The sequence below is a fragment of the Medicago sativa genome, chromosome 7 (genome assembly GCF_051527215.1).
Source record: "Medicago sativa cultivar Bolivia chromosome 7, Bolivia_mono, whole genome shotgun sequence".
NCBI classification, from domain to species: domain Eukaryota; kingdom Viridiplantae; phylum Streptophyta; class Magnoliopsida; order Fabales; family Fabaceae; genus Medicago; species Medicago sativa.
The window spans coordinates 99,491,561-99,561,524 of record NC_140755.1 but is presented as its reverse complement, the minus strand read 5'-3'; the positions used below and the strand labels follow the sequence as shown (position 1 = coordinate 99,561,524).

General features: G+C 32.7%; 6 protein-coding genes, 3 long non-coding RNA genes, 1 other non-coding gene and 1 pseudogene across 38 annotated transcripts; 7 read left to right on the top strand and 4 right to left on the bottom strand.

Moving 5' to 3' along the window:
* Positions 1-1,386: 1,386 nt before the first annotated feature.
* On the bottom strand, positions 1,387-8,500 carry LOC146911121 (nucleobase-ascorbate transporter 6-like). Of its 26 annotated transcripts, none has more exons than XM_085723189.1 (14): positions 8,282-8,500; positions 7,944-8,161; positions 7,488-7,553; positions 7,163-7,228; positions 6,855-6,996; positions 6,649-6,770; positions 6,229-6,283; positions 5,110-5,206; positions 4,549-4,573; positions 4,335-4,423; positions 2,674-2,834; positions 2,191-2,243; positions 1,864-2,048; positions 1,387-1,771 (listed from the first exon to the last, which is right to left on the bottom strand). In XM_085723189.1, exons 10-13 carry the CDS (start codon positions 4,384-4,386, stop codon positions 2,018-2,020), a joined length of 297 nt encoding a protein of 98 aa, XP_085579315.1. In that variant the 5' UTR covers positions 4,387-4,423; positions 4,549-4,573; positions 5,110-5,206; positions 6,229-6,283; positions 6,649-6,770; positions 6,855-6,996; positions 7,163-7,228; positions 7,488-7,553; positions 7,944-8,161; positions 8,282-8,500; the 3' UTR covers positions 1,387-1,771; positions 1,864-2,017. The 26 variants fall into 26 exon arrangements, with proteins under 26 accessions (XP_085579315.1, XP_085579297.1, XP_085579313.1 ...); XM_085723171.1 differs by having other exon boundaries at positions 4,302-4,423; positions 6,229-6,272; XM_085723187.1 differs by having other exon boundaries at positions 6,229-6,272.
* On the top strand, positions 5,043-7,042 carry LOC146911122 (uncharacterized; annotated as a pseudogene).
* Positions 8,501-13,125: 4,625 nt separating the features above from the next.
* Positions 13,126-18,469, top strand: LOC146911120 (receptor-like serine/threonine-protein kinase ALE2). Of its 2 annotated transcripts, none has more exons than XM_085730822.1 (8): positions 13,126-13,523; positions 14,628-15,053; positions 15,222-15,596; positions 16,209-16,418; positions 16,768-17,139; positions 17,277-17,520; positions 17,603-17,750; positions 17,920-18,469. In XM_085730822.1, exons 1-8 carry the CDS (start codon positions 13,514-13,516, stop codon positions 17,929-17,931), a joined length of 1,797 nt encoding a protein of 598 aa, XP_085586948.1. In that variant the 5' UTR covers positions 13,126-13,513; the 3' UTR covers positions 17,932-18,469. The 2 variants fall into 2 exon arrangements, with proteins under 2 accessions (XP_085586948.1, XP_085586947.1); XM_085730821.1 differs by having other exon boundaries at positions 17,915-18,469.
* A 1,913-nt stretch (positions 18,470-20,382) lies between these two features.
* LOC146911119 (uncharacterized) lies at positions 20,383-21,611 on the top strand. Its single transcript, XR_015020649.1, has 3 exons — positions 20,383-20,448; positions 21,095-21,263; positions 21,438-21,611. It is a non-coding gene; the product is annotated as an uncharacterized LOC146911119 (long non-coding RNA).
* A 1,983-nt stretch (positions 21,612-23,594) lies between these two features.
* LOC146911118 (uncharacterized) lies at positions 23,595-25,317 on the top strand. Its single transcript, XR_015020648.1, has 2 exons — positions 23,595-24,537; positions 24,635-25,317. It is a non-coding gene; the product is annotated as an uncharacterized LOC146911118 (long non-coding RNA).
* Positions 25,318-32,650: 7,333 nt separating this feature from the next.
* On the bottom strand, positions 32,651-34,206 carry LOC146911117 (uncharacterized). The gene is made up of 2 exons (XR_015020647.1): positions 33,885-34,206; positions 32,651-32,979 (listed from the first exon to the last, which is right to left on the bottom strand). It is a non-coding gene; the product is annotated as an uncharacterized LOC146911117 (long non-coding RNA).
* Positions 34,207-36,010: 1,804 nt separating this feature from the next.
* On the top strand, positions 36,011-39,745 carry LOC146911116 (HIT zinc finger and PAPA-1-like domain-containing protein). 2 transcript variants are annotated; one of them, XM_085730820.1, is made up of 7 exons: positions 36,011-36,119; positions 36,433-37,070; positions 37,631-38,267; positions 38,338-38,438; positions 38,537-38,626; positions 38,713-38,840; positions 39,356-39,745. In XM_085730820.1, exons 2-7 carry the CDS (start codon positions 36,471-36,473, stop codon positions 39,492-39,494), a joined length of 1,695 nt encoding a protein of 564 aa, XP_085586946.1. In that variant the 5' UTR covers positions 36,011-36,119; positions 36,433-36,470; the 3' UTR covers positions 39,495-39,745. The 2 variants fall into 2 exon arrangements, with proteins under 2 accessions (XP_085586946.1, XP_085586945.1); XM_085730819.1 differs by having other exon boundaries at positions 36,011-37,070.
* A 2,437-nt stretch (positions 39,746-42,182) lies between these two features.
* Positions 42,183-55,694, top strand: LOC146911114 (ATP-dependent Clp protease proteolytic subunit 5, chloroplastic-like). 2 transcript variants are annotated; one of them, XM_085730817.1, is made up of 9 exons: positions 42,183-42,351; positions 42,539-42,661; positions 43,006-43,120; positions 43,216-43,308; positions 43,550-43,595; positions 43,725-43,797; positions 44,755-44,789; positions 44,945-45,033; positions 55,231-55,694. In XM_085730817.1, the coding sequence occupies exons 1-9, from the start codon at positions 42,224-42,226 to the stop codon at positions 55,450-55,452; spliced, it is 924 nt and encodes a 307-aa protein (XP_085586943.1). In that variant the 5' UTR covers positions 42,183-42,223; the 3' UTR covers positions 55,453-55,694. The 2 variants fall into 2 exon arrangements, with proteins under 2 accessions (XP_085586943.1, XP_085586944.1); XM_085730818.1 differs by having other exon boundaries at positions 43,006-43,124; positions 43,223-43,308.
* Positions 46,948-47,054, bottom strand: LOC146911115 (small nucleolar RNA R71). The gene has a single exon (XR_015020961.1). It is a non-coding gene; the product is annotated as a small nucleolar RNA R71 (small nucleolar RNA).
* A 2,236-nt stretch (positions 55,695-57,930) lies between the features above and the next one.
* LOC146911113 (uncharacterized) lies at positions 57,931-59,985 on the bottom strand. Its single transcript, XM_085730815.1, has 3 exons — positions 59,734-59,985; positions 59,462-59,599; positions 57,931-58,632 (listed from the first exon to the last, which is right to left on the bottom strand). The coding sequence occupies exons 1-3, from the start codon at positions 59,811-59,813 to the stop codon at positions 58,053-58,055; spliced, it is 798 nt and encodes a 265-aa protein (XP_085586941.1). The 5' UTR covers positions 59,814-59,985; the 3' UTR covers positions 57,931-58,052.
* A 7,877-nt stretch (positions 59,986-67,862) lies between these two features.
* On the top strand, positions 67,863-69,260 carry LOC146911112 (uncharacterized). Its single transcript, XM_085727062.1, has one exon. It carries the CDS (start codon positions 68,171-68,173, stop codon positions 69,125-69,127), a length of 957 nt encoding a protein of 318 aa, XP_085583188.1. The 5' UTR covers positions 67,863-68,170; the 3' UTR covers positions 69,128-69,260.
* The last annotated feature ends 704 nt before the right edge of the window (positions 69,261-69,964 follow it).

Below are 69,964 nucleotides of genomic sequence, written 5' to 3'. Positions count from 1 at the left end.
GTAAAGTTAATTTAGTAGAATAATTGTGAACTGTGTATTTGATCTGATCCACCACCCATGTACTATGCAGAGTCAATCTAGCCTCACGGGTACCCACTATACAGGTACTCGTGGGTATTCAGGTATCCATGGGTACCCATGGAGTTTTGAATTTATTTATTTTTTGGTACAAATAAAAACTTTTTTTAATTACCAAAAAACCTCAACTTTTAAACACTCATATATAATCTGTTCAAAATTTCATAAATCATACATAATCCATAGGAAATTCATGATTCTTAGATAATCTATATGTTTTATGATGTGAATGAAGTGGAAACGGTGAACCTAATAAGATGAATTAAAAAAATTTAAAATAAAAATAGGTTATTATTGAGGATTTTTAGGTGGGCGGTAACATTTTCTTCAATAAGGTAACAACTTTAAGTAATAATAAGATATGACATATATAAAGATATTTTTAAAAAAAAAGATATATAAAGATATTTTAGTAATTTACTTAATTTATTATTGGGTATGGGTACCCGTGGTTATGGATACAATCAAATCCGTGTCTGTGTCCATATAATAATGGGTAGTCAAATACCCGTTTATTATACCCGTGGATACCCGTTTAGCTACCTGCTTCATGCCCGTGACGGATTTTACCCACGGGTACCCGTGGGCATTTAGAATATTATGGTTTTGAAATTCTTTATTATATGTTTGAATAAAATTTAGAAAATCTGTTTATTACGAAAACCGATTCGTATTTGCGCTCAGGTTTCTACTCTTTTTAATAATGTTGATACAATTTATCTAAGAACATATATGTAAATGTTGCAGATTAATAACTCTAAAATGATAAACAGTCAAAGTTGCACATTTATAAAATAAAACGGATCATTGCATCTACTAATGCGGGTGGGGTTCCAGAAGTGGACCTCGATCCAACCGAAAAACTATTGTGCTAAAAACTTTTTAAAGTAATAATACAGTAGAGATTAACAATAAACATTACCATGCTAATCTAACCTCGTCAATGTCCTTGCCACATGACCTCTTTGAAATCAAGAAGGATATTTTTTTTATTCCTCTAAAATACTATTCCTTAAATTTAGCCAATCATAGGTTTTCAGTTACCAAAATCAAAACATTTTATACCCATATAATTAAAATTTTGGCAGATAAGTAAGCAAGTTACGTCTTCAGGTGTGTGAAATTTTTAGTTATAACTTGCTAGCTTACACCTACTCATTATTTCGCAGATGTAAGTTAGCAAGGTATACCTTCGGGTGTATTCGACAAATTTGTAGTTATAAAAACTAAAAGAATATTATATCGAAGGGGTACAACTAATATTGATAATTTAAGGAATAGTATTAGAAGATCAGTGAGGGTTCTGGATGCATGAAATCAACTTATTTCTATTTCTGCATAATAAGGATCCTTAAAACTACAAGTGTCTTCAAATATTATTATGGTTTATCACTTACTGAAATACAATAATCATCCTTGGCAAACTTGCTTAGTAAGAAATAATCTCTCAAGAAAATTTGCTGATTGTTTAAAAGAATACTTCCATTAGAAGAGTTTGTGAAAGGCTATTATTCTTAAGGTAATTGTAGACTAATATCCTACTATTTCTTTCAACACAACAACCATACAACTTAACCAAATTTTCATGCTCTACTTCAGAGATCACACTAATCTCCGTCAAGAACTCTTTCACTTGTCTTGATTCAGCTGAAAGAACTTTTATAGCAGCAAGTTTTCCATTTTTCAGTCGTCCCTAATCATCCACACCGTAATACAATCAAGGTTTCATACTAAACGATAAGAAAAGGAACGAAAAAACAACGATCAGGTAGTAGTCTAGATTACCATGTAGACAGAACCAAAACCACCCTTTCCAATTTTATTGGTAGGACTAAAGTTACCAGTCGCATTACTTAGTTCTTTCTTCTCCTTCAATTCGAGCTCCTGTAAAGACAGGGATAGATATGCTCTTTCCAAACTGCAGCTGCAAAGTTCTTGATTATGAAGTATCCATCTCCTTTCCACATGTCCTGAAAACAAAGCAAAAAAGAGGCATGTGAATTTAAATTACGCTAAAGTTTTTTATTTCCCTAATCCATTCCCTTTGCTTCATATGCAACTCGGCAAATGAGGCATGTGAATTTAAATTATCATTAGAAGATTATTTCTTACTGTTTCATGCTGCTCAAATGCTTCTTTAGAGCCAATTCAAATTCTTCTCTAACCTGCAAAGAAGTCACATAGCATCAATTACATACCAGTAAGTGGAACAAAAATCCAAACTAGCTCCTCCAAAAACATAATCAATATATGGTATCAGACCAAAAGAATAGCCACCATAAAGTGGATACAATACTACTACACAAGTTATTTACAGCCCACAAAGCATGGTGGTAACTCACAAAAAACACTTAAATACTCTAAGTAAATGAATTCACTTATTCTAAGATGCACTTAACCACTAAAAAAAATCCTAAAACCAAATAATATTGCATCTTATAAAACATAATAAAGTCATACACAAACAAACAGAAATGAACATGATATATATAAATGGAATGGACCATAATATAAGAGAGTTCACACCACTCAACAAACCATATATATATATATATATATATATATATATATATATATATATATATGTATATGTACCGAGGTGGATCCAGTATGAGCAGGGCCATGTCCAAATAGTGTGAGATATTCATGGAAATATTGTGGAACAGATAAACCTATGAAGAGAGAAAAGCCGACGATGAACATTGATCTGTAGCTGTTTAGATTGCAGAACTGAAGAAAACCAAGTCCTGCTGAAACTGCTCATCACAGAAGAAACATTACATTCCAATCAGAATGAATTTGACATTTTCAAGGAAAAAAAACAATGCAATGCATGAAAATAGTATTGTAAATACATTTTACATGTCAAGTTTCATTGAAATCACCTTTTTTTTTTTTTTGGTTTCTAGTTCGTCAAGTTCTCAGTTCTTGCAGACCAACATAACGATGATATAATTATTGTCTCTAAGTGATATGAAATTATAATTGATGATGAATAAATCATACATACCGACATAGGCAAAGTATTTACCTGATTTATAAATCCGAATACAGCAAGTAATTAGGCACACATGTAAAGACAAGATAGTTTAAGTTTTAATCACTTGAATACTCTCATTCACTATATCATAAATGTGTGAACAATGCTGTGGTCATTTTATTTTGTTCATTCTGTTTCACATATTCAGATATTCCAACCAAGCCATAGGAATGAACAAATTGTTTCATACAAACACATGAAAAGTGTTTCACTTTAATTAGTAATAATACATCAGAATGCTCAGAAACTCACAGAAGGGAATGAAATGTAATAAAATATCAGAAAAGCTTATGTAATAAATTCATAGAAGAATATCATAGGAATGAAAAGCTTGGAGATCAATATTAACTCATGAAGAACAAAATGAGTAGCAGTTAAGTAGGAAAATAAAAGTATCTCTAAATTGACAATGATGAAATGAATACTCATTACCATATTGGTAAACTCTTTCATTCAAACAAAGAAAAACAAAAAGAAAAATTAAAACCCTCAAAAGTCTACCGACTATTTCTTCACTTCATATCATATTTTTATTCTTTCTAATATTCCCTTCTTATTCTTGCTTGAAAATTAGTCTTAACTACTTCCTAGCTCTCCACACTGTTGTTGAAAACAAAGACCTTCCTGCCAGCAGGTTACTACAAAACCATTTTCTTCTCTCATTCTATATCCGTCACAACCATAACCCTGTAGAAACCTTCTTGCCTGCAGTATACGATAATAGCTTAAGGGGACATTACCAAATCCACAGGAATCAAGTCTCATAAACCATTTATGAAGTTTTTCATGTCTTTATTAGGGAATTGATTGATGAATAATATCGGATCCTTTTTTATCAAGTTTGTACACACATATGCTTCTCAAGTTTGAATATGTTTCAGTGACACTGTTAAGAAATAAACCAACCATAAAAAAATGTATCAAAATCAACTAATTTCCTATCATAACCCATGCAGCAATTTAATTGCAACCTTTTTATACATTTACTATTGCTGCTATCAAAATTGTTTTAATACTGTAAATACACTTTTGCTAGAAAGGGACACCATATGATTGAATGAAAGGATATCATCTTTCATTCTCATTTCTCAAAGTTTAACATAATGTCAGAGATGTGTGAACCAAATTCAGAGGCATGTAACTATTGTTTGCTCAGAGAGAATGCAGCTTAATAGCAACTTACAAATATGAGGTAAGTAACCATTGCTGCTAGTACCTCTTGCATAAGATGCAGCAGTTCTAATAAAAGCTTGTACTTGACCTTCCATCCCCTATTCATGTGAATTGGAAGCAACTATACCTCTCCTAAACAACATTCAACACATACAAATCAGGACATATGAGGTTTATATAAATTAACTCATCAAAATTTAACAGACTCAAATCAATTCAAGTTAATATCCTGCAAAAACAACTTCCCAAATGAGTACCAATCTGAATTTCTCCATAAAAAACCTGCAAAATTGTAAGAAAATAAAAAAAAGGATATATACAATGTGATAAAAAAAAATCAGCAATCAACAGACTTATCACAATTGAGAGGCTGCACAATATCTTAGAGGTTGCACAATAGTTTGATTTTAAAATTAGAAGGCAGATCAAAACATGATTTTTTAACAAACTCTCCTAGAAAGAGGACATTTTACTACCAATGGAAAATGATGTTAACATTGTTATCACAATTGGCAAAAAAAATCATGACATTATTCTTTCAAACTTTGAATAAAATTTCATGATAACATCAAATTATGTAAAGTCACTATCGAAAAGAACTAAAACCGAATAAAACAAATCAAAAACTAAAATTTGGGGTTCAACTGGTAAGCAAGAAGAAAATCCCTATAAAACAAATCGAAAAAGGGAAACATAGAAATGACAGAAACCCTAAGAAAATCAGTCTCATTCACTGAAATTTATATATATTATGACATTTTTGCAAGAGGCAACAAATACTCAAGAAGCCATTGGTTGCAATAGACAAAGCAGTATACCCAGGCCAGTTACAAAACCATGTTCTACTTTTTCTACCACTTTCTTGAGATCAACACCATATCCATCAACCCTTGAGGCTATTCCATTTGTGGTAACCTGCATTAAGGAAAAACTCTATTTATTTTAAGTATAGGCACTAATGCTCAAAAAGAAGTATCTTTCAAATACAATAATGAGAAATTCTATCATAGAATAAATGTGATACCATGCTGAAGTAGGGAAGCATCCAGAAATATTTATAGAATAAAAAAAATAGTATTCTTGTATTTGAATTGATAAATAGTAGGGTTTCAATCTATATTCAACAATAGTGATTTCTTTAAACATAGATAAAATTCAAATGAAATGGGTTCTTAACAACCAAATGTATCAAAAAGGATAAGCAAAAATAAATTAAACTCCTCCGAATCTATGGCCAAATCCAAACTAACAACAAAGATAAAATACGCATACTATCATGATTCATAATTGTGATATGAGAAGAGCATCAATTGCATCAATGTAATCAATGTAAGATAAAATCATTAGAGAAATGCCAAGGAAACCATAGCGAATGATTCAAATAATGCCTCAATTAACTAAGAATCAATAGCCAATAATTGTTTACTGTCTTATTGATTAATTAAGTAGTGTAATGAAAATTATTAATAAGACACACATTCATAAATTGTGTATTCTCTTAGCCAAGAATCTCTACTGTAGTTAAAAGCTTTTAATTGCTTTGAAAGCTAGTTAGAAAAAAGGCCATAGTGAGGCAATTAATAGAACATCACAATAAGTTGAAACGAAGCACACAGTCAAGATAACTTTTCAGGCACACCAAATTATTTTGGTCAAAATTACTATCTACGATTTAGGCGACTACATGATTATAACAGCAACAATAGAAACATGCTTCAAAAACCATACTTGAGACAAATCCAGTCCGTATCAGCCGTATCAGGCCAAAATTCAGAAATTCCAATGGTTAAATGAATGTATATAAAACAATATATAAATTAGGCTCAAAGGAAAATAAAAAAGAATGAAGGGGAAATATCATTCGAACATTAAGAAAAGAAGGGGAAATAGCTCATGCTAACAGCATGCATTGATGAGAAGTGCTTGTGAAAAACTACCTTTGTCCAACCTCTGTTGTTGTGCTTGTGCTCTTAATCACTACCTGTAGTGGAACTAAGCTCATCGTCAACATTCAACGAAAGAAAAAAAAAAGTAGAGAAAATGTAGAGAAAGAAGGAAGAGGGGATTAGAAGAGATGAGGATGCACTTTAGTAGAATTCTTCATTCAAATATTGCAAAAAACAAAAGTATTTCTGTCCCATAAATTTTTATCCCATCAAATAAACAATTCAAGCAATTTTACTAACACCAATGATATAACCAAAAAGGTAATCAATTTTATATCTCATCAATTATGCCAAAAAACCATCTGTGTTAGAGAATTAGCATCACATCAAACAACAATGACCTCTATCAATTCTCATCAATGATGACCTCTATGATAACATTGACTTGAATAATGTGAAGTTTAGCTCTACCTTTTCAATATTCTCCATCATGACACCTTTAACTTCAGAAACCTGAGCTTTTCACCTTTGCAAGCTTGCTTATCTTGTCAGAATGATCAACACAGTATTGCATATGTTCCTTCAACTTTGGCCTGTGCAGAGAGGTTGACACATGAGCCAAAATATAAATAGTCTACCAGATTAAACTCCAAAAGTTTAGAGCAGAAAGTTAGTACCCAAACTCCTTGTTAAGGCTATTGGGAGGATCTGTAGAAGCCTTTTCACCACCATATTTTGACACAAAATCATCCTTGACACGCTCTCGAAAGGCCATAGGAACCTGTCTTCTAGTTGATTCATCTGCAACAACACAATAAGCTGCAAACCCAAAAAGTTAGACATTTCTTCTATATGCCGCCAGTGAACTAAAGCAGCAGCATCAACAAAAGTAATATCAGTTGATGAAATTATAATTTAAAAAAGCAACCTCTGAAAACATAAATGCTGGAAAATTAACTAAGATGATAATTTCCTTTATGGTTACCTAAGATGATAATCTCCTATTAGTACTCTGGTCACCACTCTTAGCCTTTCCCAGCACAATACCCAGCTGCACAGAACAGTACCAAATAAACTTGTAAAAGGGAATTCAATTACCACATATTAAAGGAACATTGTGTTTGTTCAAAAATCTTAATATCAAGCTCTTGGGTTTGTTCAAAAATCCTTTAAAAACAATTCTCCATCAGAATGATTAGGAAAAAATCAAACTTCTAAAAGCATTGAAACACTTAAATTGTTGAAATTATCTAAGAGAGTGCATTATTTATTCACTATTCCATCTTTCTAAGTATGGTAGGATGACTTACTGGTTCATATTTTGTAATGGCGTAAACCCAACCAAGACCAACTTGTTCATATAATATCCTAAAGGCCTGCAGTAAAAATAGAATTTCATACTGGAACAAAAACATAATCCGCTGAACAGATTCATATATCACTGAGACTACAAATATGCCATCAATTTTTAAGTCATCAAGTAAACAATTCATGTATCACCAATTTTAGTCAATTTCACAAACACCTTATGTGCAATTTATACCAAGTGTGATTTCATCTCAAAAGAATCAATTTTTTCACAAGTTACATGTATAGAAACATCACAAACAAAAACATAATCACACCAAAAACAGAATCAACAACAAAAAAAAAACCAGAATCACCAAACCACAAAAGGAAAAACAAAAATAAAACATAAAACACACAAAACTCATTCAATCTGAGACATGCATGGCATTAGATTCATGAAAAACTAAAGAAATCACCTTGAATATTCATCATAAGCCAATTATGCATTCCCACAATATAGCAAGAAATCACCTTGAATATTCTTCTCCAACTTCCCTTCTTCCTCTTGGTTACCCACTGTTTCCTCTTCTTTTCTTTCTCCATCGGCTTCTTTTCCTTCTTCTCCTCTCCCTCCCTTCTCTCGTTCTGTTTCTCCCCCGTCACTTTCCCTTTCTCCCCGTCACTTTCCCTATTTCTGTATAAAATCACAAGATCAAATAAAAAAAACATCAATTAAATCAACAACATTAACAACATAATTAACAATTTCATTAACAATAACAAAAACACAAAAACCCAATCAAACAAAACTCACCATAAATCAGAATTGAGTGGGTAAAATGAAGAATTAGAACTTGTTAGATCATTAGATTAGGTTGAAGATTACAAAATCCTATTTGCATGTGTGAAATTTGATGGAAAGGAGATAAGAGAGGGTGAGGCCGTGTTTGAGAAGAGAGAAGGAGAAGAACACATTTTTGTTTTTTTAGAGAGAGAAGGAGAAGAATCTGTCTTGTAGTGAGAGAATGTGGGTGGAGAAATGAGAAAAAGAGGGGAATTTAGTATATATATAGAGGAACACTCCCCTAATTACCAAATGACGAAAATACCCCTCTGAGGGCAAAATTGGAATTTCAACGGACATGTATTTTCCTATCTAGTTTAGTAGATGTTTTCAATCATTCACTTCATCATTTGTTAAATGTCACACCATCACGTGCTAAAATACCCATGTGGCTACTATTTTGAGAAGGGAACACTTTGCAACAAAAATATTATACTTTGTCGACATGTTCAGAGTAAACCAACAATCTTCTTTCAAAAGTCTCTCAATTAGTCGATTTTTTGGAAAGATAAGAATATGAAAAATGTCTAGAAATTATGTCTATAAGAAATATGGTATTTAATTCCCCCTAATAGGCACCTTTTCAAGAGAAATTCTAATATGGTCATAGGACCAAAGAAATAGTGTTTGGTCACACACAAAAAGAAATATTTTTTTAATAATAAGAAAGAAATTGATAAAAAAAGATGATTGAATATTTTGAGGAGAATCATTTTATGTGTGTGTGTCCAAACATTATTGATTTGGTCTTGTGACCCTGGAAGAATACCTCCCTTGTCAACTAAGATGTCTATGGTTTTAGCATTAAGAATACTCCAATGGATTGTAGATATTTAAAGGAAGGATGAAGTGGTCATCAATGCCTACATTATTACTTGATGCGTCGAGAACGTTGTCGTTATAATTGATGAGATTCTCATCATTCAAAATTTCATTATATTGTTCAAGAGTATCCTTTTCTATGACATATCCATCATTATTCGAAGATTGTCTTACTGGTTTCAAACAAATCTATCTATTTTCCCCCTTTTGTGATTCTATTACTTATAACCAGCGACGAAGCTAACAAAAAAACTACGCAGGGGCCAACTATAAAGCAACAATAAATATTTTTAAAACCAATATATTAATTTTAAGGATAAAATATGTTTTTAGTCTCATAGACTATAATTTTTTAGGTTTAGTCCTTACAAAAATGTATTCAATTTTTTAAAATTTTACAACAAAAAAAAAAGTGTTTTTAGTCTTACATTTAATCTATAACAAAAAATTAAGGACTAAAATCAAACAAAATCTTAGAAACTTAACTTAAAAACCGCAAGTGTTGCAGTGACTAAAAACAAATTTCATCCGAAAATTAACCAATACATGAAAAAAATTACAATAATTTTTACTTATACGAAATGTAAATTAAAGCAACAACAAAGAATAAAAATTGACAATAATTATTTAGAAAAGTTGTGTAAAATGCATTTCAAGATGCCAAACTTACCCGTAATTGACCGTTTACTAAATAGATTAATAATGTATTTTCCAATGTAAGCAAATATAGGTTATTTGCAAGAAACTATTGTTCATTTAATTTGTTTATGACTATTGTCTTTATAATTTTTACTGTTGAAAAGTTGTCTCTATGACTGTTATTGAGACCGGAAGCATCAAACCAATATAAATAAATGTATCAATCATGTACTAATATTTTTACTTTCTTATTTATGTTAATTTTTGACAATTATATTTGTCTGGGGTAGCTCAATGTTTATTATTTGAGGTAGCCGAATATAATTACATACCAGTCAATTGAAGAATAATATATATTTTGGGGTAGCCAAGGCTACTCCTTGGTCATGAAGGGCTACAACCCTGCTTATAACGATTGTTTATTTTTATATATTTTGGGGCCCAGACTTTGGATTTATTGTTTGGGGTCTAGGACGGTCGTCCTCCACGTCCTCCTATCAATCAATCCTACTAGTAGTTGTGCTTAATAAGATGCCACACTTATACAAAGCTAAATTTTATAGTACTTTCATATGCTCCAGTTGTTTGAAGTGGAAGATCTAAGCATCTTATATGCTTTCCATGAGACAACCAAACTCGGACCATATAAGGTGATATTTAAGATGGACTTAAAGAAGGATGACATAGAATTTAATCACGATGGCAAGTATGAATATGAGTATGTTATTTTAAACTAGGTATTTAACCCGTGCGTTGCACGGGTTTCATCCAAATACGTATATTTTTTTGGCACAATGTGCTTATTGTTTGATTTTATCAAAGATTATTAAGAATCTTAAATATTATTTATTTATTAAATCGAAGAATTGTTTTTAAATTAAATTGTACAATCACATGTTATACTCAAAAATCTATATAGATCTGACCTTAATAATAAAAAATTTAACAACATTTATACAATTAATTAAAAAAGTACAATCTTGATGTAATCCATTCTACTATAATTTTTTGTTTAATTACGCTCAATTTTGGTTTAAAAGAAAGATAAAAATTCAATTATTTTATTTAATAAATAAAAAGTGTATTAAATATTTAAAACATATAATTTGTTTACTTTAATTAAAATTGTCGATGTCATATGGATATATGTGAAAAATCAAATCCATAGTGCGGAAAGTGTTTCTCCATGCACATGTGAAATTTATAAAAAAAATTAAAAAATATGTGTAAAACTTTTTGTTGTCCTATATAGAAAATTTATCTTCTCTGCAAAAAGACATTTAAATGGCACAAAATACAATTTCCTAAATATATCAAACAATGTGATTCCTAAAATATAATTTCTCTGACTCACAATGAGCGTAAAATAGCTAAAACATAAATGCAAATATATGTTATCAATATCTTAGTTTATATAATAACAAACTTAATATATACTTATATGTTGCATCTTTTTTAGAGGCACCATTATCTAGGTCTCTCAAGTCTATCATTCTCTAAATTATGATATCAATTTATAATAACTAATATTAGAATGAATCATAACCATTAAAAGCGAATTGTATTAGTGTAATTCATAGTGTTATTTTTTTAAAATTGTGTTATTTGAACAACCATTTGCATGACAACTTATTGGACAACATAGAAAAAGAAATATTTGCACAAAAACCAAAACAATAGAGAGTGAAAGTAAAAACATAATGTGAGTATGAGAAAAAAAGTTATCACAAAAGTTGTTGAAAAATAGTGGTTCAAATATCATTTCTTGTTTTTTTACTAAATGTCATGTGACCTTTTTCACAAAAATTGTCATGTCCTTAGTTTTTTTTTTTTGTTTTGTTACGTTTAGTTTCAATGAATTTTGAAATTTGAACGGTGTTTTTATATAATAAGTTAGTCTTCAATGTTATATCTAAAAGACTTGAATAAAAAAAGTACTCAATTGTTAGTTCTTTAGGTTGTTGTTGTTGTTGTTGTTATTATTATTATTATTATTATTATTATTATTATTATTATTATTCCTTCTACCATTGATATGATTTCTACTGATGTATTCTTTTTACAGCATGGAAATACTAACTAAATATGCAAGGGACACTGATTACATGCATTCGTAAAATAACTATTAGTCCATTAAATTCAAGAATTTCTTCAGAAGATATATATAAAAAAATTAATGCAAAAATTAGAAGAATTTTTTCAGAAGATTTATTTTGATTGGGTCCATTTTGTTGTATCTGGAAGAAGAAAAAATTAGAGGACAAACACAAAATTTGAGGTAGAAATCAAATTCAAAAGCGAAAATTGATTGAAGGACTAATTTGCTTGACTCTTATAATATCATTGTCCAGAATAATGATTTACATGTCATGAATAACTGTCTTTCAAAAAAAAAAATGTCATGAATAACTGCTCAGTATTTCACTATCCTTATAAAATATAGTACACATGGTTTAACGATATGTAAGATTGCCTTAAAAAACTGATAAGTTTTATCAGCATAGCTTGTGAGATTAATAAGTGTTAAAAAAATGTAAAAAATAAGCTTATGACCCAATTACTTCCAAAATCGGCTAAAACCTTTAATTTAACGAAGTTTGAGATTAAATTTCATGCAACATATACCATGCTAAGATCGTCTATGTGAGACAATTGAGCAGTTCTTTATTTTCTTCCGCTACATCCAAAACAAAGTAGTAACTGAACAACATAGAGAAAAAAAAACATTTTGTGGAAATGATTTGAAGCCTATGCCCTATAATCACTGAACGACACATGAAGTATGAATCTATTAAATGTTACTATTCCAAGTTTACTCTCATTAAAACCACTTCATTAATGTCTTTACTACTCCAAGACAAGGGTAAAATTAGAAAATAATACTTTTTATAATGGCTTAAACGTGGTCAATCCACTTTTTTCTTAATATGTGTGCATTTTTTTTGTTTCTTACGTTTGAGACCGAAGGGAGGGAGTACCATTTTATTCGACTTAAAAGATTAATTTGTATAATTGCACGTGGAAGATATCGGATTATGTGGAATCGCACACGGAGATATTCGGTTGGTGATGACAAAGAAAGAAAGAAGTACCGACTACCGACAGTGCATGAATTGAATTGAATGAATTCTGGGCTGTCTCTCTAGTTACTATCTAGCACCTGCAACACGATTCGGAAAAAGAAAAATACAGATATCAATATCATCATCCATGCATAATCCTTAGTGGTCCCTTTCATCTCACGCTCTAACTGACTAGAAGACTGTTACCGTTAGTGAGTATTGTTGTTTTCCGTTAACTCCGCACTTTGAGGTCCCCGCATTTAAAACGTCTCTTCTCTTCTCTTCCATTTCACGCAACGGAAATACCCAAACAAACCCCCATTTTCCCACTACCACCCTACTATACCATCTCACCCATTTTACTTTATTCCCAAATCAAACAAGACAACAAAAACATCTTCTACTTCTATTCCATTTCCATGGCACTTACAAAAAGGAAACTAACTCTAGTACTACTACTACTACTACTAACACTTTGACTACAACCAACCAACCAACCAACCAACCAACTACATCTTCATAAATAATCACGATTTGAGTCTCTTATGGAAACTTTGACTCGGATTTCATTAACTCAATCTCAATTAACAACACTTTCGCTAATCATAATTCCTGATTTGGATCCTCCTCCCAATTCTGCTTAGATCTGAACCGTTCGGGAAAATCAACGGTGTCGGTCATGTCAATCGGTAATTGTAGCTTTTTTGCTTATTCTTCTTTTTCTTAATTTATGATTAGTTTTTAGTTTTGCATGCTAGATAATGGAATTGTACCTTTGTTTTTTATAGTTGCATGGTTGATTTTTATTATGACAGTTTCGATTTGAAGATTCTGTGTGTGTTATTATCAAATGCTGCGCAAATAATTAGAATTTAGAGACACCGTGTGTGAAAGTTCAACAGAGTTTCTATTTTCATTTGTCGAAATTAACGAAAATGTCATATTATTAATAATAATGGTATGAATTCATGCTTAATGGTGTAATTATGGAAAATGCTTAATGTTATGCACTTAATCTTGTAAATTATTTGTATTTTTATTATATGATGTCTTCAAGTACTTATAATTGGGGGATTTGGTTCCTCTCATGCTTGAACCCAACTTATAGAACCCTCGTTCGTTTTGAGTTCAACTATGAGAGAATCCAAATTTTTATTCTAAGCGGAGCTCAATGAGTTTTAAGGGCGAGATGTTGAACATAACATAACCCCCTTGTGTCTTGCTTAAACATGAGAGGATCCACATTTCTATATCCCTATAATATCATAATCAACCTTGCCGGCTGCCACATTTGGCGAAGCCCCATGAGTGAATAATAATAAGAAAATCAATTAATGAAACTATGAAGACAGAAAAAGGATTCATTTGACTTGGTAGATAGGATTTATGTAGCCAAAGGTCTTATACTTTTGTTCATCTTATGATCCTTGCTTACTAACCATCCAATAATGTGAGTTCTTAGGGGTAAGAAATCACATCTCAAATGTTGTTGTTATGCGAGTTCTTATACCTTAAAACCAGTCATTTCCTGTTCCATCATTGGAACAAGCTGACTTCAAGTCCAGCAGCGAGAGTTATTGTTCCATAAAAATGGGTATTCTATAAATCTTTGAAATTCTTATCATACAACCTTGACCAGTGGCACCAACTATACTTGAGAAGCAATCATAGTTCTTATAGCTCTGCTTATGTTATTCAAGAGTATGAATTTTTCGTTTTTTCTGTCTGTATCAGATTCAGAGTTTTGTAGGGCATCCTTAATAGTTTGCTTTGGTTTTTTACCCACAATGCAGATATATTCAAAAAGATTCAAGGCTCATTAACGAAATGGATGCTTATATTATCTTACCTGGTATTTATGATTGAGTCTGGTGTACATGCTAAAACACTGGAACCTCCATTGCTATCTGCAGCTAGATCACCTTTGGCTGCTGTTTTTGTTCATGATCTGCCTCTACCAGGAAATTCCCACGGGTCCAAGCACGCACTTTCTCGTGGTGCACCAATTGCAACACTGTCACCGGATAATCCTCCTTCATATGGTCCTATCGTAAATCCTGGCCAACCCCCAAAAAGTTCCCATTTTTCCATCCCATTCAAGAAGAGGAGTGAATGGAAACTCCCAATTTCTGGCTTTAAAAATATTGCACCGATTCATTCTACGGAAGCTGCTGCCCCTTCTGCTTTGCCTCAGCCACCGTTGACCCATCATGCTTCCAGTAAGTCATCTTTTTTTTTTTTTTTTTTAAAGTAAGCCCAGCCTAGGGACCTATTGTAAATAACTGCTTAATTTTGAAAATAAACGTTACATTGTCTTGCGTTATTTTTGTGAGCTTAGGAACCTGAAACTGATAATGACATAGTTGCTTATTTTTTCGTTCTTCCAGATTGTTGTAAACAAGACATGGTGTTGAAACGAGGCAGTAAAGGTTGCCACTGTGTATATCCCATAAAGATAGACATTCTTCTTTTGAATGTCTCTCAGAATCCTGATTGGGATAAATTTCTTGATGAGCTAGCTGGCCAGCTAGGGTTGCAAAATAATACCCAGATTGACCTGATAAACTTTTATGTAATCAACTTCTCAACATTAAATATCTCGATGGATATTACTCCACATAAAGGCATCAGTTTCTCTGCCAATGAAGCTTCTAGAATAAACTCTTCGCTTTCAATGCATAAGGTTCAACTAGACCCTAGATTAGTAGGTGGGTACAAACTTCTCAACATAATCTGGTTTGAACCTCCACCACCGACTCAAGGTAGGTCCAGGCCTTTTTTAATCTAAAATATTTCACTGGTAACCATGGTGCTTTGGTGTACTTGAATTATGAAAGTAGCAGAAAGGTGACTATTGTGCAGGTTACAAAGAATAGTGTTTATTGCATCTAGTTTTTGAACTTTTGTGTATATAAACTGTACTGTTACAGCTTTGGTTTTATCTGTCTCGGTTTTTTATATTTGATCATTTCATGTTTCCTGCTTAAGTGGTAAGGAGAAGAGAAAGTTATGTTTATCCTAAAGGGGTCTATGTTTTTCTCAAATAACTTTTTTTTTAATTAATTTTTCATATATTTTGTATTCAACCAGCAGACAATGCTGATGCTTATAGAAGCTTTTGCACTGTGAAATGTAAGTTTGAATTGTGATAGTGAAGATGCAATATCTGTTATAATGTTATTATCCTCGTTTTCTGTATGTGTTTGTGGATTTACACATGTTATTTAAAATTGTACTGTTACTTACACTTTGAGGCCCTGGTGATTGTCTAATATAAAGTCAGAAACTTTTCTTCTGTCATTGAACTCAAATAATAAAGTGAGCAGTTCCTTATGCTTTTATCCCTATCAACATATCTTTGTATGTTAATGCAGCTCCTACTTTAACTGCTTCGCCGGAGAAAGCACCTTTGTATCATTCACCTACAGCTACATCACCAAGTTCTTCAACTAAGGGAGGGCATTCAAATCTATTTCTTATTCTTGGAATTGCTATTGGCATGCTCTTCATTGCAATCGTATCTATATTAATATTCTGTTTATGCACGTTACTGCGGAAGGAAAAAACACCCCCCATGGAAACTGGTAAATATCACTTATTGAAGTTTTGTTTGTGAGAAATGTAAATTGGGATCATAAAAATTCTTCATTTTATTCTTTAGAATTTCATCCTAGCGGTTTTACTTTTTAAACAGCAAGGTAGAGTGTAAGATCATATGCCTGTGATGATCAAAAGGTGTTATTTATGGAAAAATTGGCATGCCAGATATCGATAAAATAAATATAACTTATGATACTCATATCTACAGCATCAATATTAGTGATACTTTTTAGATGTTGACGATTTATTTTATTTATAATTTGTTTCGTTTATCCCGTGTTATCTAATATTGTATTTTAGTCCACACTGCTCATGTTTCTCCCTTTCCTGCAGAAAAGCCAAGGATAGAAAGTGCTGTTTCAGCTGGGGGTTCTATTTCCCACCCAACCAGTACACGGTTTATTGCTTATGAAGAACTTCGAGAAGCCACAAACAACTTTGAATCTGCAAGTGTACTTGGAGAAGGAGGGTTTGGTAAAGTTTTTAAAGGCATCTTAAGTGATGGTACTTCTGTTGCAATTAAGAGGCTTACAAATGGAGGGCAACAGGGTGACAAAGAGTTTTTGGCCGAGGTTGAAATGCTTAGCCGGTTGCATCATCGTAACCTTGTAAAACTAGTGGGATACTATAGTAATCGTGAGTCGTCACAAAATCTACTTTGCTATGAGCTTGTTCCTAATGGAAGTTTGGAGGCTTGGCTTCATGGTAATGTAATTTTTCAAATCACGTGTTCAACTTTTAAATTTGAACTTGTGCCATTTGTTATATTATTTTTCTTGGTATATTTTTTTTCCCTTTCAAAATGTGACACCTTAATCAGAATCCACATTGATTTATTTCAGGTCCCATGGGAATAAATTGTCCTTTGGATTGGGACACTCGAATGAAGATTGCTCTTGATGCTGCACGAGGACTTTCGTACCTGCATGAAGACTCACAGCCATGTGTAATACACAGAGATTTTAAGGCATCCAACATATTACTCGAGAACAATTTTCATGCTAAGGTTGCAGATTTTGGTCTTGCTAAGCAAGCACCTGAAGGAGGAGCTAATTATTTGTCTACCCGTGTCATGGGCACATTTGGGTTAGTCTTGGTATATTCCTTCTCACGGTTGTTATATATTCGTTGAACTTTGATTTAAGGTGAAATGAAACTTTTTCTGTAGGTATGTAGCTCCTGAGTATGCCATGACTGGACACCTACTTGTTAAAAGTGATGTTTATAGCTATGGAGTTGTCTTGCTAGAACTGATCACTGGAAGGACACCTGTGGATATGTCACAGCCAGGTGGACAAGAGAACCTTGTTACTTGGGTTAGTTCCATATCTATCCATACCACGTTACTGTTGTCAAAATTGGAAGTATCTTCCCCTGTTTTCTGCCTTTTATAACTAGAAGCATTTTAATGATTGAATTTCAATATGTTCTGTGAAGTTTTCACTATTGCGCAGACTGTAAATTTTTTTATTCCATTCAGGCCAGGCCAATCCTTAGAGATAAGGACCGGTTGGACGAGATTGCCGATCCAAAGCTTGAGGGAAAGTATCCAAAGGACGATTTTGTACGTGTGTGCACCATTGCAGCGGCATGTGTTGCTCCTGAAGCAAACCAACGACCCACCATGGGTGAGGTGGTGCAATCACTTAAAATGGTGCAGCGCATCACAGAGTATCATGATTCTGTATTAGCCTCATCCAATACACAGACCAATTTGAGACAGTCATCTAGCACTTTTGAGTTTGATGGAACATCTTCAGTGTTTTCTTCAGGCCCTTACTCTGGTCTAAGTGCTGCCTTTGACAATGACAACATTTCTAGAACAGTGGTTTTCTCCGAGGATCTTCATGAAGGACGATGAACACTGAGAAAACTAAAGGCATCCATGAAAAGATTTTAACCTTGTAATTTATATCCATGGCTAAAAGGTTGAATCATAAGCCGAATTTTTTTCCAAAGTGATTGAATCTTTTTGCTGTTGGTAACCGGTTCGGGTGATTAGATTTTAATTGATGAGTAAATAGTGTAGTTAGCAGATTGTGTGTTTTTTAGGACTTAGCAATTTAGCATACTAGTATGTTTTTGATACAAAGCAGATTGTGTATCGTAAAAAAAAAAAAAAAAAAAGATGAATTGGCTAATAAGTTAATAGTTTTTTTAGTGGATGTATATGGTTTGTATAAAATATAGTTTTATTGAAATAATATAAATAAAATAGATAAAAAATTATAGTTTTTACGAATACTACAAAATTAGCTAGATGGCTCGCTATTTAACTTACAAATCTCAACCCCAATAAATCAAATATTGATAATGTTCCACACAACAACTTAAACAAAGCGAGACACATAATCTCATCTTCTTTCTAATTCTAATTTTACGCTAATTCATCAGCTTTTTTCACGCTTTACAATCTAGACTTGCTAACTTGATCAATCCAGACACATGATTTTAAAATATATGCAATAACCACATATTGATACGAATAATCAAATTGATAAGAATAAGCCATAGCTTAATGATTATGGGAGAAGAAATGCATGTGAACCCAAATTTCATCTTGATTTTCTAACTTTATACTCCCTCCGTCCCGGAATAACTGACCCATTTTCTAAAAAAAAGTGTCCCAAAATAACTGACTCATTTCAATTTTCAATACAACTTTCATCATTCCCAATACAATATAACACTAAATAATACTACTTTTATCATTCCCAATACAATATATTCCACTTTCCCCTTTATTTATACACTTTTCTTAATCTGTGTGAAAAACTAAAGTACGTCAATTATACCGGGACGGAGGTAGTATTCGTGATTGAGTTCAACAAACCACAAAGTGAAATATCCTGAGAAGAAGGCTTCTGCAAGTCTTTAGTGCAATCAACCATGTGACAAAGGGAAAGAAGAGGAAATTGCCGTGTGCTTTGGGTGACTCAGGGATGTTTTAATTTTCCGTGTGGAGTATTATGAGCCGTTTGATTTATTGGATTTAACGGTTGAGATTTGTGTTGCAAAATCAACGAATATTTGTCAAAAAAATGGGTGTTCACAGTCGTAAAGAGGTTTAACCTCTATGCTGACACAATTCAAGTTATATAGTCTGAGCTATTAGTATTTGTTTAGATTATATTTTCTAAATCGTTTGAAAAAAGAATTTTATGAACTGGAGTAATTTGTAAAGGTTTTACGATTTTTCTTTTGAGGAAATGGTTTTACGAGTTTTGAGTGGATTTAAATTGTATTAATCCAAAATATTGTAGAAATTTCCATATTATATAATTCAAACGTGATAAAATGCGAAACGTGGAGGACACGTAACAAGCAAGTAGGATGAACAAAAATTTCCATTAATGTGACCTACGGGTGCCAAAATGGGTCAACCCATCATGACGTACTCTAGTACAAAAACACTTATTAAGTAAATACATTCATGGTTTTTTTTTATAGATAAAATGCGGAAAGTTATATAATTCAAATGTGATAAAATGCGAAACGTGAAGGACATGTAACAAGCAAGTAAGATGAACGAAAATTTCCATTAATGTGACCTACAGGTGGCAAAATGGTTCAATCCATCATGACGTACTCTAATACAAAAACTTATTAAGTAAATAAATTTAGGGTTTTTTTATTTAGATAAAATATGAAACGTTATATAATTCAAACATGATAAAATGCAAAACGTGGAGAACACGTAGCAATAACAAGCGACATACGAGTGGCAAAATGGGGCAACCTGGGGGAGGTGCAACACATGACACCCATCCTAGTACTACTCTCGCCCAAACACGCTTAACTGCAGAGTTCTGGAGATCCAGTGCATTAGCACTGGTATGATCGCAACTAAAATGAGACAACCTATCGTGACCTACTCCAATACAAATACATAAATAAATTTAGGGGTTTATTTATTTATTTATATATGTTGAAACATCGTGAGTTTGTGTCTATCATTGAGAACTTACAAGCGGCTAACTGTTTTTCGTCGCTGCCGCTGTGCCTCTTTCGCCGGTAAGCTTGTTATTGTTCTACTGTTCATATTATACTCTCTGTTGAACGCTAATATTTTTTGCCGTAAATTTATTTTTTTATTCTATAATCGTGAATCGACATCAACCCGATGAGTATGGTTTTAATCTTTTATTCGTGCTTTGTGTTCTTTTTTCAAAACCTTAAAACGAAAAAGAAAGCCACAACAATCCTTCGTCTATAGGCCATAGAGTACACTTTTAGTATGACACAACGACGGCGATGTCGGTGCTTAACTAAATAAATAATTTTTTTTATTTATTAATTATCAAAATTAAAATTCAATTTTCAATTGATCCTACCTTCGAGGTTTTTTCTTCGAAACCTTAACTTCATAGGGTGAACAACAACAATTTTGCTCTCCGATCTATGAGCTTCACTTCAATTCACTCCACTGCATAGCACTTCTTCACTCTTCGGAGAATTTCAAGATTTCTGTTTTTTATTTTATTTTTAAAATTGATGGTTTTATTGGTCTTGTTTTGGATAAAGATTTTTATTTTTTTTGAGAAAAAATTGAAGGTTTTGATTTGATGATGGATTTTGTTTGTATTTGTTTTGTAAACTGAGCTTGGTTTTTAGGGTTTTTGATGTTTGGTAATTGTTTTTTTTTTTTTTTTGTATGAAGGTTTTTGTGAAGGATACAATGATTTTGTTTCAGAGGCTTGTTACTTGGAGAATAAATAATCAAATGTTGCTTCTTGCTCATCTGTGCCCAAAGGAATTCAATGCAATTCAAAACTCTCCTGGAATATGTTATGTAGCCCCACGGCTACATCCACATCGCCCTCACATCGGTAACATTTGTTATGTTATTTACTTTTTTTGGTTGCAATGGTGATTATGGATCATGATAATGATGTTGTATCTTGAGGGAGTGTGATTTATCATACCAATCTTGTTATTGGCTTAATTTTACATTCTGCAGCTGATTTGGCAAATCTTTGATGTGGCGTTATGTTCTTTTACAGCTTTCCTGATTAATCTGGCTAGAGCAATAACATTTATCAATCCAAGATAAAAATAAAGACATACTATTGATTCAAGAAAATAAAAAAAAATCCATAAGCATGTTCAAGCCATGTAAATCTCCTTTGTAGGAGATAAACATAAATCTTGTTGTGAGCATGTTTTGAGCCTTAAATGTTCCTTAATTTAGATTTAGACAAAGGCACTATCACCTTGCCTTAAAACATTTCTATCATAAAATAAATAAATAACATTTCTCAATTGAATGTAAAAATAAAGAAATTAAGAACAAACAGAAGTACTCTTTTCCATTCCAATCGAATCTTCAATTATCATATTTTTCCTACTTTGAGTTTGTCGTTGGCACCAATCATATACTATTTCCAAATGTTAATTTGCTTTTATAATCAACTTTATTTCCTTTTCTTTCTTTATCTTCCATGCCCATTGGTTAAAGGTAAAATACATAGAAGAACCATGAAAGATCACGTTGAAGAGAAGAACAATGACAGTGCGGAGAAATCAACATTAACGATGCCAGTGTCATCCTTTTCAAGCTTGAAAGGAAATATTCTCTTAATGAACCTAAAACGTTTATTTACGATGAACTTAGCGAGAGTTTGATTTTTTATTTTATTTTACCTATCACATTTTATTTGTTAAATTTCTCTAATATTATTATTATTATTGTTGTTGTTGTTGTTATTATTATTATTGAAAACTTTTTGCAGTAGGAAACTCCCAAAATCATCAATACTCATCCCAAAGGAGATTTGAATATATTATTTTTTGGGGTTGAATATTGATGATTTTGAGAGCTTCCTTCTGCAACAAGTTTTAAATAGAACTCTGGCTAAGTTCAATTCATCTTGAAATAACGTTTTGGATTCATTGTTAAGAGAAGATATCCTTTCAATCTTTGAAAGGTTCGATATTGGCATCGTTAATATTGATTTCTCAGCCTTGTCATTGTTCTTCTTTGCAGCGTGATCCTTGGTGGTTCGTCTTTATAGATTATGTTTAACCAAAAGTCTATTTAAGAATCTTTATAATACCCATTTTTTATGAAGACTGGATATGGAAGGAAAAGAAAGAAAAGGTAATAAAATTGATTATAATAGGAAATAACCATTTGAAAATAGGATATGATTGGTGCTGATGACAAATTGAAGATTTGATTGGATATTGAAAAGAGTGCTTTTGTTTGTGCTTAGTTTCTTTATTTTTTGTTCGATCGAGAAATGTTACGTATTTATTTTATTTTTTGATAGAATTTTTTTAGGGTGAGAGGAATATTAATTAGATAAACATTGATATTTAGACTTCTTTTTTTTCACACATGTCTTCTCTCCATTTGTCTTCAATCACATCCCAGTTTTCCCATTATGTACTAATAATTTGATAGAATTTTTTTAGAGTGAGGTAATAGTGCCTTAGTCTAAATTAAGGAACGCTTTAGGCTTAAAGCACACTCACAAATTATATTTACCGTTTTCAAAGTAGATTAACATGGCTTGAACTCAAATCGTATAGATCTAAGACCCACCCTTTTTTATTTTTGAATCAATAGTTTGTCTTATTTTTACCTATGATTGATAAATGTTAATGATCAAGCCGGATTAATCTAGAAATATTTTAATTGGCGTTACAACTATTTTCGGGATTAATTATGCCCAACTTCCAACATCTACAATACGACTCCTCCAATATTGGATAGACTGAAAGAAGTTTCTTGGAAATCTCCTCATCATCGAAATAAACTACTTTCATTGGAGGGTTTTGAGCAAAGGAAAATCAGCATAACTATTGTGCAGATTGGTTCATCTATTGTTACCCTCATTCAATTTTTTTTTTCTTCGTTTTAATGAACCTTATGATATGTTTTCTTTTGCATTAATTTGATTCTTTTAATATTTTTATCTCGTTCATCATTCATCCCATTTTTTCTAAACTCTCCGGTACTGACTCCGAGGTGTGACAAACATATTTGAACATTGTATCGTCCTAACAGTTGTTCTCCATAAGCTATGTACAGGGCGACACAAAGTTCTTAAAGAATATTGCATGCTTTGTAGCTGGCAAACAAATTCATAAGATTGGAGGTTTGAGAGATAATCTCGTTCCTTCTGTAGTCGTTGAAGTAGCAGACGTGGAGGAATCTGGTAACTTGATGCCTTCTGTTTTTTTTATTTTATTTATTATTTGCCTTTCATTTTTTCAAATTACTTGAATATAATTCTATTTACCGTATACTACTTCTATGAATGACATTGACATCAAATTGTATCTTATCGGGAATGAACCATATGATGAGCAACAAACAACCAATGTATGTACCATTTGAATTGGTGAATCGTGTATCAAACAACAGGAACACAATCTACTATATTTTAAACTAGATACAAGCTTGATCCAAAAATTGGTACATAACTTGGTTGCTCCTCATTCATTCCCTGTAAGATTTCGTTTGATATCGATGCCATTCATAGACGTAGTAGACGGTTAAATAAAATTTTACATTTAAGTAATTAAAAAAAATGAAAGGCAATAATAATAAAATGAATAGAAGGCATAAAGTTACCAAATTCCTCCACGTCTGCTTCTTCAACGACTATAGAAGGAACGAGATTATCTGTCAAAGCTCCAATCTTATGAAGTTGTTTGCATGCTAGAAATTATGCAATATTCTTTAAGAACTTTGTGTCACCCTGTACATGAATAGCCTGTAGAGGACAACTCTTAGGGAGATACAATGTTCCAGTTTGTTTGTCCCACCCCGGAGTCGGTTTAAAGCAACCGAGAGCTTAGGCAAAACGGGATGAATGATGAACGAGATGGAAAAATTAAAAGGACCAGATTAATGGAAAAGAAAACATATTTTAAGGTTCATTAAACGAAGTGAAAAAAATGGAACGAGTGTAACAGTTGATGAACTAAGCCATCTGCTGGGAGTGGTGAGCAATATAAGCATATCAAAGTAATGCAGGAACTAAGATTTCCATTAGTGCTTGCAACACGATATCTGGATGAATTGATTCATGATTAACAGGGTTGATTGATATCTGAGAGTAATTTTTCCCGAAGTGTTTTCTTTATGTCCAGGTGTAATTTTTTATCGAATCCCATTGGATTTGTTATATTCTGTTTCACGTTTTTCTTTGTCATGCATCAACTTTTATCTTTTGCTGTTTTCATTAAGGATCTTGAAGCTGCCAGAGGGAAAGGGACAAGTATGATTTCCCATATTATGCCCCCACATGATCAAATAGCTCATGTTATCAAGATGTTGGTGATGAGTTTGGAACTGCTTCAAACATAAAAAGTAAGGGGAATCGACAGTCTACGCTTGGTGCAATCGCTTCTGCTCAGCAGAGGCTTAAGCTTTATAACAAGGTTCCTCCAAATGGGCTTGTTTTGTATACTGGCACAATTGTGATGGAAGGCGAAAAAGGTGACAGTTGATTTGGAACCATTTAGATCTTTGTGATAAGTTTCTTGAGTGATAATAAAAGAGATGTGCCTCACAAGTATAGTGTGGATCTTCAAAAGAAACATGGAAAAGGAGGGTAGTCAGCCCTACGATTTGCTCTTTGCATGGAAAAATGTCATAACTATATGAGGAAGACTGCTGATTTCAAAACTGAGCTTAGTCAGTCAGATATGTTTGATCATCCCTGTTTAGAGATCCTGAAAGCTCTCCTGATTTTGAGTTTCACGGAAAGTCGTCTCTGTTGGAGTAGTTTGCAAATGAATACAGACGGTGATGTGAGAACATTTGAAGATTTTTCTGATGATGTATAGTTACGAATTTCCTTCCAAACATATTTATCTATGTACTCCAAGTACGAATGAATATTCATAAATTTATATTATTTTTGTACATATTTTTTTTTTCTATTAATTTGTCCTCAATCTTAACTTAAATTTCGTTGTTTATATGTGGATGATATTTGGATCTACTCAACCTCAATGTCATATCAAAATTACAACGATGATGAATTTTTTTTTTCATCTAAAAAATATACTTTTATTGTGTAAGATTGTTTTGCTAAAATATTTTCAACAATTTTTTTAAAGAAAGTTTCAAATAAAAAATTAGAATAACTCTTAAAATTTCATTCCAAATATTTCGTCATTTTGTTATAATCTTTTTTTAGTAAATTTTTTTAAAAAATCAGCTACTTCAAATCATACAAATCCATTTTTGAAAACCTAATAATTTTTAAACTTAGAGATAGAGATATGTGATTTTTATTATGTAAAATCTTTAATAATGGTATTTAAATTAGTGAATGTCAAAATCTCTTTTTTAAAAATAAATTTGAAATAAGGAGAAGCCAAAGAAAAAGAGTCAAAGTCTCAAAGAAGCCAACTCAAGTAGTAGTTAAGAGTCCTTCCAAACATAAAAAGTACTCCCTCCGTCCCGGTTTAACTGAGTCGGTTGACATTTTGAGTGCCTTTGTCAAGTACTGGTGCATTCTTCTTTATCATAAATGTAAAGTAGAATATATTGAATTGAGAGTGGTGAAAGTGGTATAATTAGAGTTATAATTGGAAAAAAGTAATTAATGTTGTATTGAAAAGTGAAATGAGTCAATATTCTTTAGACAATATTTTTTTACAAATGACTTATTTATTATGGGACGGAGGGAGTACGAGAAATGCTATTTTTACAATCATTTTGTGACAAACCTCTCTTTCATATTGACATTACGCTCTTATTCTTTTTTTTTTCTTTATTGTTTTTATCAATAAAAAGAGACAAAAATAGAGTTGTTATCAAAGTTGTCTCAAATAGTTGTCAAATATCACTACTCTTAAAGTAACACTAACATCCGGTCAATTTCCAATTTCTTTTTAAGAAGTTAAAGCCAAAAATATATTAAATAAAACAATCAAAATACAAAAAGAGCTAAGATTGAAATGATTCAAAAGTAAAAAAAAAAAAAATGTATATAATGACGAACCAACCCAACAGAACAAAAATCATATCAAGATCAGTTACATCTAAGCAGTTTATTTTCTTTTACTTTTATGAACTTTATTATTAACTCGATTTTTTTTACATGTAAGGTTATATTTTTTCTTTTTGTTTGTAGACAAAATGACAGATATAACCTTAAGTTATATTATTAACTCAGAATTTTTACATGCATATTTTTCCTTTCATTACTATGATTTGTGTCTTTTTGTCAATATTGAATCGTTCTAGCTCTTCAATTATCATTAGTTTGTTGGTTCTTAGGGCTAGTTTGGTTCAACAGAAGGTATAATAGAGAAATTTTAATGGATGGGAGGAGAAGATTTTGATTACCTATATGTTTGGCTTAAAAGAGAGAAGCGGATAGAATGAATCTTTACTACATGTATGTTTTGAATGACAACCACAATATAACATTTTTATATGCAAATTTGTTCAGGGTATAATTGGAAGTGAAAAAGACAGACCAAAATCATGTATTCTCTTTGTATATAGTATAGATTAGTTTGGACAAACCAAACTCAACTAAAGATACTGATTTTGAGCTAATGAAATCTATTTTAAAGGTTGACATATCTCTTTTTCATACGCACTAACAAAAAATTAAACTATACCCCAAATGATTAAGGGACCAAATATCTACCGGGATGTTTAAGTTAAAAAGAGAGTAGTTACTTATCAATTAAGCCTATCTCAAAATTTGGAACTTTTATCTCGGGATGTTTTAAAAATATTTTACAGAGAATCTTTTTTAAGAGTAGGGATGAGAATAGACTAGGCCGAGCTAGGCTTTGCAAAACCTAAGCTGACCTGCCATATTTTTTGAAAGCCTAAGTCTGACCTTCTGAAAGCCTAATACGGCCTGCTAGCCTGTTTAAAAGTCTATATCTTATGAACATCTTTAAACAAGCAATGTGATCTAAGTTTAAATGGACTAGCGAACTAATAGTTCAATTAGATTAAACTCTCTTTTGATAATCAACACGAGGTTTTAGGGAATTCGACTATATATTGTATCATATTTCTATTATAGTTTATAATAATATATTTATATATGCAACAAATTAATGTATACTGATAAAACTTAGATTATTGAAAAAGTTTACATATTTATATTTTAATTCAAAGTACAAAATATAATATTATAATAAATAATATTATTCATATTACTTAAATAGGCCGACCTAATAGACTTAAGAGGCTTTTTGAGAGGCATGTGACTTGACCTTTTAAGCTAAATAGGTTTAAAAAAGGCCTAGGCCTTGAAATTTAAGAAAAAAACCTGGTCTGGCCTGACCTGTCGTAGGCTAGGCCGTAGGCCCCTGTAGGCCGGCCTGACCTATTCCCATCCATGAGTTTCACACTTTAATGCAAAAAATATCAATTTTTTAGGGGACAAAAAATATTATTTAAAATCATATTAAATCTATCCATACATATAATCTAAACAACAATCGAAGATCTTTGCTTCAAAAAAAATAAAATAGGAAATCTTTTTGATTAAAAAAATCAAATCAAATACAAAATAGATATGATTAATTTCATCCTATGAAAGTGCAACATCTCATCTACGTGCGTAACTAACGTCTCTTGAAATTTAATTCCAACACTTCTATTGATTAAAAAAATCAAATCAAATACAAAATAGATATGATTAATTTCAGTCCTATATCTGGATAAAGAAATAAAAATATGCATGTTTTTATTACTTTAACGTAAATGATCTCAAAAAATCTACTTAACTCACTCTATGTTAAAAATTCATTGTTTAATAATGCAAATTTAGCTTATTTTAAAAAAAATGCAAATTTTGAATCTTTAAGCTCGAGATAAATGGAAATCGATAAAGAAAAATAATAACCCTTTTGATATAATGAGATAAAATTTTCTATGGGCCGTGTATGATTCGAAAATGAAAATTAATATTGGATATGTCGCAATAGTGCATAGTTTAGGCTTTGTTTGGATACGTCAAAATAAACGGAATACAATGGAACGTACGGAGTGTAATAGAATTGAGCGGAACAAATTATTTCATTTCATTGTTTGAAAAATGAGAAAAAAAAACGGAATGAATTATAAATTATTTATTGCATTTTTATCCTTCTATTAAAAATGTTATATAAAAGTTAAAATATATTATCTTATTGACCAAAAAAAACATTATCTTTGAACGAAAATGACCAAAATTTTATAATTTGTATCAAAGGTGTATTTTTAAAAATTTTGAATTTCTTTTGTAGTTACCACATTATGAATTTTTTAATGCTTCAAATTCACATTTCATTTATTTTTTGTTTAAAAAATATAATTTTTGTGGAAGAGATTTTATGATATTCTAAACATCTCTGTAAAAAATTATTAAAAAATGTGATAGTTACACACTAATTGACTTAAAAATAGGTACGAAAGTTATGATGAAAAATATCTGGTGATAAAAACTTGTTGAATTTTTTTGAAAGGGATTCAAAAATAAATTAAAGATATTTATAGGGATAAAAACTTATTTAAATTTTTTTCACTTAAAGAAAATCATATTTATCATAATAACAATTAGCAAGACGATTTTTTTTAATCCAAAAATAGATATTTCTTTTTAGGAATCTCAAATTCACTTCCGACCAGGTCGTAATTTTCGATGGGGTATTTTCATCAAAGTGAACAATTTTGAGATGCTTAAAGAGCAATTGTCAATAGATTTAGGTTGTTTCTTTTCCCATTCCACTGGTTTTTAACGCGTTTTACGGATTTTATAATCCAAAAAACATTAAAAGTCCTCCAAACCCTCTAAAATACGCTAAAACACGTTCATAAATTTATGATTTTATAATCCGAATAATGCGCGTGAGAAGAAACAATGTGGAAAAGAAATAGGCATAAATTTATGGCACCTTCTTTTCCCATCCTATTTAATTTTTCACGCACTCTATACAGTTTGATTATAGAATCCGAACGGCAAAAAACTCCAAAACACGTTAAACCTTTCCAATTTTAGAATCCAACAAAAAATTCGTAGGGTTTAAAAAGTAATAGTCTAAATTCATAGTCCAGTCCAATCTATTTCGTTTTGAAATGGCCCATTGCTATTCACTAATTCACTAAGACAGAAAATAAACACATGTTTTTACCAAAAATGAATAAAATAAACACATTTTAAGAATTAACTAGTCGAGATACCCGTGCTGAGCACGGGTAGCGCGGCTGCGCCGCGCGGCGAAACGTGTGTCGTTGTGCGATGAGGTGTGTGTCAGCAAGAACAAATATAATAGTAAATAATGGTATAAAAAATTTATAATTGTTTTTCATCTTTATCATTTGTCACTAATTTTAACTAATTATATAGTGACAAAATTAGTATATTATAATAGGTGAGTAATTTTGAGTCGCGTGTATCAATTATACTCACTTTGGGCAATTTCCGTAGTGGAAATGTTGAATGGAGTATTAAAAAAAAAACTTCGATATAGTATTTTTTATAAAATTTTAATTTATTTTATTAGCAAATATCAGAATTAATTTTTAAAATCGAGTTATCAAGGCAAACCAAAGTATTAGACAAAGACAATACAATAACATTGGCTGTTGTTAAGTTTCTTATGTATACGTATACATTAGATTAATGTTCAAATTGGGTCTCGTGTATCAATTATACACGCTTTGGATAATTTTGGTAGTCAAAATTTTATACGAAGTTTTTTATATATAGTATTTTTATAAACTATTAGTTTATTTTATTAGAAAATATCAGAATTAATCCTCAAGTGGGTTATCAAAATGAACCAAAGTATTAGGTTATGACAATACAATAACTTTGAAAGTCGTTAAGTTTTTTGCGTATATGTATATATTAGATTAGTGTTCAAATTGGCTCCCGTGTATCAATTATACACTCTATGGATAATTTTGGTAGTGGAAATTTGATATGGAATTTATTTATTTTATTTTATTTTGAAAAGGTATTTTTAGAAACTCATAGTTCATTTTATGAGCAAATATCATAATTAACCCTCAAAACTGAGTTATCGAAGTAAACAGAAGTATTAGGCAAGGAGAATACAATATGTTTGGCGGTCGTCAAGTTTTTTTTTATGTATTTGTATACATTACTTCAATGATCAAATTGCATCTCATGTATCAATTATACACTCTTTAGGTGATTTTTTTGTAGTGAAAATTTTATATGAAATTATTTTATATATAGTATTTTTATAAACTCTTAGTTTATTTTATTAGAAAATATCAGAATTAATCCTCAAGTGAGTTATCAAAGCGAACCAAAGTATTAGGTTAGGACAATACAATAATTTAGGCAGTCGTTAAGTTTCTTACGTATATGTATACATTAAATTAGTGTTCAAATTGGATCACGTGTATCAATTATACACTTTATGGATAATTTTGGTAGTGGAAATTTGATATGGAGTTTATTTTTTATTTTTTTATTTTTGAAAAGGTATTTTTAGAAACTCATAGTTCATTTTATGAGCAAATATCATAATTAACCCTCAAAACTGAGTTATCGAAATGAACATAAGTATTAGGCAAGGAGAATACAATATGTTTAGCAGACGTTGAGTTTTTTTTTTATGTATTTGTATACATTAGTTCAATGATCATATTGCGTCCCTTGTATCAATTATACACTCTTTACATGATTTTTTGTAGTGGAAATTTTATATGAAGTTTTTTTTATATATAGTATTTTTATAAACTCTTAGTTCATCTTATTAGCAAATATCATAATTAATCCTCAAAAGCAAACCAAAGTATTAGGTTAGGACCATTAGTTCAATGATCAAATTGCGTCCCTTGTATCAATTATACACTCTTTACATGATTTCTTGTAGTGGAAATTTTATATGAAGTTTTTTTATATATAGTATTTTTATAAACTCTTAGTTCATCTTATTAGCAAATATCATAATTAATCCTCAAAAGCAACCCAAAGCATTAGGTTAGGACAACACAATAACTTTGGCATTCTTTGAGTTTCTTATTTATATGTATACATTATATTAGTGTTCAAGTTGAATCCCTTGTATGAATTATACATTCTTTGGATAATCTTGATAGTGAAAATTTTATATGGAGTTTTTTTTTATATAGTATTTTTATAAACTCTCAGTTCATTTTATTAGCAAATATCAGAATTAATCCTCAAAACTGAGTTATTAAAGCAAACCAAAGTATTATGTTAGGGCAACACAATAACTTTGACGTTCTAAGTTTCTTATGCGTATGTATATATTAAATTAGTGTTCAAATTGGGTCATGTATATCAATTTATACCCTCTTTGAATAATTTTGGCAGCGGAAATTTTTTATTGAGTTTTTTTTTTGATATAGTATTTTTATAAACTCGTAGATCATTTTGAGGACTTTTTGTGTAACTCCAGTCGTTTTCTTTAGGCACGTCTTGTGCTGAAGATGCGATCAAGTTATTGTTAATATATATACACACACATACTTATCCTTCCATATATTTGTATTGATATATCTTAAAAAATTAGTATTAATATTTATGAATACACTTTAAGTATCAATTATACACTGTTTGGATAATTTTGGTAGTTAAAATTTTATATGGAGTTTTTTCTATAAAAAAATTGATATAGTATTTTTATAAACTCTCAGTTTATTTTATTAACAAATATCATAATTAATCCTCAAAACTGACTTAGTCTCTATTATAAGTCGTTCTAATACAATAATTTATGGACTAATTTCTCAATAATATTATGCAGTAATTTGGATTTAATTTTTGTCAAGGATTGAATTAGTTCGCATAAAAATTATAAAGGATTAAATTGGATCTTTTTTTTTTTGGTACAGATTAAATTGGATCTTTACTATCAACTAAAATAATAGTAGTTGTTATTTTGTACATTGTTTTTAATTTGTTTTTCCATCATTCAATACCCAGTTTTTATCATCTATTACACCTGTCTTTTGAACTCACCATTCACCACACGTTTTTATAATCATCATTATGGTCAAAAATGTTTTTTTTTAAAAGAATCATAAAAGGGGTTTATTATATTTCTTTAGTTATTTATTAATTAAAAAACTAAAAAAAAAAGGAAGTGTTATCTGTCTCTCTATCGCGTTCTCTCTCTATCTCCACACAACAACACTTATTTCTCTCTTTTATTGGATCTCATTTTTTTTTTCTCATCCATACAAACTACCATCAGTCCACCTTCTCTCTTCATTTTCAACAAATTCCGACCACTGTTCAGCAAAACCAAAACTACCATTCTAATCATCTCATTGTCCTCTACAAAACTCACTATTTAATTTTTGAATTCTTCCATGTTCTCTCATATTGTCCACCCACAGTGGGACATCCCTTGAAAAGTAAATTCAATCATCCTGTTCATGCTAACCACCACACCAGCAATCACAAAAAATGACCATCGGAGCAACTTCGTCGGCAACCACCATGCCAGAAGTCGGCTCCACTATGCCGGAATTCGTAGTGCATCAAATTCATCTCTTTATGTTGCTGGTAGGTCTCCATGTCATGATGAGGACGAGATATTCTGTTCTCCACTACTGTCATACTTGAAACAACAACAACAATCAAATGATAAGATTAGATCTAATTTTTTTTTTTTTTTTACAATTTTACATGCAGCACAATATTTTCTCTCTTGAATCATGTTTCTATACATATGATTATGTTTTTAGATTAATGAATCTGTTTATATTTTTTGGATCTGATATATATCTAAATTTGTATGGATCTGTAATATTTTTCTTTGTTTAGTAAAAAGATTTTTTTTTTTGTTTTGATGAAAAAAAAAAGAATTTTTTGTATGGATCTGTTATTTTTGTTGTTTGCTAATCAAAAAGAATAATTTTTAATGGTTTTATAAGTTTGTTTTGTGAGCATGATTTAACAAAACAACATGAATTTTTGTAAAAAAGAAAAACATAGGTTTTGTGCAAATTAAATCAATGAAATGTTAGAAAACACTTTTGATCAAAATAAAGTTGTGTAAGAAAAAAGAAAGTAACATAGTTGATAGCTGAGAAATAAACTATTTTTTTTTCTTTGGATCTGCATTTTTTTTATTTGTTTGTATTTTTGTGTATTTTTTTAATGCAGAAATTTTTATATTTTGTCATGCTTGAATGTAAATTTGACAGGAATCTCTTACATGATTTAGAGTGTGATTTACTTAATTAGAGACATTAAAAAATAATTATATTTGATTTGTCTTTTACAGTCAACAATATCCATCTCTCCTCTTATCATGTTTAAAGAAGAATATTAATTTGACAAATGCAAGAAGATTATGTTATTTTCTAAGATAAAAAAGATTAGTAAAATTTATGATTTAACAATAATAGTATAAAGTGTATTCTAATAAAATTGTATAAAGTTTGTAATAAAAAAATAGGAGTATATATTCTGATATGTTCAGACATAGTAGAATAAAAAAACAAAAATTATTTAGCATACCTTGATGATAATTTGTCATTTTGATGAAGTTAAAGAAAAAAGCTTCAAGCTGCTCACTATTTTCATCACTGTCTTCATCTTAAACTTCAAACATAAAGAAAATAATGCAATCAACATCAATATGTAATCTATTCATAACAATAATTAATTATAGAAAATATAAGAATATAAAGCAATAACATGTGAAGAAGAAGAAGAAGAAGAAATAGATATAAACATTGAGAAAGAGAGAGAGATAAAAATTAGAGAAAGCCAAAATTATGTTATAGTTCAAGATGAGGAGAGAGTAGAGAAATGCAGATTTTTTTTAGAAAGAAGGTATAAGAGGGAATATAAAGTGAATGAATGAATTTTGAAATTTGAAATTGGTGAATAGTAAAATGTTGGATAAAAGCTTGCATTCTTGGCAGACCCATGGTTAATAGACTATATCAATAGTGTTCAATCAGAAAAGTGGGTTCCTATACCAAAATATCATATCTACCCTTTGTGTTAGATATAAAATTGAGTTTATGATAAGGGTATGGAAGTCCGATATTGGTAAAAAGCATGAGATTCAATCTTGGAACATGAATATCCATTTTTACCCCCTGTGAAAAGTGAAAATAGACATGTAAAAAATTATTGGGTATCGAGATAAAAAATTATTGGGTACCTAAGTCAAAAAATCTACTTAACTCACTCTATGTTAAAAATTCATTGTTTAATAATGCAAATTTAGCTTATTTTAAAAAAAATGCAAATTTTGAATCTTTAAGCTCGAGATAAATGGAAATCGATAAAGAAAAATAATAACCCTTTTGATATAATGAGATAAAATTTTCTATGGGCCGTGTATGATTCGAAAATGAAAATTAATATTGGATATGTCGCAATAGTGCATAGTTTAGGCTTTGTTTGGATACGTCAAAATAAACGGAATACAATGGAACGTACGGAGTGTAATAGAATTGAGCGGAACAAATTATTTCATTTCATTGTTTGAAAAATGAGAAAAAAAAACGGAATGAATTATAAATTATTTATTGCATTTTTATCCTTCTATTAAAAATGTTATATAAAAGTTAAAATATATTATCTTATTGACCAAAAAAAACATTATCTTTGAACGAAAATGACCAAAATTTTATAATTTGTATCAAAGGTGTATTTTTAAAAATTTTGAATTTCTTTTGTAGTTACCACATTATGAATTTTTTAATGCTTCAAATTCACATTTCATTTATTTTTTGTTTAAAAAATATAATTTTTGTGGAAGAGATTTTATGATATTCTAAACATCTCTGTAAAAAATTATTAAAAAATGTGATAGTTACACACTAATTGACTTAAAAATAGGTACGAAAGTTATGATGAAAAATATCTGGTGATAAAAACTTGTTGAATTTTTTTGAAAGGGATTCAAAAATAAATTAAAGATATTTATAGGGATAAAAACTTATTTAAATTTTTTTCACTTAAAGAAAATCATATTTATCATAATAACAATTAGCAAGACGATTTTTTTTAATCCAAAAATAGATATTTCTTTTTAGGAATCTCAAATTCACTTCCGACCAGGTCGTAATTTTCGATGGGGTATTTTCATCAAAGTGAACAATTTTGAGATGCTTAAAGAGCAATTGTCAATAGATTTAGGTTGTTTCTTTTCCCATTCCACTGGTTTTTAACGCGTTTTACGGATTTTATAATCCAAAAAACATTAAAAGTCCTCCAAACCCTCTAAAATACGCTAAAACACGTTCATAAATTTATGATTTTATAATCCGAATAATGCGCGTGAGAAGAAACAATGTGGAAAAGAAATAGGCATAAATTTATGGCACCTTCTTTTCCCATCCTATTTAATTTTTCACGCACTCTATACAGTTTGATTATAGAATCCGAACGGCAAAAAACTCCAAAACACGTTAAACCTTTCCAATTTTAGAATCCAACAAAAAATTCGTAGGGTTTAAAAAGTAATAGTCTAAATTCATAGTCCAGTCCAATCTATTTCGTTTTGAAATGGCCCATTGCTATTCACTAATTCACTAAGACAGAAAATAAACACATGTTTTTACCAAAAATGAATAAAATAAACACATTTTAAGAATTAAAACATAAACAATTAAAAAACTCGTGTCAGCTTGTACTATCAGAAAAACAAAGTTGGTGTCAAACTGAACTCAACTGGTCGGAAAACAGAGACGGTGTTCGCCGTCAACCGCCACAAACTGCCAAAAAATTCTCCAGGTTTTTCCTTCATAATTTTCTTCAAATTTTCTCAAATACAATTCTCAAACGTGATTCCACATAATTGCGTTGCACCATATATCCAATCATCAGAGAGATTCCTCAATTATGCTCTTAAAGCGGCGCGATTAATAATATAGGTTGGAATATCACTGTTTGTGATTTTTTTTTCTTTCATTAGCAGCGGTTCAATTGAAGAATTATCAAAATTCTGTAAAATTGTTGTGTATATTATAAGTTATTGATTGAAATTCATTCATGTAAATATTTGATTGTATGAAATCTATATCAAGAATTTGATTTTTATGTAAAGGTTCAAGAATTGAATAGTTGCAAAAAAATAAGTTTTTGATGGAAGATTTAGGATCTACCCGGTTTGATGGTATCAGCAATGCTGTGAGGAGGAAGAGGAGCCAACCATCGCGCAGGCCACGGCCTGATTCACAGCCTATTCCTGATCCTGAATGTCGTGATTTTTCGCCATCATCATCAACACCTCCTTCGGAGGAAGCTGCTGATAAAGTTGTTTCTAGTGATGAGAATGATGGTTATGATAATACTGGTTCCAAGCGAAAAGAATTTAATCTCAACCATTGTGTTACTCAACCATCTTCGGCTAGTGGACGGAGTAGTTTAAATAATAGACGGAGCAGTGAAGGTGTTCTTGCTCCTGCTAATTGGAAAGGTTCTAGTAGCAAATTTAAAGATAGTTTTGATTCAGAGTCGAAAAATGCTGATATATTTGGTGGAAGGAATCCTGAGAGTACAAGTTTGGGGCAGCTTCAAGATGGATTGGGGAGTGAGAACAGGGTTAAGAAGGTTAAACTCAAGGTTGGTGGTGTGACACGTACGATACAAGCTAACTCTGCATCTAACAGTGCTTCAGGAAGCGGATCAACTTCGAAAAGCTCTCGTTTATCGGACGGCTCCAGACCGCGCCAAAAGCAACAGGTAATTCTGTTTTTGATGTAATTATCGCTTATATATCATTTATGGTTATTCGGTATGTTAGAGATATAAAACCGTTTAAGTGTTTTCACCTAAAAGTTTACACTTTAGGAGATTTGGACCTTGATAAGTTATCATAGATTTGTTTCAATTCTTCATTTAAATGTAAGCAACACTATATAGAGTGGGCCTGAACATTGATCGTATCCTTCAAGCCCAAATAACTTTTGCATGAGGGGGGAATTTAACATATTAAAAGTACCTCCGCCTAAAAGTTTAGCCAACTGTCGATGCATATTATGGACATTGGCCGTACGATATTTGGCGTTTTGATAAGTAATCATTAGTTAGTTTTTATTTTTATCAAATGTCGTTTTGTTTCACGAGAATATTGAGGCGTATCGTATCTGATGTGTCTGCAAGCATTCTAGGGTATTTAGATTTTACTTTTATGGAAAAATATTTGCAGTCTTGATTTCTTCTCTATAAATGCAATGATTTCCTTTATCCTTTTTAACTTATAAAATCCATTTGATCGTGTTGATCAAATTGCGTTATTACAGAGTAATTCAGACGATAATATTTCTCCGTCTGCTAAGAAGCGAGGCCTCAAAGGCCTTCCGTGGAAGGATTTCAAAAGGGGCGGATTTGGTGTCGGGAAGGAAGAGACGTCGATGGGGAAGATGTCCATAAAGAACACATCTAGCAAGCAAGGAGACAAGTCTGAACCTGTTCGTAAGAGCAAGAGAGTACCCAAGCGACGTGTACTGGATGGAGAATTTGACGACGATGCTGATGATGAGATTCGGTACTTAGAAAAACTTAAAACATCAAAAGTTTCTGCAGTTTACAGAGATGAAGAAGAATCAAGCAGGAAACATCGAAAACTCTCTAGCGTCTCTAATATGGACAATGCTGCCTCATCAAGGTCAGGCAAAGATGGCAAGAAAAGATCTAGATCTGATAGAATGCTTGAAGATACAGATTATGAGGATGAAGTGGAATCAGGGTCTGCTGGAGAGCAAGAGGATAAGAAAAAGAAAAAGCAGAGGAAGGAATCTGTTGATGTATTGATGGACACTAAGAGGGAAATGACTCTTACAACGCGTCAACGGGCCCTTCAATCAGGCAAAGATGCCTCTGCATCTAATGCGAGTTTAATCGAGTTTCCCAATGGATTACCTCCTGCCCCACCTAGAAGTGAGTATATTGTACTATATTCTTTTATCAATTTCATGTCAGAGTCGTTAAACATGTTGCTTGACTACAGAGCAAAAAGAGAAGCCTACAGAAGAGGAGCTGCTGTCAAAGAAAACCGAGGCTGCCATTAGGCGTAAAATGCAAGTTGAGAAGGCTGCTAGGGAATCTGAGGTTTGTTTTTGTTCTCTCTAAATTACAGGTTTTTTCCCCCTCATTATGTTCGTTGGATTTTACACTGGAAAGCATATCCATTTAAATTCATTTTCTAGGCTGAAGCTATCAGAAAAATACTTGGTCAAGATTCTAGCAGGAAAAAGCGAGAGGATAAAATAAAGAAGCGCCAAGAAGATCTGGCACAGGTTTGGCTGGGTTAAATGAGTTTTCTATATTCTATTTAATTTTTTTTTTTGTTAGCTTAGAGTTTTTATAAAACTGTTCTTTGCAGGAGAAGGCAGCCGAAGCAGAAAAGCATGCATCAAATACCATCAGATATGTGATAGGTCCTACTGGGACAGTGGTGACTTTTCCCGAGGAAATGGGGATCCCTGCGATTATAAACACCAAGCCCATCAGGTATCAAGCTATCCTAATTTGATGCATGTGACCTGTTAAACTATCTTCCTGGTAACTTGTTTATGTATGTTGGCAAACTTGGAGAAAAAAAATGGAAATGATGAGAACTGATAAAATGTGTTATATACAAAAACACAAATCTCTGTGTTCGCCTTTGGTTTTAGTTGTTTCCATGATTTTCACAACAATTATTGGGCAGAAGTTAGATACTCAAGCACATATATTACGCATTGCTAATTTGATGTATGGAACCTGTTTGTCTATCTTCCTGAGGATTCTTTTTGTTATGTTTCGCAAATAAAATAAGAAGGGAAAGGATACAGATTGATCTTCAAAAATTGTTCTGTTTATTTTTTTTTTAAAATCCGAGTCCTTTGCTTTAACTGTTTCCTCGATTTTGACCATGATGAAGACTGATTATGATTAGATGTTAGAAACTCATGTTACAAGTTTGTTTGGAAAAACACATCAAAACGTTCCTTCTCTGCTAATGATATCAGTGAATATTGTTTCAGTTATCCTCCACCTCGCGAGATGTGTGCTGGTCCATCATGTACAAATCCGTATAAATACCGGGATTCAAAAACCAAGGTTCCTCTTTGCAGTCTCCAATGCTACAATGCTGTCCAGGCGAAGACTACTGGTGAAAGCTGATGTTGTCATTTGTCAATAGTCCTCCATTGCTGGCTTCTATTACTTATATGTCACCATCAATATGTTTATCTATGATAATACAGGCTTTAGGCTAGAGCAATTACGCGTTGAGCGTTTCATAGAGAGGTCATATTGCGGATTATTCATTGCTCTGTATGTTTATTTTTTATTTTTTTAATGTTGGTATAAGAGATTTTGTGATAATAATTAATAGTATCCAGTCAAGTGGAAACAAATACAGCTTACACAGACCTGTCTTGTTTCGTTTCTTGCCCCGGGTTTTTTTATTACCAATTCTGTTACTAGATAGATGTCATTTTGGCAGTAGCTTGCAATATGGACAGTTAAAGGGTCTTGTATACTTTTTTTTTTTTTTTTTAATGTATGACTTTGAAAATAGTTGGTATTGTTTTGAGACTTTCATTTTTCCAATGCTGACTGTCAATATTGCTGGTGTATGTTAGTTAAATGGCGCCATATGTGTTTACATCTTAAGGTAGCAACTTTGTAAATTGTAATAGAACAACTATGACTTGACTCTTGAGAGCTCATGTTGTGGATTGATCATTGTCGTGCTTGAGATTTTTGGAGGGATAAGTGATGGTCTCAGTTGGGGACAAGAATGGACTCCATGTAGAATCTATCTAGTCTAGTCTAGTAGTAAGAAAGTCCCTTGAGTGGATTTGTGGAGGGTTTGATTGAGAATTAGATGTTAAAGAGAGCGGAGGGACTTAAAGAATAGCTTCCTCTCTTCAAATCAATGTTTTCATAATCGGACTAGACGACTGAATTGGTTGAATTGGAAATCGGAGTTGAGTCCAATCTAGTCAGACACCTAAAACTGTCAGTCAGAAGAAAAAAAAACCGCCGAAACAATTTTAAACCAAACAGAACCGGTGTAACCATTGAATCAAGTCTAGTTTTGAAAACACTGTCCAGTCCAAAATGAATGTTAGAAAATGTGTCTTTGTATATTCTTTTTCTCAAGGAATTAAGGAGTTGACTTGAGTTAAAATGTTGCACAGTTTTACATGTTTCACACTACTTTTTTCAAAATATTTCAATGCGAGACATATATACTAAGAGGCAACCTTTACAGAGAGTTGGTATTGGAGAAACTTCTCTAATGATAGCTATTTGATGAATGCAACATGAATTGGTACAAAAAGAAGTCTTTGTCAAACAAAGATTGGTAAAGAAGGGTTTCAATTCTTATCACCCTATAGGTTTTTTTTTGGGTAGAAAATCACCACATAGGTTTAGCTGTTCACTAATAATTTACCGTGTAATTTTTTTTTTAAAAAAGACTGCTATTTTTTTTTTGTTACAAAAAAGTATATGATTTTATAGTGCAAAATGATGTGTAAAAAAGTTAATAAAACTTATGTTCTTAAATGCTTACAAAACCTTGAAATTTTTTAATAATGAAATTACATCAAAATATTTACTATCCCTTAAAAAAAAATATTTACGCACATTTTTTTTTCTTGTTCATGAATTTGAATTTATACCTAATTTAACATATAAATATTTCATCAACAATATAATACTCCCTCCGTTTCAAAATGAGTGTCGCTTTAGCCAAAAAAATTTGTTTCAAAATGAGTGTCGCTTTCAGTTTCCAATGCAATAATAACTTTTTCTTTTCAATTGTACCCTCCAATTAATATTCTGCACACTACTTCCAAAGTATTACTTTTAAAACTAACCAATAGTTAATAAGGATAATTTGGTAAAATAACCATTCTCTTTCTTTTAATCATTGCATTTCTTAATATGTGTGTAAACACCTAAAATGACACTCATTTTGAAACGGAGGGAGTAAATCAAAGAGTAGTGATATTTGAACAACCATGTAAGACAACTTCTTTTTTTTTTATCTTTTCATTGGTCAAAATCAATGGAGAGAGAAAAAGAAAGAGAGAGAATAAGAGTATAATGTGAGTATGAAAGAGAAAGTTGTCAAAAAGTTGTCACAAAATAGTTGTACAAATATCATTTCTCTAAATCAAATTCTCGATCAATTTTGTCTCAAATAAAACTAAATAATACTCCATCCGTCTCACAATAATTGTCTTTTTACTAATTTTTCTAGGGTCATGTTAACTTGTGCCCTTAGGGCACATGTTAAGCAACCCAAAAGTAGAAATTGTTTCTTAAATTTTGTGCGTTCAATTAGTTAAAAGTCAAAAAGTTAAATTCAAATACATTAATTACAACAAAACATTTCTATTTTTACTTCTTAACTTGTGCCTTGAGGGCACAAGTTAACATTAGCCATTTTTCTATTAGTCGTTTAAGGTTTGCACACGATTATTAAGAAAATAATTAATTGTGTTGATTTCAATGGTAAAATTAGTTTCATTTACTAAAATACCCTTATTAGTTGTAGTTAGTGGAGTAGTTAAGTTGGATGAAATTCAATAAATAAGGGTATAATAGTGAAAAATAATAATAAATGTTGCATTAGAATTGTACAGTGACAATTATTTTGAGAAAAAGAAAAAAATGTTAAAAAGGCAATAATTGTGAGACGGAAGTAGTATTATTTAGAGATTGAGGGACTACACCTATAACATTTATTTTGAGAGCATTTATTTTGAATTAGACGCTTAGCATTCATGAATAATAGAGTTTGATTAAAAAAGAAGGTAACTATAAGTGAGGATAGTAGTTACTTTACTTCTTGTCTTGTCTTGATAGTTGAAGCAAAGCAAATCGAATGAATAATGGCGCTCACATCCTCTATTCGATTTGCCTCTACTGTTCTTTTCCCATTAACCCCTGCTTCTTCTTCTTTCTCTTCTTCTCACCCTCACACTCTTTCTTTTGCTTCACCCTCTTCCCGCTTCTCCTGGTAAGCTATTTTCTTTTCTTAACCGTTATTACACAATTTTGTGAATTTTCATTTCTCTCTAGCAATATGTATCATTTTTTTTTTATGAAATTATGTATTCTTGTTTTTTCTATTGGGTTTTAGCAATTGAGCACACACTGGTTATGACTTTTCTATCAAGTGGATTAAACCCTACTTTGATTTGCAGGAAATTGGGAGGAAGTAGAAACGTTACTCAAAAATCTGATTTGAAGGCGAAGGCTGTTTATGTTAATGATTTTTTGGCCTCCGAGACCGACAAGAATTTAAGTCATGGAATTTGGTCTATCAGGTGTTTTAATTTCTCTTGTTAATTTGTTATAGGTTCCACAAGGTGTAGAATTGATTATGACATGTTTGGTTGCCAAGTAGAATTGATTTTCCCTCCTAAATTGATACTACTTGAAGCTATGATCTGTAACTTTTGATTCTATAATTGATTTTACAATTTATTCTTAGTTTCAAATTTATTGTTCAACCCATTTTTACATAAACATATACAAACATAAATCACTTTACATTCAACTCACTTTTAGGCAGAATCAACTTTACAAATCAATTTTTGTCACTGCAGAAGCATATACTAAGTTTTAACTTTGTCTCGTATATTGACTTTGCCTTTGAATGTCTTTGAAGGGAAGATTTGCAAGTCCCGTCTTCTCCTTATTTCACTGTACATGCACAAGGACAAGGACCACCACCAATGGTGCAGGAGCGTTTCCAGAGTGTTATCAGTCAGCTTTTCCAATATGCAGGTCTTTCTTAGGGAATAATATGTTTTTGGATCACTAATAATATGCTTTTGGTATTTAGATTATTAATAATTAATATGTTTTTGATACTTAGAGAATAGTACGTTGTGGAGGACCGGTTGATGATGATATGGCCAACATCATAGTTTCTCAGCTTCTTTACCTTGATGCCGTGGATCCTAGCAAGGCATGTTCTTCATCTTTTTGTTAAAAAGCTCATGGTTTATCTTTATATGCCTTGGTCCATGCAAAACCATACATTTGCATTTCTTGAAGATGTCATTGAATACTTTTATTTTTTTTTCCCTCGTTTTCTTTATATGAATGTTACCCTGAGTCTGTCTTTAATATTTCCAAGTATTTATTAAGCTCAATTTTTTGTAATAGAAGCTCATAATCAACTACTAATTTTGTGATATCTTGATCAGGATATTGTCATGTATGTAAATTCTCCAGGAGGATCAGTTACAGCTGGTAATAATTATTTTTTGTTAATCTTCCTTACATTTGTTTTATTTTATTCAATCTATGGGTAGACTTTAAAAAAAGGAAATGTAATATTTTATTCAAAGGACTGATGCGCTAAACTTATGTTTTTGCTAGGGATGGCGATATTTGATACTATGAGGCACATTCGACCTGATGTGTCCACTGTTTGTATTGGATTAGCAGCAAGGTAAGCTTTAAAGATTACCTTAATTCTCTCCCTTTACCATCTGCAAAAGCTGTCATTTGAATGTTTCGATCTTGTTTTTGTATCAGCAGAACTTGGAACTTGTTACCAAGTTCTGTTGAATGCTAGGAGAAATAATATATTAATTATTTATTGTCTTAAGACCCTTCCTTCCTCACCGTAATTGTGGGTGTGATGTTCTTCTGATGATGTGTGATGTAATGGTTTCTGCAATATAGGTTTCTTGATAGCATTATTATTATGGCACTGAAATTGATTGATAGTTTGTTGCATGCTTGATACTATTGGTTTAATTAAATCTTTTAAACATCCATACCATACTAATATTGTGTATATCTATGAAGCACGGACTCTGACACGGACACTGCGACACGACACGACACGGACACCGCGACACCGCTGATGTAAAAAATATAGGACACCGACACCGTTACATATATGTTAATTTATTTAAAGACGGTCTAAAATATAAACTAAAATACATATATAAACATCTAACTTGAGCAATTTATGTCATTAGAAAAAGTTCTACAATAAGATATCATAGTATTTAACCTTTATTAATTAATCTACTGTCAAAAAAGCTAAAAATGATATAATCAACTATAATGTCTATAATCCATAATTGATCAACATTTCTCAAAAGATATGTAACTCTTGTATCTATGGTGTGCGGAAGCAAGAGAGAAAAAAAATTGTTTTAGATATTTATCTGGGTTGTCCGACACGGCTCGTATGAGTGTTACACAGGTGTCGGACACCAATCGTAGGAGTGTCGAAGTAAAGAAAAAAACAATTATTTATGACACCGGTTCGACACGTGTCGTACGGGTGTCATAGGAGTGTCGGACACCGACGCGTGTCGGACACCGCGACACGCCTAATCCTAGAATGTGTTTGTGCTTCATAGGTGTATATATTTGACATTTTCGCAATCAGCATGGGTGCTTTTCTGCTAAGCGCCGGGACCAATGGTAATGATTCCCTTAACTTGCAATACTGTTTTGGTCCTCGGTTTTTATGTTTTAGGAGTTTTTCATTTCCCTAAAATTTGGGGTTTGTCGTATCTCTGTTTCCTCGATAAAAGAAAAAAACTTTGTCTAACATTATCTCTTCCTCGCTTCTGAAGGAAAGAGACACAGCTTGCCAAATTCAAGGATAATGATTCATCAACCGCTTGGTGGGTTTCAAGGAGGGCAAACTGACATAGATATTCAGGTATAAACCTCATCTTCCCATTTTGTTGTTTCTTTTTATTAGTTTATATACTTTGTTATTGAAAAATAAAACCTGATGACATGCTGTCATTACGTAATTTTTAGGACTTGTTGTGACATTTTGATAGAGTTCTCATGCAATTTATACTGTTCTGGAGTGCAAAAAACTTAAATATTGAAGTTTGTTCGAAGGAAATCGCGCCACGCCAATTTCAAGCCGTGCTGCGATTTTTGAAGCAAAATTACATCCTCCCTATTTGAGGGAAATCGCGGCACGCCTATATACATGGCGCGGCGCGATTTTGACGGGTCAGGCCCATGACTTCTATAAATACTGCACTCAAGCTGAAGAACAAGGGTTACGATTTTGGAGAGCAAAGTGCGATTTTGAGACATCGGAGACGGCTAGAAGGGCGATTTCTTCAACCTTTTACCAATTCATGTATGTTTTAATTATTTCATTGATTATGCTATTTGTAAACTCGATTATGAGTAGCTAAATCTCTTAGAGATTAGATCCGAGATGAATCTTTGTAACCCTAATTGACACATGTTGCTGTGAAACTCTATTTTGTTTATGAATTCAATTCTAGTTTATTCAATTCAATTGTTCTTAATGCTTTTTATATCTTGATCACATATAACTTGATTTCGTGAGAATGAATGACCACTGACCATGACTTTCAACTTAGACCTAATTGAATTGTTCTAATAAACAGGGTTAGTCTAGGAATAGATAATCGTTTGTTAGTGATAATAGGTTAACGTTCGGTAAAACCTTCAAGAATTATTAGACCACCTAAGGAATTAGGGGCTGTAGTTTAAGAAAAGGGTCCTAACTCAAGGGATTGATTAGGGCTAATTTGTTAATCATCGTAAACTAGAAGAGGGTTCATAACAAATAGGTGCAGTAGACCAATTAGGGGAACTTAGAGGATTCGACGGATCTGATCTCATCTTTCTCTCATATTTTCTTAATCAAATCTAATTTCTTTTATTTGATTTCATAAAATCAAACCAAATCTTCTGCCTAGTGGCAAACTAAAAATAAACTTTACACATCCTAATTATATAACGAAATTGAATTATTGAAGTTAAAAACAGTCCTCGTGGGATCGATATTTTTACTACTTCGATAGTATTTGGTGCACTTGCCAAACCTCTATCAAGTTTTTGGCGCCGTTGCCGGGGACTGTTGAATTATTTCAACAAGGCAATTACGTTATAATTTAGGGTTTTTGCAATTTAAATTTCTGTTTTTAATTTTTATTTTTCTGTTTTCATATTCACTTGATTACTTTGCGTTGTGCAGTGCTACTAAGGTATTTTGCTGTTTATGCAAGGTAAACAGAGCTCAGACGACTTAGAGTACGATCCGAAAATTGAAAGAACTGCTAGAGCACTTAGGAAAGCTGTCCGATCGCAAAGGTTAGCTCAGTCCGTTCCACCGGGTGTTCGAGAACAAATACCGGAGCCACTCTCAACTGAATCTGAAACGATCTCTTCTCCTAAATCTGCAACTATGGAAGGAGAAGGAGTTGTACCACCGAGACCTAAGCTAGGAGACTACGGATTAGCCACTCATCGCGGTCAACTGACCCATACTTTTCAACCAGCTAACCCCGTAGCTTTCGACATCAAGACAACTGTCCTCAACGGTTTGAGGGACAAGCAATTCGATGGGACTGAAGCTATGTGTCCTCATGAACACTTGAGCCGCTTTGCTGAAACCTGCGAGTTTTGTGTGCAACCAGCCACCGTGACGGAAGCACAAAAGAAACTAAGGCTATTTCCTTTCACCTTGACGGGAAGAGCAAAAGATTGGTTGCTAACAATACCAAACGGGACTGTCCAAACATGGGAAGAGTTAGAGCTGAAGTTCTTGGAGAAATATTTCCCTATGTCTAAGTATTGGGACAAGAAGATGGAGATCTCTAACTTCAAGCAAGGAGAAGGTGAATCATTGTATGATGCTTGGGAGCGATTCAATTTGCTTCTTAAGAGGTGCCCTAATCATGAGTTCACCGAGAAACAATACCTCCAAATCTTCACTGAGGGGGTAACACCAAACACTAGAATGTTCTTAGATGCTTCCGCGGGAGGTAGTCTCAAGAGCAAAACTGATCATGAAGTCCAAGCTTTAATTGAGAACATGGCTGGAAATGAGTATCGTGCTGAAGCTAAGAAGAAATAAAGAGGAGTGTTTGGGGTGAGTGAACAAACTGCTATCCTTGCTAACCAAGCAGCTATGAACAAACAAATCGAAGCTCTAACTAAGGAGTTTCAAGGCTTCACTTTGGCTCATAAGCAACAACAAGTGGCTGCAATCAAGTGTGACTTATGTGGTGAAGAACATCCCAACGGTGAATGTGTTCCAGAAGGATCAAGTGAAGAAGCTAACTTCATGGGAGGTTATCAAAGGCTGAATCAATACTACAATTCAGGCATCAATAAGCATCCAAATCTAAGCTACTCAAATAACAATGCTTTGAACTCTCAGATGCTCACTCCTCCTCAACAACAACAAAGGAAGCCATCAGCTCTTGAGGAAACTATGATGAACTTCATGAAGATGACTCAAGGCAACTTTGAAGAGATGAAGAAGAGTCAAGAAGCTGAAAGAAAGAACAATGAAGCTTCTAGAAAAATGCTTGAAACTCAACTGGGGCAATTAGTTAAGCAATTGGCTGAACAAAACAAAGGCGGATTCTCAGGTAACACTAAAGACAACCCTAAGAATGAGTCTTGTAATGCTATTGAATTGAGGAGCAAAAAGGTTTTGACACCTTTAGTTCCAAAAGCTCCAAAGAAGGTTGATGATGTAGTTGAGGTGGAGGAGAATGATGTAGTTGAAAAAAATGATGAGGGTGAAGTTGAAAAAGAAGATGATCATGGAGTAGTTGAAAAAGAAAGGAAGAAAAAAATAGAGGGAGAAAAAAGTGAGAAGTTAATTGATGAAGATTCAATCTTGAGGAAGACGAAGAGTCAAATATTGAAGGATGGAAACAAACCACAAGTTATTCCATCATATGTGAAGCTTCCATACCCTCACCTTTCAAAGAAGAAATAAAAGGATGAAGGTCAATTCAAGAAGTTCATGCAACTTTTCTCACAACTTCAGGTGAATATTCCTTTCGGTGAAGCTCTCGATCAAATGCCGTTGTATGCTAAATTCATGAAAGACTTGTTGACTAAAAGAAGGAAGCCTAAGGATGATGAGAACATAGCACTTTCTGAGAATTGTAGTGCTATTCTTCAAAAGAAGCTGCCACCTAAGCTGAAGGATCCTGGTGCATTTACTATCCCTTGTTCAATTGGACCGGTAGACATTGGTAGAGCTTTATGTGACTTGGGAGCAAGTATCAACCTGATGCCTCTTTCAATGATGAAGAAGCTTAAGTGTGGGGAACCAAAACCAACAAGAATGACCATTACTTTAGCTGATCGGTCAATCTCCTATCCTTTCGGTGTACTTGAAGATGTGCTAGTCAAGGTTAATGACTTGGTGTTTCCAGCAGATTTTGTGATCTTAGATATGGCTGAAGATGAGGATATGCCACTCATTCTAGGAAGACCTTTCCTTGCAACTGGCCGTGTTTTGATTGACATTGAGAAAGGAGAGCTAATGTTGAGATTCCATAAGGAGCAAGTAGTGTTTAATATATTTGAGGCCATGAAGCACAAAGATGAAAATCCCAAGTGTTACCGGATTGACATTGTTGAAGAAATAGTTAAAGATGACTCTTGTGAACATCAACCAACACACCCTCTTGAACGTGCAATTGTGAATTCTATAGCAAGATGTGGAGATGATGAAGATCTTGAAGTAAGCGATTGTGTGAAGCAACTAGAAGCAAGCAAGCAAGAGTTGGGTCCGGTAAAAATAGAAGAATTAATGGGTAAGTACTCTATGGATGCTCCTATTTTGAGTGGAGAAGGAGAGAAAAATCCAGAATTAAAAGAACTCCCTTCTCACTTGAAATATGTTTTTCTCACTAAGGATGCCTCTAAACCAGTAATCATCAGCAATACCTTGACACCTTTGGAAGAAGAAAAATTAATGAGGGTGTTAAGAGACAATCAAGGAGCTTTGGGGTGGAACATTTCTGATTTGAAGGGTATTAGTCCAGCTTATTGCATGCATAAAATACACATGGAGGCTGAATACAAACCGGTGGTTCAACCTCAAAGGAGACTGAACCCAACAATGAAGGAAGTGGTGAAGAAAGAGGTGCTGAAGTTACTAGATGCAGGTATGATCTACCCTATCTCAGATAGCTCATGGGTAAGTCCAGTTCATGTGGTACCAAAAAAAGGAGGAATGACGGTGGTAGCAAATGAAAAAAATGAATTGATACCTACCCGCACCGTCACTGGTTGGAGAATGTGTATAGACTACCGGAGGTTGAATACCGCAACAAGAAAGGACCACTTTCCATTACCATTCATGGATCAAATGATCGAGAGATTGGCTGGCCAAGCCTTTTATTCCTTCTTGGATGGGTATTCGGGGTATAATCAAATTGCAGTGGCTCCGGAGGATCAAGAAAAGACTGCCTTCACTTGTCCATTTGGAGTGTTTGCTTATCGAAGGATGCCCTTTGGGCTGTGTAATGCGCCGGCAACCTTTCAAAGGTGCATGCTTTCCATCTTCTCTGATATGATAGAGAAGAACATTGAGGTATTTATGGACGACTTTTCTGTTTTTGGTAAGTCTTTTGATCAATGCTTGTTCCATTTAAATGCTGTACTTAAAAGATGCACCGAAACTAACCTTGTTTTGAATTGGGAAAAATGTCATTTTATGGTAACTGAAGGTATAGTTTTGGGGCATAAAATAAGTGCTAAAGGCATTGAGGTGGACCAAGCCAAGATAGAGGTTATAGAGAAACTTCCTCCACCCGTCAACGTTAAAGGAGTGAGGAGTTTCTTGGGGCATGCCGGTTTCTATCGGCGGTTCATAAAAGACTTTTCTAAAATTTCCAAACCCCTCTGTAACCTCTTGGTCAAAGAAAACGAGTTTAATTTTGATTCTGAATGTCTAAATGCTTTTTCTTTGATTAAAAACAAGTTGGTGACTGCACCAATAATCATTGCACCTGATTGGGATTTACCTTTTGAACTTATGTGTGATGCAAGTGATTATGCTGTTGGTGCAGTCCTAGGCCAACGCAAGAACAAATTTTTTCATGCAATTTACTATGCAAGCAAGGTTTTAAATGAAAATCAAGTTAACTATTCCACAACTGAAAAGGAATTGCTTGCGGTAATCTTTGCATTGGAAAAATTTCGTTCTTATCTAATAGGCTCCAAAGTCATTGTTTTTACAGATCATGCAGCTCTCAAATATCTCTTAACTAAAGGGGATTCAAAGCCTCGACTGTTGAGGTGGATCCTATTATTGCAAGAATTTGATCTTGAAATTCGTGACAAGAAGGGAGTCGAGAACGTGGTAGCTGACCACCTCTCAAGGCTGGAGAATGATGAGGTGACAAAGAAGGAGAAGGCCATCAAGGCCGAGTTCCCCGATGAACAGCTGTTTGCTATTGGAGAAAGACCTTGGTTTGCTGACATGGCAAACTTTAAGGCCGGCAACATAGTTCCTGATGATCTGACCTACCCTCAGAGGAAAAAGTTCTTCAAAGATGCAAACCACTACTTGTGGGATGACCCATATCTGTTTAAGGTAGGTACTGACGGTTTGATTAGACGTTGTGTTGCAGGTGAGGAAGCACATAGTATCATGTGGCACTGCCATAGCTCAGCTTATGGAGGCCACCACAGTGGAGAAAGAACAGCTGCAAAAATTTTGCAAAGTGGATTCTGGTGGCCCACCCTTTTCAAAGATTGCCACGACTTTGTCACAAGATGTGACAGATGCCAAAGGACAGGTAACATATCAAAGAGGAATGAAATGCCCCTAAAAGGAATCATTGAAGTTGAACCATTTGATTGTTGGGGTATTGATTTTATGGGACCATTCCCTTCCTCTTACTCTTATCTCCATATTCTAGTCTGTGTTGATTATGTCACAAAGTGGGTTGAAGCGATACCATGTGTTGCTAATGATGCCAAAACGGTTGTCAACTTCCTTCAAAAGAATATTTTCACTAGGTTTGGAACCCCTAGAGTATTGATTAGTGATGGGGGGAAGCATTTTTGCAATAATTTTCTTGAAAATGTGCTCAAAAAGTATAACATTAAGCACAAAGTTGCAACTCCCTATCACCCACAAACTAGTGGTCAAGCAGAGGTTTCAAACCGACAGCTGAAACAAATTCTGGAGAAGACAGTTGCGTCAAATAGGAAAGATTTGTCTAGGAAACTAGATGACGCACTGTGGGCATATAGGACAGCCTTTAAGACCCATCTTGGGTTCTCACCCTATCAGTTAGTCTATGGGAAGGCATGTCATCTTCCAGTCGAGCTAGAACATAAAGCTTATTGGGCCATTAAGGCCTTAAATTTTGATCAAGTAGCCGCTGGTAAGAAAAGAATTTTGAAACTTAATGAACTTGAGGAGATGAGGCTCAGAGCGTATGAAAATGCGCTCATCTATAAAGCCAGGACAAAAAGGTATCATGACAAAAACTTAGTGCCTAGGGATATTAACTGTGGACAACTAGTTTTGTTGTATAATTCTAGGTTGAAGTTGTTTCCTGGGAAGCTCAAGTCAAAATGGTCTGGACCATTCTTGGTCAAAAGTGTGTCACCATATGGAGCTGTTGAACTAGTGACACCTGAAGGAGATCGAAGTTTCAAAGTAAATGGACAAAGAGTTAAACCATACTTAGGTGGCGACCTACCAAAAGGAAGGGTGGCACTCATTCTGAAGGACCTCTGAGGATCCTTAGCAGTCAAGCTAGTGACGATAAAGAAGCGCTGAGTGGGAGGCAACCCACTAGATTTACTTTGTTTTCAATTCATTTTCTTTATTTTCTTTTTAATGTCAAAGTCCATTGAACTTATTTCCCTATTGTAATTGCTCCTGCACTTGTTTATTATTAATGAATTTGTTTTGTTTCATTTGACCTATTCCAGTTTAGTAACAGTTGTTTGATGAAACGGTATTCCAAAAGTTCTAAAGGAGGGGTGACTTGATTCAAAGGCGAAGTGTACGGCGTTGCTAGGTAGTCACATACTCCCAGAAATCTCAGCCATAAGGTTCATTGCCAAATTTGTTTTTCAATTTACTTATATTTAGATTAGTTTTCCATGCAACTACATTTCTAGAACTTGCATTGTTTCTCTATTATTGATTGGTCTTTGTCAATTACACACTGAGGCAAAAGTGCTTGGTCCTGTGAGCCTTTTTGAAGCCTACCCTGTTTTAATTTGTTAAATTTATCCTTTCTTAACCAATTGTGAGCCGGTAGGATTAGAACTTTTTGTTCGGTGACAAACTACATTACAAGCCTAGAGACTTTTAGGACTTGTCCCTTAATATATTTTCTGAGTTAAGGCATTGTAGAATGTTGCTAAAGATTAAGTTTGGGGTTGCTATTGGAATTTGCAACCAACTAAGTTTGGGGTGGGGGTACTAGAGAATAAGAGAACAAAAATATGAAATTGACATGCAAAATACACACAAAAATGGTGTATCAAAAAAAAAAGAAGAGAAATTGAATGATGAAAAAGGGACAAAACATTGAAAATCCGAGTAACTTCAAACTCGATTGTCCCTAAATGTTAAAAATGTTCTCTAGTACCTTTGCATTGATTGTATTTCCACAAGGTGAATGAATGAAGGATTGAATTTTGTGCTTTAACTTCCGTAGGAATGCCTAACTCAAATTTTGTGTAGCCTACTTATCCAAATATATCCCACCTTCACCTAAGCCCCGTTATAACCCTAAAGACCTCAAAAGTGTGTAATGATATTGACTTTGATTGATGTTTAGAAACTTTTCAAGCGTATGGTAATATGTAGACCTGCATGTCGACTGGTAGAAGCCTATTTCAATTTGAATGCCTGGAGTTGTGAATTGGTGGATGCGAATAAGTCAAACTAGCTCATCTTTAGCTAGAAGGAGAATGAACTTTTGGGTACTATCGTTTTGTCAGGTAACTGTTATTTTACTGTCGTTTGTCACTGTTGCAAGCAAATTCCTTAAGGACAAGGAATGGTTTAAGTTTGGGGTTGTGATGACATGCTGTCATTACGTAATTTTTAGGACTTATTGTGACATTTTGATAGAGTTCTCATGCAATTTATACTGTTCTGGAGTGCAAAAAGCTTAAATATTGAAGTCTGTTCGAAGGAAATCGCGCCACGCCAATTTCAAGCCGTGCTGCGATTTTTGAAGCAAAATTACATCCTCCCTGTTTGAGGGAAATCGCGGAACGCCTATATACATGGCGCGGCGCGATTTTGACGGGTCAGGCCCATGACTTCTATAAATACTGCACTCAAGCTGAAGAACAAGGGTTACGATTTTGGAGAGCAATGTGCGATTTTGAGACATCGGAGACGGCTAGAAGGGCGATTTCTTCAATCTTTTACCAATTCATGTATGTTTTAATTATTTCATTGATTATGCTATTTGTAAACTCGATTATGAGTAGCTAAATCTCTTAGAGATTAGATCCGAGATGAATCTTTGTAACCCTAATTGACATATGTTGCTGTGAAACTCTATTTTGTTTATGAATTCAATTCTAGTTTATTCAATTCAATTGTTCTTAATGCTTTTTATATCTTGATCACATATACCTTGATTTCGTGAGAATGAATGACCACTGACCATGGCTTTCAACTTAGACCTAATTGAATTGTTCTAATAAACAGGGTTAGTCTAGGAATAGATAATCGTTTGCTAGTGATAATAGGTTAACGTTCGGTAAAACCTTCAAGAATTATTAGACCACCTAAGGAATTAGGGGCTGTAGTTTAAGAAGAGGGTCCTAACTCAAGGGATTGATTAGGGCTAATTTGTTAATCATCGTAAACTAGAAGAGGGTTCATAACAAATAGGTGCAGTAGACCAATTAGGGGAACTTAGAGGATTCGACGGATCTGATCTCATCTTTCTCTCATATTTTCTTAATCAAATCTAATTTCTTTTATTTGATTTCATAAAATCAAACCAAATCTTCTGCCTAGTGGCAAACTAAAAATAAACTTTACACATCCTAATTATATAACGAAATTGAATTATTGAAGTTAAAAACAGTCCTCGTGGGATCGATATTTTTACTACTTCGATAATATTTGGTGCACTTGCCAAACCTCTATCAAAACCCATCTAGATAGTTGAAATTGAACAAGTATTATGGGTTCTAGAATTTAAATCTGTCTGATTGAGGTTCATGAAAATCCATGGATAGATGTGCATTGTGCTTATGTTATCAATGGACCAAATTGGTCTTCGGTGTAAAGAAGGAAAATCCTTACCGAGAAATGGCTTATTCTGTTGTGGTTATATCTCATATGAAGTTTTATCCTTTGGTTCAAATATCAACTCTTGAGGTGTGGTTTTAGTATAAATGCCAAGGGGAGCCAAAAATATAGAATATGAAATTATGATTAAACCTTTCAATTTTTTCTTTTATTATATGAAAATTTTATTCATCTGATTTAAAAAATCAAATAAATATATGAAAGAGTACATAAAGTAAATTACAAAGTTGGGGGATTTCATGGAATGTGTATCCCCTTCACCCCACCTGTGTTGAGTAACGGGTTAAGGTGCTAGTTACATCTTGCTCTTGGATATGTTCAATTGATGATGTTTTTGCATTTTCACCTACTAAACTCATGAAAATCTCAATTTAGCAGTCTAATCTTTCATTCATCAGATGAAATAATCCAATCTAGTATTAAATCAGTTTCTGGTATACATGGGAATACAAAATCAGTAAAAGCGGACCTAAAGTCCAATTTTCTGTACCATTCCTTATCATTGTATTGTTAGGTTTTAGTAGCACTTTAGTCAGATTGCCTTCCGCTTTGTTTTCTTCGACATCTCACAATTCACAAATAGTAATGTCACCTATGGCTTCATCAAAGGAGGACATAATGGATTTTCTAGTTTTCTTGCTTTTGCTTTGTTTTCTTCGACATCTCACAATTCACAAATAGTAATATCACCTATGGCTTCATCAAAGGAGGACATAATGGATTTTTCTAGTTTTCTTGCTTTTTTTAAGTATGACAAATTCTTTTTAGATAAAACTAATTATTAGTCATAATCCTCAGGCAAATGAAATGCTGCACCATAAGGCTAACTTGAATGGGTATCTGTCCTATCAAACTGGTCAAAGTTTAGAGAAGATCAACCAGGATACCGACCGTGATTTTTTCATGAGTGCAAAAGAAGCCAAAGAGTATGGACTCATAGACGGTGTCATCACAAATCCCCTCAAAGCTCTCCAGCCATTAGCATCTGCAGCCAAAGTTAATGATAGGGCTAGCGTTTGAACATGAGAGAGACTGCTGCTTCATTTTGAGTGAACCGTAGGGTTAAGTAAGAATGATCAATCTTCCCATGTTGATATCCATGTGAAATTGTGCCCGAAAGTTGAGGTAAAAATGAACACAGGATGTTTTTTTCCCGTTCAAATTTTCATGATTTTTTGTTCTTCTGTGATCATAAGTCATCCATATAGTGAAATTGGATTATTTTTTTTATATACATATTTTTTGGCATTTTGACTTCATTACTTGATTGGTACTGTCCCAAAATGCTACTGGTGAAGGAGTGCTAACAACGCACTCTCTAACACTCAATCTCTCATTAGATGAAATTAACGTGGATTGCACACTTTTGAAATGGATTTCACATAAAGTGACGAGATATAGATTTATTTTACCCAATAAAAGAGTGAATATTTTTTTAGAGCAATAAGAGAGTGAGTGTCGGCTGCGTTAATTTTAAATTGATTTAAAATGCCGGTATCTCAAACTTAAACTTGTGTTTTTTGAAAGAAAAAAAAAAATCTACTTTATCCAACTCAGTTTTTTTTTTTTGTTATACACCAAGTTCACTTTTTGCAAATCTTACACCTTTTTTCTTTTTATTCATAACACAACCAAATAAAGTTAGTGTTTTTTGGTTAAATCAAGTAGACATGATTAGGATATGAATGTAGAAATAATAGACACAAACAAATTAGTAGTCATATCAGCATCATAGAAAGGATAACAGTCACATGTCTCTTTTTAAAAATGAAGGTTCTTAAAAAGACTAATAATGCAGACAAACAGAACGTAATTTGGTAAAAAAAGAACCTTAAAAATCATTATGTTACAAACCCGTAATTTAAAAGAAGACATGTATATTGTACCAAAACAAAAGGAAGACATATACAATTTTACCTAAATTAGAGTGGCATAGACTTTTTCAAAGCTTTATCTATGTTGCTCCATACATTTACGATAATGGCAACAAAGGTGAGCACTCAACTCAAGAATCATGACAGCAAAATATATAAACAAAACATGTCACGATTGCCAAAAAAATGCAACACTTTCTCCTTCATCCATCATATGAGGCACCCAAGAAAAGTAAAACCTCGTTCTACTGAGTGCTGCAAAATGTAAATGTGAATACAAAGCACTAAAACGCGTGAACCTCGTGGTATCTTTTACTAGAAAAAAAAATATACTATATCAGCCTAGTTATGATCTAGTTTAAAATGATTCTCTACCATTTGAATTAACTTTTTATATGAGAGCACCAAAATAAATGTATATTACAGATTTTTTAGTTTTTAATGTATTCTCAATGCATAAATTTTTATTTATAAGAATCAAAGATCGAATTTCTGATCAGACGTTTAAAAGACTCTAGGCGTTTATCACTTAGACCTACACAAATTCGATATAAACCATTGATTGTGAAACATCATTCAAAAGTTACACGCAATCATTCAAGATTTCTCAAAAGATTGATTTTGGGTGCGTTTGTTTTGGATTTTTTCCAAAAAAAATCTATTTTTTCCTTAAAAAAAATCATTTTTTTCATTTTTAAGTGTTTGTTTTGGATTTTTAGAAAAATCATTTTATCAAAAAAATCTATTTTGATCCTAAAATGAAAAGCTATTAGGGGTGCGTTTGTTTCAGCTTTAAAAAAAATAGATTTTATGTTAAAAGAATCTAGAGATTTTTTTTTAGAGATTTTAAAAAAAATCTGAAGTTATTTTTGTTTGTCTACTACCCATAAAAATCCATTTTTTCTAAAAAATGAGTTTTAACTTGTACATGCGTTACCTCCTTGTTGTTGAAAAAAAATAGATTTTGAGAAAAGCTAATCCTAATAGCTTTTCATTTTAGGATCAAAATAGATTTTTTTGATAAAATGATTTTTCTAAAAATCCAAAACAAACACTTAAAAATGAAAAAAATGATTTTTTTTAAGGAAAAAATAGATTTTTTTTGGAAAAAATCCAAAACAAACGCACCCTAGGATTAGCTTTTCTCAAAATCTATTTTTTTTCAACAACAAGGAGGTAACGCATGTACAAGTTAAAACTCATTTTTTAGAAAAAATGGATTTTTATGGGTAGTAGACAAACAAAAATAACTTCAGATTTTTTTTAAAATCTCTAAAAAAAAATCTCTAGATTCTTTTAACATAAAATCTATTTTTTTTAAAGCTGAAACAAACGCACCCTTTGTCTACCACTAATTTCTTCTCACCACGGCATAGCTTCGAACTACACGCATTCATGTGTATGGACTATCCATTGCAAAACTTTAAATTGCAGGCGCAGTTACCTCATAATTTTAATATTATTGATAATCACAGGTGTGTATGATATAATCTCAACTGCTGTTGCATTACAACTGTGGAGACATAAAAAATCTTAACTTAGCGCATATATTGTGTGTAAGTATAACGTAGTATTGCGTGTCGGTATGGGATGGATATATAAATAAAGGAGGGAAATAGAAAGATGCCAAATTTAAAAGCTACCTGAAATTGATATGTGGGATGTTTGTAGCATGCCATATATGAACAATACATTTTTGTTACATTCTTCTAGACAACAGACACATAAAAAATACACTTGAATCAATCAAGAAGGGGCAACAGGAATCCTTTCATCAGAAAAAATGCTCCTCGTAAAGTGCAAAATAGATGAAGACATAGGTAACTCCTCAAGTTCATCGAAAAAATCAAGTTCTTCTGATTTAGATGCTGACAAATTCTTTAACTGTGCATAGCAGAGTGGCTCTTCCTCTAAGAGAAGATCTATTTTGTCAATGTGGCTTTTTTCCATATTTACTTTGAAAGGATCTTCTTGGTCTATAATGATGTCCTCTGAGCAGTGTGTTGGAGATTGTAAGTAATGAAAATTTTCTTCATTTGTAACTTGATCACTACTCACAGTGCTCTTATTACTGTTAATTTCCTCTTCTATCTGTTTCTGTTCTTGGTTTTCTTCCTTAGAAGTAACTGGGAGATCTTTGGTTGTTTCGGTTTCGGATTCTTTTGGTCGTTGAGCTAAATTTGTGGTGGAGGAGGAGAGGGCTGTGGGATCTGGATGGTTATGTGTTGAAGTATAGGTGATGATGAGCAATGAAGCATCTGTGCTGCTTCTCTCTACTTGTTTTTTGGCTGAACAGCCCTTGCATGTGCTGCACCTATAATATCCCCTGTAGATTTGTACCAACATTAAACAAACTGCAATAGGAAGTGCTAACACAAACACCGGACACGATACTAATATTGACAAGTCTCGACACCAATATTAATTTGAGAAAATGAAATTTTTGAATATAACCACATGTGGTTCTTATACAAAATATCATAAAAACTTGAGTTGGAAATGTTCTAATTACAAGAATGCTGTCTTACATGCAAGATCTTAAAACATCTCTAAGGCCAATTTCTATGAGTAATTGTCCTTATATCAAGACATGGCTTAAATTTAGCATGTATATTAACTGTGTATTTGAAACAGTTTGTTTTGTATTTTTGTGACCAAGCTTGTATTAGTATTGTGTATAAGCTGAATGAATCAGTTTGTTTTGTATTTGAGTCACATTAAGAAACCTCTTTGGATTCTCTTGCCACTTGGACCACAGGTTCAGTGACTCTAGTTGGATAAATTAATATACCCCTATTGATTCTGTCAGAATATATTTCTATGAATAGTTGTAACTAAAAAGAGATATGAGGCAATAAATCGATCATTTTTGTTATTTTGTTCATAAAAAAAAGAACAAATTATCACATCATAATATATGAAAGTTCATAAAAACAAGCATCGCACTTCAGATTAAATGAATGTCCGGTGTCCGACCGACACCGTCACTGACATACCACCAACACATGTAGTGACATTCAATCATTTTAATTTTCTTAAATTATGAACGATGTTTGTAAATGTTAGTGTCAGTGTCGTCTTCGGTGTCCATATATGTGATTCAATTAATGAACATCATCATGATGATTATCATATCTAGTGGAAAGAATGCACACCTTGGATATGGAGAGCCTTTGATTGGTTTTTGTCCATATTTCCTCCAAGACCAAAAATCTGAAGGAAGTCCTTCATTCTTCACCTTGCTAACATTCTCTCCAATCCTCACAGTCACAACCGTTTTCTCAACCATTTTCCTGAGACATGCACAACATATATAAAACATGCAAGCTAGCTAGAAACATCACTACTTTACCAAAAATTATAAAATTTAAAAACATGCTTGTAACCAAACCAAATATCAGAACTCTATGTTCTAAGCAAAACTCACCGTTTCTTAGATACTTGAGATTCTGGTTTGAGCTCTAAAGATGTTTCTGACTCAAGTTTGGGGGAGGCATTACTGTCCATAGCCACCTTAAATTCAATGATTTCTTGCTGCTGCAATTGTGATCTGAGATTTTTAGATTTAAGAGGAAAATATGAAGTTAAATATATTAGATAGAGAAATAATTAATAGAGTAGCTAGGGAGGGAGAAGGAGAATGAATAGATAATGGCAAATTAAGTGAGCAAGTTGTTATGTCTCTCTTTTCTTTTCATTCATTTAATATAAAAGCAGGGAACAACTATGCACGTATCAATGCCACCAGCCCCCAGCAACCCCACCTTGCAAATTGCAATATAATAATACCATCAATCACATTTATACGTTATTATCAATCACTTCTTTAACTTATCTACTTATGCTTAATAAATTTTGGATATTGTATTTTAAATACTTCACCTATACATTATAAAAATAAGGTGGCTAATTGCTACTCACAGTGCAATTTTTTTACACGTACAACTAATCAAATCACATCACAATATCATTTTATTTTGTTTTAGGATAAAATTTTCCTTTTTTTTTTACAAGAATAGGCATAATGCATTTCATTTATAATAATAGATTTAATACATTTTTTTTAAAGAAGATTTGATACATTGTGAAATGTTGGAATAAATGTAGAATCTAATTTTCGACAAAGCCACCTAAACTATAAACAACTTCGTTTGTTTGTCTTTTACAATAATATTTTGGTGACTAGAGTTTCTTCAAGTGCTAATACACTAAGGTAAAATAAATTAAAAATTAAATTTACTTTAAAATAATAAAATATAGAAAAAATAACATGACATTAAACAATTGGATGATGAGGATAATTTTAAGTATCATATTAATAAAGCTCAAGAGCATCAAATAATTTTTCATTATTTTATTATTTTAAAATATCTAGATAATGACGTGATTTGATGTATGTATAACAAAATTAGCACCAATAATGTATATTTTAAATCAAAAATAAATGTATTTATGAAGAAAAAAATTATATTTATAAAAATATGAATATCCCTTAAAAAAAGAATATGAATATAAGCATCACAGCCATAAATAATCAGATCCCAAAAAAAAAAAGCCATAAATAATGAGATATTTTCGGTGATAGCTGCACAAAGGGTGGGCCAGGGCCATCATTTCACTGTATAATGCAATGCTGCCACGTGGATTACGTATTCCTACATGAAATCAAACAAACATTGAAATCTCATTTTAGAGGAGAAGAGGAGCAACAATACATTGAAATCTCATTTTAGAGGAGATGATGACAACTTTGTTGACAATCTTGTTTTTCTCACTTCTTATTGGTCAAAAACAATGGAGAGAGAAAAAGGAAGAGAGACGATAACAACATCATGTGAGTATGAGAGAGAAAGTTGTTCAAAAGTTGTCAAAAATTGGTTGTCAAAATATCATTTCTCTTTTTCCTATTCTTCCCAGAGCAAATCAAACTTTTTTTTTGGTACAAAGCAAACTTTTTTGGTACAAAGCAAACTTATCAAATATCTTAATCTTAATATATATAAATGTTAGACAGTATGACTAGGGTTGGGAATAGGCCAGGCCGGCCTACAGGGGCCTACGGCCTGGCCTGTTTTGGCCTGGCCTGGCCTGGCCTGTTTAGTAGATAGGCCTAGGCTTAGGCTTTTTAAAAAGCCTGTTTAGTTAAATAGGCCAGGCTTAGGCTTCCAGAAAAGCCTGTTAAGCCTAATAGGCTGGCCTATTAATACTATTTATTAAAAAATGTTTTTTTATATTAAAATAATTGCATATATTAAAAATATAAATATCTTTTTCTCTATCTAGTAGTCCCATAATAGGCTTTGTTGTTATAGACTTTTAAGTAGGCTTTAATCTAGTTAAAATTTACTTGTAGTTAAATAGGCTTTTAAGTAGGCTTTAAGGCTTGTTTAGCTTATTTAGTAGGCTAAATGAACTATTTGATGGCCTTAATATAAAGTAGGCCTGTAAGTAGGCTTTCAGGCCAGTCCAGGCTTTTAAATAGGCCAGGCCAGGCCAAGAAAAACGGCCTATGATAGGCCATAGGCCAGGCTTAGGCCTGTAAATTTTTTCGTAGGCCAGGCTCAGGCCTATCAAAGCCTGGCCTGGCCTGGCCTATTCCCATCCCTAAGTATGACCTAACCCTAATCCCACCCTTTTTGGTGGATCTAAATATTTTTTATGAAAAAAAAGGTTTTTCAAGGATTCGAACCAGGTACCTCTTGGCTACAGGTACCTCTTGGCTACACTTTACAACTCTCCCCACTAAGTCACTTCCTTTTTGATTGAAATATTGTTGCTTCCAAAATTGATATACCACAGTAGTAAAACATTTTTTTAAAGACGCAAACGCCCTAGCGGTTCCTTTTCTCATGACAATTTCTTTTCATTTTTAATGGTTCCTTTATTGATGGCAGTATTTATTATTATTATTATTTTTTTTTTTTTTTGTTGTTGTTATTATTTTCTGTCGTTTACCACATAAAAGTTCCTTTTCATATTTCTTCTTATTTCAGTTACCACATAAAAGTTCATTTTCCTTTTCATTTTTATAGTATTAAATGCCCTTGCGGTTAGGATCAGTTTCTTGGTGTATGCTTACTACGTGTTACGATATTAAAGTTGTATTTTTAAAATTGTTGATAATTTGACTGATTCCGATGATAATTTTGTCAGCCTCTTTGTTTCTCATATATTATTACTTGAAGTTATTTATTCTGACTTTTTATTTGCAAAAATCACTACACTAGATTATAACATTACTTTGATTTCTCCCTCTGACTTTTCAAAAATGTTTACTATTTTCAATTTGTTTATTTTAGTTGTTCTTTTAACATGAATGTAATCGAATATGAAGATTGAGAAAAAAGAAATTCAAGAACACAACCTGGTAATATTATTTGGTAAGAAAATAAATTTAATAATTTAAATTAGTGTAATTTTTGCATTTTTTGTTGTTGTTTTTTGCAGTCGTTTCATAGGATAGTATTGAATGTACAATCAATATAATATTTATATACAAAACCCGTGCATTGCACGGGTTAGAGTCTAGTTATTAAGAAACTTGTCAAACTCGTACGTAGACCTGAAAAAAGGTAGGTAGATTTGACACGTAAAATTGACTCATACACTTGTATGAACCAGTAAAAATTTAAAATTGACTTCAAAAATACGTAAGTTACACATAAATGACATATATTTATAATAAAACATCAATTAACATAAAATTTTAAGTATAATTGATTTATTTTTAACGTAGAATATATATAGTTTATTTTACATATAATATATATAGTTTATTATTATGTCATGTTTATTTTACGTAGAATATTTATAGTTTTTTTGGTAGTGACCGGGGTTTGAACCCTTTTTGGTAGTGGCCGGGGTTTGAACCCCGGACCTTGCATATTTTATGCATTATCCCAACCAATTGAGCTAAGCTCACGAGGACAGAATATTTATAGTTTATTATGTCATGTTTATTTTACGTAGAATATATATAGTTTATTATTATGTCATGTTTATTTTACGTAGAATATTTATAGTTTATTATTATGTCATGTTTATTTTACTAATTTAATTTGTTTTTTTGTATTTCAGTTGCAAGCAGATCGTAAGATGACTGACATCTCGCACGGGAGGAAACTGAAGCTTTCTGTTTTGTCCCTTCTGTTGCCGGTAGATGATAACCCTTAGTTATGGGAACCGGTTGATAGATCGGGTTTAAGGCCCCTCCTTCTAGATGATGTTGCTTGTCTCCTAGGCATCCCACTGGATGACTGACCATCACATTGGATGATGTTGCTTGTCTCCTAGGCATCCCCGTCGCTGGACGACTCATTCAGGAGGAGGATTTAGATCATGACCATGCTGTAGATCTGTTGGTCACTCACCTTTTGTTTCCGGTGAAGGATGCGGTTGGGCAGGTGACTGATTTTGGTGCCTCTGTCTCTTACACGGCCCTGAAAGACCGTTATGACCACCTGTTGAACAGGTGTAACCATTTGCTGGGGGAGGATTTATCAGAGGAGGAGGAGCAGGAGCTGAGTCGTATTAGGCCCACCTGTGTCAAGGCGTTCTTGCTGCTCTTGCTTGGCTACATCCTTTTTGTCGTCAAGAACAGCAAAACCATTAGCTGCTGTGGATGCTTGCGATTCGGGATTTGTCTAACATAGGCATGTGGTCATGGGGCGCGATGGGACTTGCTTTCTTGTATGAGCAGCTGAATCTCAGACTCAAATGTTGGCTCAGTTGGTGGTTACATGAGCTTGCTTGTCGTAATATATTTTTTCTTCTTTTTTTAAGTTAAACGTAAATGTATAGTTTCTTATATGACACTCGTGTGCTGATATAGATTTATCTCTTTGTTTTTGCAGGGATGGGTTATAGGTCACTTCAGACATGTGGTTCCGAGGTCGAGATACCCAGATTACGACCGGGAGAACCCATATGTGGGTAGATGGAAACCTCAAAGGGGGTTTAAACATGCTGACCATTTCAGATGCTTGTTGGATTCGATGGAGCATTGTCATGTCACCTGGAGGCCGTACGAGCACCGACGAGACGTGACGCCTTTTCAGGACGCGTGCTGGTACTCCAGATGGATCATGGCCGGCAGACAGAGGATGGTGCGTCACTTGCCGGAGCGGGTGTTGAGGCAGTACGGACATGTTCAGAGGGTTCCCCGACCTCCTACTACGGTTATGCATCTTGCCCCAGCAGATGTGCCTGCTGCCTTCTTAGAAGCATTCAGATAGGTACATTAGGTGGTTCTACCGTGTATCACATCCTCTCGTCGTCAACCCTGCTTCAGAGCCTGACATTGTCATGTCGAGACCTATCTACCAGGATATTATTGTTGACCAGGAGTCGGCCAGACATCCTCCCGATCCATTGTAGGTCATCAGCAACATCAGAGGCAAAGTGGAGCATGCGATGCAAATTCCGGAGGTGGTTATCCACTCTTCTTCGGCATTTTGGAGGGCCTCCGTACCGATTATAGCATGTTTGAGCAGCAACCGGTTCCGAGCAGGAGGTCTAGGAGTCCGCAGGAGCAGCAGTAGGGTCTTTAGTTTATGACTTGTTTTTTTATGACTTTTTGGATGTTTGTAGTATTTTCTTGACATTTTGGTTGTACTACTTTTACATTTGCACGGTTGGGTTTATTTATGACATTTACGTTATTTTTTGTAAAAATTGTGTTTCTAAAATTATTCGTTCTCTAAATTATTCGTTCTGGTTGAATCAATGAATGGTTGTACCAAAATTATTATTGAATAATTGCATGTTCACTAAACAGGGAATGAAGGAACAAAGGCAGCAGCTACTGCTACTGCCACTACCAGTCTGATCTGCAGCGTGCATAGCACCAGCACCAGCGTGAGTTAACTCACGCTAGTGTTAAAACTAGCGTGACTTAACTCACGCTACACAAAGTATGTTTTGGTGAACTAGCGTGACTTAAGTTGCGTTTGGTTTGCACTAGCGTAAGTTAAGTCACGCTACTTGCGTTAAGTCACATACCATTTTGTACCAGCGCATGTTAAGTTGCATAAGGGTAAAAAGATAATTTACTTTGGGAATGAGCAAAACAGTTTGGGTAAAGAGCATAATTCTTGTGAAGTTCCCTTCGCTCTTGCCCTTGTGTTTGGCCCAACTGTTTGTTATGGGGCGATAGTCTGATTCAGAGATATTGCTGTAATCTAAACTGTAGTATTATTTGAATTTTGCTCTCCACCCAGCACAAATCACTCGCACCCTGCAGCCATTCCATTTTTACCCCTGCGCAAGTTAAGTCACGCTGCGCACCTTAACTTGCGCAAGGTATATTTTATGCGTGACTTAACATACGTTGCGCAAGTTAACTTGCGCGGCGTTAGTTAAGTCATTTAATCAGGTCATTCATTTTTTTCTATTTATTATACTTTATTACCAAATCAAATGACTGCATTTAAAGGGATGAATTGAATGCTTCCTAAAAGCACATTCAATCCTATATTTCTAATGTATCACAGAAAATTATTTGAAATGAAAAGAATCAAATAATTTTCTGTGATGGAACAAAAGATTTCGAATTTCTACTTCGAATAAAATTTTTTTTTCAAGGTAATTTTGTTATATTGCGTTATTTTATCCCGTTATTTTTCGTAATATAATTATGAGTTGATGTTGATTGAATGTATTATTGAATGAATGATGAAAATTCTGTTCTTGAATGAATGTATGAAAGAATGATTGAAAAAACAGGGAAAAAAGAGGTTTCTGCCTCTTCTGGTTGTATGCACAGAGTGTGCGTGAGTTAACTCACGCATGTACAATTTGGGTGCGTGAGTTAACTCACGCAGTATTAATGAGTACGCAAGTTAACTCACGCAGTGTTTAACACTTGCGTTACTTAAGTTGCGCAACACATGTTAACTAACGCATAGTATTACACTTGCGTTAGTTAACATGCGCAAGGGTAAATATGGAAGGGCTGCAGGGTGGGAGCAAAACGTGCTGGGTGGAGAGCAAAATTCGTATTATTTATATTTGTAACATTGTAACCTCTAATTTAGTTGTTTTGTAGTTGTAAGAGATAAACACGTTAAACCGCCGAATAACGTAGAAAACCCGATCATGTTTCATTTTTGTCATATATGTTTCATTTCATTATTCTTCTTTTACTAATTGTTGTTCTACCATAACCTATTTATTTATTTATTTACTTACTTACTTATGTCTCTTAATTTTTTTGTCCAGCCATTTGGCAAAGGAATTCTTCATGATGAAATATTTTTGGGCCGGCTACTTTAGATAGACCGGAAAGAGGTTGTATTCTTGGGCTCTAAGCCTCTTAAAATGATTGAGCAATCTATATGTTTTTGACAACAAAGGAAAAAAGATGAGAAGAAAGAAAAAGAAAATCGACCTAAAAATAGAAAGAAAAATAAATAATCTACCATTCTACCCCAACAAAGGACTCTCCACCTTTGTTTTACACCAACTCCCCACCATTCAAAATTTATCATCAGCTGCTGGTAGTTAAAACTTCAAGAGACATGAGATAGCTACTGCTGCTGACACTCAATCTCCATCCCAAGAGTTTCAGTCGTATGGTATATATACATATCCATGTAAGGTTAACAAATGACTTTTTTCATTAAGTTTCTTGTAGTTGTAAATCAATCACCACCCTATTTACATCAATATTGAAGTGCCTCCTCCTCTTCTTAAACTAGAAATCTATGAAATTATGGACTAACTTAAAAAATATGTAACATATTATTTTTATTTAAGTTTATTCTTCATATTATGGGTGTGGGTGTTTGGATGGGTTTTAAAACAAAAAATCATTTGAATCAAAGATTAAAAATAGCATGTAATTCGATTTGAATTGCTTCTTCAAAAAGTATGTTCCAATTTTGTGAAGTTCGGTTTGGATTGGATTAATTCTTTTAGTTTTCAATCGACACATAGTTATATATTAATATCATGTCAAAGTAGTTTTTTGTCGAATAACATTAACATATATCAAACTGTCAAAAAAAAAAAAAATAACATATATCAAATATAATATACTAAAAATTAATATTACGGAATATTTTAACAAACAACAATTATATTTGAAACATATTAAATAGCAAAAATCATATTACATATTAAACCAATAAATATTGTTCAAAAACAAAATCAAACTAACAAATATTATAGGAAAACTAAAAACAGCTAAAAAGTTACTATATTTCAAACTGATAATAAAATAAATAAATATTAAAAATTACATATCTAGTTAAGTTCTGTTTGATTTGATTTTAAAGTAAAAAACAATTCAAAATTTAATCCAAGCAATTTCACAAAAGACGATCCAATAGTATTAAATTTTGGTTTTCTATAGTTGTTTTCTTTATGGATTTATAGTTTTTATTAGATTAGTTTGGATATGAACACCCCTACTTATTAATTATGGAATAAGGATCCATCTTCTAATTATTCTATATTGAAAAATATATTATATTATAGTATTCAAAACACCCAAAAGATGAACTGTGGATGTGGCTAAATTGTTCTCCTGATCTGCCAAATTTGCAGCCAAAACAGCAATAAGAAACTATATGTAAATATACCTTCCATTGTATTTGTACCAAACTAACGCGCAAAAGATAAAAATGAGAATTAACAAACTTGATACAATATATATATATAAAATTCAATTAGTATATATATTCGTGGACACACACACATATATTGGTAGCTTAAGATTCAAAGACCACGTCCTAAAAACAAAACCTTAACTAAGGGACGTGGCAACCACCTTCAAATACCCTTTTCCGGCAACTAGTTGTTAAGTCACATATATACAGAGAAACCTTCAACGTTGAACTTCAAGTGTCTTCTTAATAAATCCTATGTATACATACATGTTAATTTGTCACATAGATAATAGAACCATATCAAGACAAATGGGTTTGGAACACAAAACCAAAAATCTCTTCCATTTGTTTGCATCTTCAATAACACCAAGAGAAATATTTTACTTCTTCACACACACACTTCTAAGCCTCTTCTTACCCCTCTCATTTCTTCTCCTAGCTAAACTCTCCGAAATTCAATACTATCTTCAACGCATTAATATTTGGCATCAAAAATATTATTACTTATCACCACAAAACTTTTCCTATATTTTAAAACTTGCCCTTCATATAAACCCTTTTATTCTCTACTTTCTAGTATTCATTATAAGCATATCTTCATTGATCCATGCCTTAACCAACAAAATTATAAATTTGAGTAATAATTCATCAACATCATCATGTTCAAGCAGCATTGTTCGACCTCGTCTTTATATTGCATGGATTCTCCTTTGTGTTTTCCAAGTTTGTGTTGGTTTAGGAATTGAAGGAAGCATTTTGGTTGGTTTATATGATTCTGAATCGTCTAGTTTTGGTGTTGAAAGGAGTTTCTTGAGCAGAGTGGTATTTTTATTGGGATTGCATGAAACAACAAGAGTTTGGTGTAGAATGGTTGTAAAGCCAGTGGTTGATGACACGGTTTTTGGGGGTGTAATTAGGAAAGAAAGATGGGTTGAGAAATTGGGTGTGGCTGTGTGTTTAGGAATTTTATGGTGGTGGAAATTGAGGGATGATGTTGAGAATTTGGTGGTTATGAGTGAGGCAAAGAAAGATCAATTGATGGATGTTGGAATTAATGATTTTGTTGGGTGGTGTTTGTATTATTTAACTGTAATAATTGGGATTGTAAAGGTTGTAAAGGGTCTTATGTGGATTTTGGCAATGATTTGTCCTTGTAGAAGGGAAATGGGGGTTTCTATGGTGGAACCTAGTGAGAATGATGACAAAGTATAAATCATTTTTTTATTCTACATTTTGTAAATCTTGTATACTCTATGCATAACTTCAAAAATCAATATTTGGAGTAAGACTGCAATGGACATTAAAACTCCAATGGTCTAATTGTATTTTTATTCTTTTCTCCTTATTTATTTTTTCCCCACTCTCCAATTTTTTCTTTCTCCTCTGTGGCCAGAAATATTAGCATTACCATATTGCATCTATAACTTCTCAAAATTATAATAAAGTTGGATTCAATACTATATTGACAAGTTTTATACGGAAATCCTCTAAAAAAAAAGGTTTTATACGGAAATATTTGCATTTACGATTTACAATACATACACCCAGTTTTTGTCAAAAAAAAATTAAAAAATACATGCACCCAGTCAAAAGAAAAAATAACAACCCATACACAAAGTATATGATTTTATAAAAGGGACTTTGGTGGGAGGGGATAGGAGCAAAAGAGAGAGAAATCCTCGTCTTTTTTAAAAAAGTGAATTTGCATAGAATGATAAATAATGACTTTTAATTAAAAAAATAATAATTTTAATAGTATTATTTTTTGTGGTGGCCGGGGTTTGAATCCAGACCTTGCATATTACCATACGTTGTCCCTACCAACTGAGCTAAACTCACAAGAACAATTTTAAGAGTATTATAAAAACATATGTTGAGTTTGAAGAATTTATCTAAGTCTTTTAAAATCTTTTAAAATCCTTCTCCTATAAAATTTTAAAGATCCTTTAAATTAGCGAGATTTTATATTATGAAGAAAAGAAAAATCAAAGCCCTTTCCTTTCAAATTTCTCTACAACTTCCACTTTCTTATCCCTTTTTTCTCAAACT

What these genes read in the sequence shown, in the direction of transcription:
- LOC146911121 (XM_085723167.1), bottom strand. Translation starts at nt 4,386, where the DNA reads ATGGAAGGTCAAGTACAAGCTTTTATTAGAACTGCTGCATCTTATGCA. An exon ending in TGGTTACTTACCTCATATTT is followed by an intron (nt 2,835 to 4,301) that starts GTAAGTTGCTAT and finishes TGTGATGAGCAG; the next exon opens with TTTCAGCAGGACTTGGTTTT. An exon ending in CTCATACTGGATCCACCTCG is followed by an intron (nt 2,244 to 2,673) that starts GTACATATACAT and finishes ACTTCTTTGCAG; the next exon opens with GTTAGAGAAGAATTTGAATT.
- LOC146911120 (XM_085730821.1), top strand. An exon ending in ACCTCCACCACCGACTCAAG is followed by an intron (nt 15,597 to 16,208) that starts GTAGGTCCAGGC and finishes ATGTTAATGCAG; the next exon opens with CTCCTACTTTAACTGCTTCG. An exon ending in CGTGTCATGGGCACATTTGG is followed by an intron (nt 17,521 to 17,602) that starts GTTAGTCTTGGT and finishes CTTTTTCTGTAG; the next exon opens with GTATGTAGCTCCTGAGTATG.
- LOC146911116 (XM_085730820.1), top strand. Translation starts at nt 36,471, where the DNA reads ATGGAAGATTTAGGATCTACCCGGTTTGATGGTATCAGCAATGCTGTG. An exon ending in GCCAAGAAGATCTGGCACAG is followed by an intron (nt 38,627 to 38,712) that starts GTTTGGCTGGGT and finishes TGTTCTTTGCAG; the next exon opens with GAGAAGGCAGCCGAAGCAGA. An exon ending in ATAAACACCAAGCCCATCAG is followed by an intron (nt 38,841 to 39,355) that starts GTATCAAGCTAT and finishes ATATTGTTTCAG; the next exon opens with TTATCCTCCACCTCGCGAGA.
- LOC146911114 (XM_085730817.1), top strand. Translation starts at nt 42,224, where the DNA reads ATGGCGCTCACATCCTCTATTCGATTTGCCTCTACTGTTCTTTTCCCA. An exon ending in CCCTCTTCCCGCTTCTCCTG is followed by an intron (nt 42,352 to 42,538) that starts GTAAGCTATTTT and finishes TTTGATTTGCAG; the next exon opens with GAAATTGGGAGGAAGTAGAA. An exon ending in AAACTGACATAGATATTCAG is followed by an intron (nt 45,034 to 55,230) that starts GTATAAACCTCA and finishes CATAATCCTCAG; the next exon opens with GCAAATGAAATGCTGCACCA.
- LOC146911113 (XM_085730815.1), bottom strand. Translation starts at nt 59,813, where the DNA reads ATGGACAGTAATGCCTCCCCCAAACTTGAGTCAGAAACATCTTTAGAG. An exon ending in TCTCAAGTATCTAAGAAACG is followed by an intron (nt 59,600 to 59,733) that starts GTGAGTTTTGCT and finishes TGCATGTCTCAG; the next exon opens with GAAAATGGTTGAGAAAACGG. An exon ending in AAAGGCTCTCCATATCCAAG is followed by an intron (nt 58,633 to 59,461) that starts GTGTGCATTCTT and finishes ACAAATCTACAG; the next exon opens with GGGATATTATAGGTGCAGCA.
- LOC146911112 (XM_085727062.1), top strand. Translation starts at nt 68,171, where the DNA reads ATGTATACATACATGTTAATTTGTCACATAGATAATAGAACCATATCA.